The following is a 72,089-nucleotide window of genomic DNA, read 5'->3' as shown; positions in this document are numbered from 1 at the left end:
CACGGGCTCATCTTCGGGCCCGCCCTCGCAGAAGCGAAAGGTATGGATCCCGAACAGCATGTACCGTCCAAATGCACCTGCTCCAAGGAAATCTTATGCTGCACCGCGTCTTCCTCCTCCACCATCTAGGCAGTCAAAGCTACCAGCTCCCCCACCTGGGGCTCCTGTTCCCAATCCCGATAATGGTCTGTGCTTCAAGTGTGGTCAACCGGGTCACTTTGCCAGGAACTGCTATCAGAACCAGAATCAACTGGCCCTTCCAGCAGCTGGCCGTGGTAACAACCAGCCCCGCAACAACAATGCTAAGTCTTATGGTCGTGCTCATGCCAACCACGTTGATCTCAACGAAGCTCAAGACCAGCCTGCTACTGTGATGGGTACACTCCTCGTAAATTCAGTACCAGCATCCGTTTTATTTGATACAGGAGCATCCCATTCATTCATATCAGCAGAATTTGCATTCTTGCATGGCATTAAATACGAAGAGATGAACACTCCGCTAGTGGTACACACCCCTGCGGGCCAATGTCAAACCTCTATGGTTAGTCATGACGTTCCTGTTGAAATTGAAGGACTGGAATTTCTTGTCTCTCCCATCGTACTGAAGTCTTGTAGCATTGATCTCATTCTGGGAATGAATTGGTTAAAAGCGCATACTGCTACAATCGTTTGCACCACTAAGACCGTCCATCTGCTACACCCTTCAGATGAGATAGTTACTTACCAAGCCCATCTGGTGCAAAATGCCGAGGCAAGGCTCTATGCATTGAATGCATTGAACGCTGCACCACTCGAGGGCATTGAAAACATTCCCGTCGTGCGTGAATTCCTCGACGTCTTCCCTGAAGAACTTCCAGGGATTCCCCCTGCTAGAGCTGTCGAATTCATCATCGACTTGAAACCAGGCACCACTCCTATAGCCAAACGACCCTACAAAATGCCGCCGCATGAACTCCTTGAGCTTAAGGAGGAAATCGACAATTCTCTTCGCAAAGGATTCATTCGCCCAAGTTGCTCTCCTTGGGGAGCACCTTCTCTCTTTGTCAAGAAGAAGGATGGGACAAACCGATTAGTTCAAGACTACCGTCCTATAAACCAAGCTACCATTCAGAATAAATACCCTCTTCCTCGGATCAATGATCTGTATGATCAACTGGCGGGTTCGTCAGTGTTCTCTAAGCTCGCCTTGAGGTTGGGTTACCACCAGATCCGTGTTCGCGAAGAGGATATCCCAAAGACCGCCTTCGTGACTCGCTATGGTTCATACGAGTACACCGTCATGTCTTTCGGTTTAACCAATGCTCCAGCCACCTTCTCTCGTCTGATGAACTATATATTCATGGATTACCTCGACAAGTTCGTCGTGGTTTATCTGGATGATATCCTGGTATTTTCCAAGAACGAAGAAGAACATGCTGAACATCTTCGACTTGTGCTGGAAAAGCTACGAGAACATCAACTATATGCCAAGTTCTCCAAATGTGAATTCTGGCTACCGGAAGTAACCTATCTAGGGCATGTCATCTCAAAGGATGGTATTGCCGTCAACCCTGAACGAGTCCAGGCTATCCTTGATTGGACTCCTCCCAAGAACGTTAAGCAAGTCAGAAGTTTTCTCGGGCTCGCCAGCTATTGCCGTCGATTTGTCGAGAACTTCTCTAAGATCGCCAGGCCTCTGACTAACCTGTTGCATAAGGGTGTCAAGTTCCAATGGACAGACAAATGTCAGGAGAGTTTCCAGGCACTCAAAGACAAGTTGACTTCTGCCCCAGTTCTAGCTCCACCTGATACTAAGAAGGACTTCGTCATTTACTGCGACGCTTCCCGTCAAGGATTAGGCTGTGTCCTAATGCAAGACCGCAAAGTGATTGCTTATGCCTCTCGGCAATTGCGCCCTCACGAAGAGAACTACCCAGTTCACGACCTCGAACTTGCTGCTGTCATTCATGCGCTGAAGCAGTGGCGACATTACCTTCTTGGTAATCGTTGCGAGATCTTCACTGACCACCAAAGTCTGAAGTATCTGTTTACTCAGCCAGATCTGAACCTCCGTCAGCAGAGATGGATGGAGCTTGTTGCAGACTTTGACTTGGGTATTTCCTATACGCCAGGCAAGGCTAATGTAATGGCTGATGCCTTGAGCCGCAAGTCTTACTGCAACCACCTCCAGGTTCACAAAGTTCAGCCCTCGCTTGTTGAAGAATTCAGGAAGCTGAACCTCCATATTGTTCCTCCGAGTGCACTCGCTCCCCCTCCTAAGGAGTTTGGCAAGGTGAAACTCCACGTTGTTACCCAGGGTTCCCTCAATACCCTAGTTGCTAAACCAGATCTCGTGGATAGCATCAAAAGGCTACAGAAGTATGACTCTGAAGCCCACAAGATTAAGCGCTACCTCACAGAAGGAAAGCCCTCATTCTTCACTATTGCTGAAGATGGCACCCTATACTTCAAGGGCCGCCTAGTGGTGCCATGTGCAGAGAAAAACCTGGATATGACACAGGAAGTTATGAAAGAAGCTCATGATACGCCTCTATGTATCCATCCTGGTAGTACAAAGATGTACCAAGACATCCGCCAGAGATTCTGGTGGTCTAATATGAAACAAGACATTGCTCGTTATGTTGCTGAGTGTGACGTTTGCCGTCGTATCAAAGCAGAACATCAAAGGCCTGCTGGAACTCTGCAACCTATCTCTATTCCTGAATGGAAATGGGACCATGTTGAGATGGACTTCGTCACTGGATTTCCCAAATCACAGAAAGGTAATGATGCTATTCTTGTCGTCATTGACCGGCTTTCCAAAGTTGCACATTTTCTGGCGGTCAAAGAAATGATCACTGCTAGCCAGCTGGCAACGCTCTATATGTCCAGGATTGTTTCACTCCACGGTATTCCATTGGTTATCAGTTCAGACCGTGGCAGCTTATTCACTTCAAGATTCTGGGCAAGTTTCCAAGAAGCCATGGGAACTCATCTGTCATTCAGTACTGCGTTTCATCCTCAGTCGCAAGGGCAAGTTGAACGCGTCAACCAAGTTCTCGAAGATATGCTTCGAGCTTGTGTTATTTCCTTCGGCAAGAAATGGGAGGAATCCCTCCCGTATGCTGAGTTCTCTTATAATAATAGCTATCAAGCTAGTCTGAAGACAGCCCCCTTCGAAGTGTTATATGGACGAAAGTGTCGAACCCCTCTGAACTGGTCAGAAACTGGGGAACGTCCACTCTTTGGTCCGGATATTATCCAAGATGCCGAAGAACAAGTCCGCATTATTCGTGAGAAAGACTGCTGAGTCACGTCAGAAGAGTCAGTATGACCGTCATCATAAAGACATGGTCTATCAACCTGGCGAAAAGGCTTATCTTCGAGTCACACCTATGAAGGGTGCTCACCGCTTCGGGATCAAGGGCAAGCTAGCTCCTCGATATATTGGCCCATTCACTATTCTCGAAAGGCGTGGAAAAGTGGCATACCAACTGGAGCTACCGCCGAACCTTTCTCAGGTTCACGATGTGTTCCATGTGTCACAGCTCCGCCGTTGCTTCAAGGACCCAATCCGAGCAGTGGATCATGAAGTGCTCGAATTGCAGCAAGACCTCTCCTATAAGGAGCATCCGTTCCGCATTCTCGACCAAGCTGAACGCCGCACACGTCAGAAGGCGATCAAGTTTCTCAAAGTCCAGTGGTCGCACCATTCTGAAGATGAAGCCACTTGGGAACGAGAGGATCGTCTGCGCGAAGAATACCCCGCACTGTTTCCTTCTACCTTCTAAATCTCGGGACGAGATTTCTTGTAGTGGAGGAGATTTGTGACGCCCGGATAATTAAGCTACAGTAATCCCACGCTAATGATGCCACATCACCACGGTTACTCTTATTAACCTCGCGATGATTCGAAACCGTTTCAAAATTTAAATTCAAATTAATGTCAATAATAAAAGTTTTCAAAAGTTTAAACAAAAATGTTCGGTGGGTGCCAGATATTGCACTGATAATTATTGTGGAGAAAACATATTTTTAGAAAATGCCTAACTATTTTAAAATGATGTAAAACAGAAAAGAAAATTCAACAGAGAAAACAAACAGAAAGAAAAAGAAGAAAGGAGGAACCCCCCTCCCCCCACTGGACCCTGGCCCAACTGGGCCGACCCCAGGCCCAGCCGGCCGGCCACCCACCCCCCACCGACACCTTATCCACCCCCCACTCACCAACACCTCCATCCACTCCCCCTCTCGCTCCCCATCCCCCCCGATCCAGAACTGGATCGGGCCGAACCCCGACGCCTGGACCTCGCCGGCCCCGCCCTCACCCTCGCGCTCCCTTCCCCTCTCCCTCAGCGGCGCCCCTCGCCGCGCCTGCCGCGTCGCCCCCGACGGCCCGACGTCGTCCCTCGCCGCCCGGAGCTCCACTGAGCCTCGCCTCGCCCCCGACACCCGCGGCGGCCTGAGGCCGACGTCGCCGCGCGGAGCCGCTCCCGTCGCCGGACTTCCTCGTCCCCGTCGCCGTCGCCTCCTCGCCTCTCCATCGCCGGCCACCCCAAGCTTCCCCGAGCCCGCTGCCCTGTGCCCTACGCTCCCCTCGTGAGCGCCCCCCCTTTTCTCCCCTTTTCCCCGTCACCGGATCCGGCCCGCGCCGTCCCGCTCAGGCCGTGGCCTCACCGCCCGGCGCTGCTCACTGCTCACGCGTCCGCACCCTCGACGCCTCCGCCCGCACCTGCCCCGTCCGACCTCAAGACGCGCCCCGGCCGCGCTCACGGCGGCCCGCGCTCACCGTGGCCTCGCCCCGCACCGTGCCTCACTCCCGCGCCGGTTCCCTCTCCCCTCTGTCCCCGCGCATGCACCACCGCTCGCCGCTCGCCCCGTCGACGGCGCCCTCGCTTCCGTTCCCCCCTGCTCCCCCGCAAGCGCCCCCCTCCTCTGCACTTGGCCGCGGCCCTGCTCCTGCGGCTCCCTCCACCGCGCCGGAGCCCCAGCGGTGGCCGGTGGTCGTGCCCGGGCCACGGCTCCCGTGCCTCCTCCCCGTTGTCCACGGGCGAGGCCATCGGTCGGGCGCCCGCCCGCGCCCGCTTGGGCAGTGCCCGCCGCCCGCGCCCGCTAAGGCCCCTGGCCCAATGACAGCCGGGGCCCACGCACAGAACGAAAAAGAAAAGGAAAAAAATGGTTTAAAAAAATAAATAAAAATAAAATAATAATAAAAACAATAGATTAATTAATAAATATTAATAAATATATAAATAAAAATAAATAATAAAATTAATTAATTAATTAATTAATTAAGATAATTAATTAACTTATTTAATCATGTTAATATTAATTAATTAAAGTTAATTAATCCTAATGAATTAATCTAATTAACATGTTAGTTTAATTAAACAGAATTAGTTTAATTAAACCCTAATTAACCTAACAGAGTATGACACGTGGGTCCCACAGGACCCACGCGACAGTTTGACCCAGTCAACCCCTGTTGACTGCTGACGTCAGCATGACATCATGCTGATGTCATAAATCCATTTTCGAATTAAATTAAATAATTAATCAAATTCCAGAAATTAATAAAATCTTTAGAAAATCATATCTTTTAATCCGTAACTCGGATTAAAATATTTTCAACATGAAAGTTGCTCAGAACGACGAGACGAATCCGGATACGCAGTCCGTTCGTCCACCACACCTCCCTAACCTATCGAACTCGCAACTTTCCCCCTCCGGTCCATTTGTCCGAAAACGCGAAACATCGGGAATACTTTCCTGGATGTTCCCCCCTTCGCCGGTACGACCTATTGTCGTGTTAGGACACACCTAGTACCGCTCATTGTCATGTCACGCATCGTCATACTTATGTTTGCATTGTATTTACTGTTTCTTCCCCCTCTTCTCTCCGGTAGACTACGAGACCGACACTGCTGCTGCCCAGTTCGACTACGGAGTTGACGACCCCTCCTACTTGCCAGAGCAACCAGGCAAGCCCCCCCTTGATCACCAGATATCGCCTATTCTTCTCTATACTGCTTGCATTAGAGTAGTGTAGCATGTTACTGCTTTCCGATATCCTATCCTGATGCATAGCCTATCCTTGCTACTACTGTTGTTACCTTTACCTGCAATCCTACATGCTTAGTATAGGATGCTAGTTTTCCATCAGTGGCCCTACATTCTTGTCCGTCTGCTGTGCTATACTATCGGGCCGTGATCACCTGGGCGGTGATCACGGGTATTTACTTATATACTATATACATGACACATGTGGTGACTAAAGTCGGGTCGGCTCGTAGGAGTACCCGCAAGTGGATCTTTGTGGCGGAGCGACAGGGCAGGTTGAGACCGCCTAGGTGAGAGGTGGGCCTGGCCCTGGTCGGCGTTCGCGGATACTTAACACGCTTAACGAGATCTTGGAATTTGATCTGAGTCTGGCCATTTGGTCTATACGCACTAACCATCTACGCGGGAGTAGTTATGGGTATCCCGGCGTCGTGGTATCAGCCGAAGCCTTCGTGACATCAGCGACTGAGTGGCGCGCGCCGTGTTGGACCGCTTTGACGTAACCGCCGTGATCGTGTGGGTTGCTAGGTCTGCTCGCGGCCGCGTTCGCAACGTGCAGGTGTGCATAGGGCGATGGGCCCAGACCCCTGTGCGCTTAGGATTAGACCGGCGTGCTGACCTCTCTATTGTGCTTAGGAGGGGCTGCGACGCGTTGATCTTACGAGGCCGGGCATGACCCAGAAAAGTGTGTCCGGCCAAATGGGATCGAGCGTGTTGGGTTATGTGGTGCACCCCTGCAGGGAAGTTTATCTATTCGAATAGCCGTGTCCCTCGGTAAAAGGACGACCCGGAGTTGTACCTTGACCTTATGACAACTAGAACTGGATACTGAATAAAATACACCCTTCCAAGTGCCAGATACAACCCGGTGATCGCTCTCTAACAGGGCGACGAGGAGGGGATCGCCGGGTAGGATTATGCTACTTGGAGGACTTCAATCTACTCTCTTCTTCATGCTGCAAGATGGAGATGACCAGAAGCGTAGTCTTTGACAGGACTAGCTATCCCCCTCTTATTCTGGCATTCTGCAGTTCAGTCCATTGATATGCCCCTTTACACATATACCCATGCATATGTAGTGTAGCTCCTTGCTTGCGAGTACTTTGGACGAGTACTCACGGTTGCTTCTCTCCCTCTTTTCCCCTTTTCCTTTCTATCTGGTTGTCGCAACCAGATGCTGGAGTCCAGGAGCCAGTCGCCACCGTCGACGATGACACCTACGACACTGGAGGTGCCTACTACTACGTGCAGCCCGCTGACGACGACCAGGAGTAGTTAGGAGGATCCCAGGCAGGAGGCCCGCGCCTCGTTCGATCTGTATCCCAGTTTGTGCTAGCCTTCTTAAGGCAAGCTTGTTTAACTTATGTCTGTACTCAGATATTGTTGCTTCTGCTGACTCGTCTGTGATCGAGCACTTGTATTCGAGCCCTCGAGGCCCCTGGCTTGTATTATAATGCTTGTATGACTTATTTATGTTTTAGAGTTGTGTTGTGATATCTTCCCGTGAGTCCCTGATCTTGATCGTACACATTTGCGTGCATGATTAGTGTACTGTCAAATCGGGGGCGTCATACATCTGCAATGACATTGGCTTTGCCTGGAGTATATTCAATACTCGGATTGTACTCTTGAATCATCTCGACCCATCGAGTTTGCCTGAGGTTGAGGTTGGGCTAAGTGAAGATGTACTTGAGACTCTTGTGATCGGTGAATATGTCCACTTTTCTTCCCAACAAGAGATGTCTCAATGTTATTAATGCATGGACAACTGCCACCTACTCAAGATCGTGAGTGGGGTAGTTCTTTTCATTGGGCTTCAACTGACGAGAGGTATAGGCCACAACTTTCTTCTCTTGCATTAACACAGCACCGAGACCTTGAAGAGAAGCATCACAGAAAACTTTGAATGGCTTGGATTCGTCAGGAGGAGTTAAGACAGGAGCTGTGACGAGTTTCTCTTTGAGAGTGTTGAAAGCAACGTCACACTCAGGAGACCAGACATACTTCACATGCTTCTGGAGAAGGTTGGAAAGAGGCTTTGCAATCTTAGAGAAATTCTCAACGAATCTTCGGCAATAGCTTGCAAGACCAAGAAAACTGCGGAGCTGCTTGACATTCTGAGGAGGTTCCCACTTCACAATTGCAGACACCTTCTCGGGATTAACAGCGATGCCCTTGGCAGAGATGATATGACCAAGGTAAAGAACTTCATCAAGCCAAAACTCACATTTGGAAAACTTCGCATAAAATTGATACTCTCTGAGCTTGTCGAGCACCAATCGCAAATGTTTGGCAGGATCCTTCTTATTCTTGGAGAAGACCAAGATATCATCGAGATACACCAGGACGAATTCATTGGTATAGGGGTTGAAGATGAAATTCATCATTCGAGAGAATGTTGGAGGAGCATTGACAAGGCCGAAAGACATGACAGTATATTCATAAGAACCAAAGCTTGTTCTGAATGCTGTCTTGGGAATATCTTCTTCACGAATGCGAAAATGATGATAACCCATTCGAAGGTTAAGCTTGGAGAATACTTTAGCACCTTTGAGTTGCTCGAATAGCTCATTGATGTTGGGAAGTGGATACTTGTTCTTGATTGTCTTCTTGTTCAATGGACGGTAGTCGACACAAAGTCGATCCGTGCCATCCTTCTTCTGGACAAAAAGAACACCACAACCCCATGGAGATGAACTCGGTCTGATCAAACCCATACGCTCTTGTTCATCGAGCTGTTTCTTAAATTCCTTCAGCTCCTTGGGTCCAAGCTTGTATGGACGCTTGCAAATGGGTTCAGTGCCAGGCTCAAGATCGATAACGAACTCAACTGGCCGTTGAGGAGGCATACCCGGAAGCTCTTCTGGAAAAACATCTTGGTACTCACAAATGACTGGAATTTGAGAAATAGCATCCAACTCGCCCTTCTCATTGAGAGAAAACAACTGAATGGTTTCATCACGAGCGGCATAAATGATAACATCCTCAGAAGAGTGTGTCAATTTAATTTCCCTGGCAGCACAATCAAGTTGAGCCTTGTGCTTAGAAAGCCAGTCCATCCCGAGAATTACATCAATATCCGAGTCACCAAGAACAATTGGTTTAGACAGAAATTTATAGTTTCCCATCTTAATAGAAACATCAGGAGCAACCAAACTAGAAGTCATAAGCTTTTCCGGAGAAACAACTTGCATAACTTTGGATAAAATCTCTGTGTCAACATTGTGCTTCGATGCAAATGGGTATGACATGAAAGAATGCGATGCACCAGTGTCAAATAAAACTTTTGCAGGAATATCATTAACTGAGAGATTACCCATTATCACATCAGTAGATTCTTTCGCTTGAGCTGCATTCATCATGTTCACCTTTGCAGACTTGGGATTATGCTTGACCACTGCATTGCTGGAAGATCTCACAGGAGGAGGAGGCGGAAGGCGCCTTTGGTTGAAACACTTGTTAGCATAGTGACCTTTCTGCTGACACTTGTTGCAAGTCACCTCTGAGAGTGGACGATGATAAGGAGCATTCGACTTTGGAGCTTGATTCTGAGACTTGTTCTGATAGCCAGGGTTGGATGAGTGGGAAGATCCATGGCCACCTTTGCTCTTCTGCTGGAAAGGATGACGAAACGGAGGAGGAGGAGGCAACCAGAACCAGAACTTCTGTTGCTTAGCAGCCACTAGTGAGGAAGAAGAAGACTGAACTGCGTCTCTGACTCTCTTCTTAGAAGCCTCACACTTGAGCTGAGCAGCCTCTTGTTTCAGTGCCATGTTATAGAATTGATCAAACTGAGTAGGCTCAACAAGAACGAGAGCTAACTGCAGAGGGTTCTCCTGACTCCCCTCATTGCGTTCCGGATTCTGACGCGTTGGCGGAGCCATCCTGAAGAGGGTGACATCCGTTAGCATCTTGATAGACAGATAGGCAAATTGAATCAACGGATAGAAATTGCAACATATAGTCTTTACAATAAACATTCGAACGAGGATGAACGAATGAATTCCATAGTAAATCATCACACTTCCATTAAGGTGAGAAGCCACTTGATAAAGGGATTGATGAATAACATAAAAAGGTACGACTGAAACAAATAAGTGGTATGGATTACCCAATCACAAACCAAATATCTGCGGGAAGAAATGCTAAGAGCTATATGAATCCCACCTATAAACTCCCGAAACTTTCTGGTTATGCAATCTGGTGTTGGGGATACAGGGGACACAAAATATATCACCCAAACTAGCAATCCCTAGATCCAGCTGTATCCATCCGTCAACACATAACCAAGAAACCTTCGGAAATCGTGTACCTCAACCTTCGAAAAGCATCCGTTATACGAGTTATGGCAATACTCCAGAACTCCCGCCCCAGTACTGGGTGGCGTCGAGGTGATCTCACCAACAACTGCATAAAAGAGATTTTCGATGTCGGCGAAACTCAGATATTCCAGAACTGCAACGATAAAATTGTGACGACAACACCTCGGAGCTCAACTCCCCGGGACACTGGCACAACCCCTAAATGTCAGGAGGCACCAAGAACAATGTTCTCGTCACAAAACCATCGGAACGATTCTAAGATACCCGCGTGATCCTAAATTTTTTTTAGTGAAATTTGAGGAGCGAAGAGTCAAAACTTCTACGTCAGGAGGCCTCACCAGAGCGACGAAGGGACTGACGAGTAAAAACAATCCTACTCTCCGATATATATAATCCTAAGACTCAAAACATTTTTGTTCTAGACTCAACAACACCAGCGATTCGATCAAGCAGGGGGCTCCTAAGTCGGGGATGGCTCTGATTACCAACTTGTAACGCCCACGATATGGCTATATCTCCCACGTGTCGAGGCACGACTTAGAGGCATAACCGCATTGTGGTTTTGTCGCAAGAAGGGTCATCTTCACACAATCGCATGTAATGAACAAGAATGGGATAACGAGAGTTGGCTTACAATCGCCACTTCACACAGTACATAAATAAATTCATACATCATCCAAAATCCACACATAGACCGACTACGGTTAAATCCAAATGAAAATAAGATATCCCCAAATGCTAGATCCCCGATCGTCCCAACTGGGCTCCACTACTGATCATCAGGAAAAGAAACATAGTAACGACCGCGTTCCTCGTCGAACTCCCACTTGAGCTCTGTTGGGGATATAACTACTGGAGTCACCCGCCCAGGAGGGGCCGGGTTATGTCATGACGATCATCCCATGAAGCCCAATATCAAGCTTGAGGACGGCGGATCAGTAATGGGCTTAATGTTGGGGAACGTAGTAATTTCAAAAAAAAATCCTACGCACACGCAAGATCATGGTGATGCATAGCAACGAGAGGGGAGAGTGTTGTCCACGTACCCTCGTAGACCGACAGCGGAAGCGTTATCACAACGCGGTTGATGTAGTCGTACGTCTTCACGGTCCGACCGATCAAGTACCGAACGTACGGCACCTCCGAGTTCTACACACGTTCAGCTCGATGACGTCCCTCGAACTCCGATCCAGCCGAGTGTTGAGGGAGAGTTTCGTCAGCACGACGGCGTGGTGACGATGATGATGTTCCACCGACGTAGGGCTTCGCCTAAGCTCCGCAACGGTATTATCGAGGTGTAATATGGTGGAGGGGGGCACCGCACACGGCTAAGAGATCTCAAGGATCAATTGTTGTGTCTCTGGGGTGCCCCCCTGCCCCCGTATATAAAGGAGCAAGGGAGGAGGAGGCCGGCCCTAGGAGGGGGCGCACCAAGTGTGGAGTCCTACTAGGACTCCCTAGTCCTAGTAGGATTCCACCTCCCATATGGAATAGGAAAAGAGGAAGGGAAAAAGAGAAGGAAGGAAGGGGGCGCCCCCCTTCCCTAGTCCAATTCGGACCAGACCAAGGGGAGGGGTGCGGCCACCCTTGAGGCCCTTTTCCTTCTTTCCCGTATGGCCCAATAAGGCCCAATACGTGTTCCCGTAACTCTCCGGTACTCCGAAAAATACCCGAGTCACTCGAAACCTTTCCGAAGTCCGAATATAGACGTCCAATATATCGATCTTTACGTCTCGACCATTTCGAGACTCCTCGTCATGTCCCCGATCTCATCCGGGACTCCGAACTCCTTTGGTACATCAACATACATAAACTCATAATAAAACTGTCATCGTAACTTTAAGCGTGCGGACCCTACGGGTTCGAGAACTATGTAGACATGACCGAGACACGTCTCCGGTCAATAACCAATAGCGGGACCTGGATGCCCATATTGGCTCCCACATATTCTACGAAGATCTTTATCGGTCAGACCGCATAACAACATACGTTGTTCCCTTTGTCATCAGTATGTTATTTGCCCGAGATTCGATCGTCGGTATCTTGATACCTAGTTCAATCTCGTTACCGGCAAGTCTCTTTACTCGTTCCGTAACACATCATCCCGCAACTAACTCATTAGTCACAATGCTTGCAAGGCTTATAGTGATGTGCATTACCGAGTGGGCCCAGAGATACCTCTCCGACAATCGGAGTGACAAATCCTAATCTCGAAATACGCCAACCCAACAAGTACCTTTGGAGACACCTGTAGAGCACCTTTATAATCACCCATTTACGTTGTGACGTTTGGTAGCACACAAAGTGTTCCTCTGGTAAACGGGAGTTGCATAATCTCATAGTCAGAGGAACATGTATAAGTCATGAAGAAAGCAATAGCAACATACTAAACGATCGAGTGCTAAGCTAACGGAATGGGTCAAGTCAATCACGTCATTCTCCTAATGAGGTGATCTCGTTAATCAAATGACAACTGATGTCTATGGCTAGGAAACATAACCATCTTTGATTAACGAGCTAGTCAAGTAGAGGCATACTAGTGACACTCTGTTTGTCTATGTATTCACACATGTATTATGTTTCCGGTTAATACAATTCTAGCATGAATAATAAACATTTATCATGATATAAGGAAATAAATAATAACTTTATTATTGCCTCTAGGGCATATTTCCTTCAGTCTCCCACTTGCACTAGAGTCAATAATCTAGTTCACATCGCCATGTGATTTAACATGAATAGTTCACATCACCATGTGATTAACACCCATGGTTCACATCGTCATGTGACCATCACCCAAAGGGTTTACTAGAGTCAGTAATCTAGTTCACATCGCTATGTGATTAACACCCAAAGAGTACTAAGGTGTGATCATGTTTTGCTTGTGAGATAATTTTAGTCAACGGGTCTGTCATATTCAGATCCGTAAGTATTTTGCAAATTTCTATGTCTACAATGCTCTGCATGGAGCTACTCTAGCTAATTGCTCCCACTTTCAATATGTATCTAGACCGAGACTTTAGAGTCATCTAGATTAGTGTCAAAACTTGCATCGACGTAACCTTTTACGACGAGCCTCTTGTCACTTCCATAATCGAGAAACATATCCTTATTCCAGTAAGGATAATTTTGACCGCTGTCCAGTGATCTACTCCTAGATCACTATTGTACTCCCTTGCCAAAATCAGTGTAGGGTATACAATAGATCTGGTACACAGCATGGCATACTTTATAGAACCTATGGCCGAGGCATAGGGAATGACTTTCATTCTTTTTCTATCTTCTGCCGTGGTCGGGTTTTGAGTCTTACTCAATTTCACACCTTGTAACACAGGCAAGAAACTCTTTCTTTGACTGTTCCATTTTGAACCACTTCAAAATCTTGTTAAGGTATGTACTCATTGAAAAAACTTATCAAGCGTCTTGATCTATCTCTATAGATCTTGATGCTCAATATGTAAGCAGCTTCACCAAGGTCTTTCTTTGAAAAACTCCTTTATGCTTTGCAGAATAATTCTACATTATTTCCGATCAACAATATGTCACTTACATATACTTATCAGAAATGTTGTAGTGCTCCCACTCACTTTCTTGTAAATACAGGCTTCACCGCAAGTCTGTATAAAACTATATCCTTTGATCAACTTATCAAAGCGTATATTCCTACTCCGAGATGCTTGCACCAGTCCATAGATGGATCGCTGGAGCTTGCATATTTTGTTAGCACCTTTAGGATTTGACAAAACCTTCTGGTTGCATCATATACAACTCTTCTTTAATAAATCCATTAAGGAATGCAGTTTTGTTTATCCATTTGCCATATTTCATAAAATGCGGCAATTGCTAACATGATTCAGACAGACTTAAGCATAGATACGAGTGAGAAACTCTCATCGTAGTCAACATCTTGAACTTGTCGAAAACCTTTTTGCGACAATTCTAGCTTTGTAGATAGTGATACTACTATCAGCGTCCGTCTTCCTCTTGACAATCCATTTATTCTCAATTGCTTGCCGATCATCGGGCAAGTCAACCAAAGTCCACACTTTGTTCTCATACATGGATCTCATCTCAGATTTCATGGCCTCAAGCCATTTTGCGGAATGTGGGCTCACCATCGCTTCTTCATAGTTCGTAGGTTCGTCATGGTCTAGTAACATAACCTCCAGAACAGGATTACTGTACCACTCTGGTGCGGATCTTACTCTGGTTTACCTACGAGGTTTGGTAGTAACTTGATCTGAAGTTACATGATCATCATCATTAACTTCCTCACTAATTGGTGTAGGAGTCACAGGAACAGATTTCTGTGATGAACTACTTTCCAATAAGGGAGCAGGTACAGTTACCTCATCAAGTTCTACTTTCCTCCCACTCACTTCTTTCGAGAGAAACTCCTTCTCTAGAAAGGATCCATACTTAGCAACGAATGTGTTGCCTTCGGATCTGTGATAGAAGGTGTACCCAACTGTCTCCTTTGGGTATCCTATGAAGACACATTTCTCCGATTTGGGTTTGAGCTTATCAAGATGAAACTTTTTTACATAAGCATCGCAACCCCAAAATTTTAAGAAACGACAACATTGGTTTCTTGCCAAACCATAGTTCATAAGGCGTCGTCTCAACGGATTTTGATGGTGCCCTATTTAACGTGAATGCAGCTATCTCTAATGCATAACCCCCAAAACGATTAGTGGTAAATTGGTAAGAGACATCATAGATTGCACTATATCCAATAAAGTACGGTTATGACGTTCGGACACACCATTATGCTGTGGTGTTCCAGGTGGCATGAATTTGTGAAACTATTCCACATTGTTTTAACTGAAGGCCAAACTCGTAACTTAAATACTCTTCTCCACGATCAGATCGTAGAAACTTTATTTTCTTGTTACGATGATTTTCTGCTTCACTCTGAAATTATATGAACTTTTCAAATGTTTCAGGCTCTTGTTTCATTAAGTAGATATACCCATATCTGCTCAAATCATCTGTGAAGGTCAGAAAATAATGATACCTGCTACGAGCCTCAATATTCATCGGACCACATACATCTGTATGTATGATTTCCAACAAATCTGTTGCTCTCTCCATAGTTCCGGAGAACGGCGTTTTAGTCATCTTGCCCATGAGGCACGGTTTGCAAGTATCAAGTGATTCATAATCAAGTGATTCCAAAATCCCATCAGTATGGAGTTTCTTCATGCGCTTTACACCAATATGACCTAAACGGCAGTGCCACAAATAAGTTGCACTATCATTATTAACTTTGCATCTTTTGGCTTCAATATTATGAATATGTGTATCACTACGATCGAGATCCAACAAACCATTTTCATTGGTGTGTATGACCATAGAAGGTTTTATTCATGTAAACAGAACAACAATTGTTCTCTAATTTAAATGAATAACCGTATTGCAATAAACATGACCAAATCATATTCATGCTCAACGCAAACACCAAATAACACTTATTTAGTTTCAACACTAATCCCGAAAGTACAGGGAGTGTGCGATGATGATCATATCAATCTTGGAACTACTTCCAACACACATTGTCACCTCGCCTTTTACTAGTCTCGGTTTATTCTGCAACTCCCGTTTTCGAGTTACTACTCTTTAGCAACTGAACTAGTATCAATTACCGAGGGGTTGCTATAAACACTAGTAAAGTACACATCAATAATGTGTATATCAAATATACCTTTGTTCACTTTTACTAGTCTCTGTTTATTCTACAACTCCCGTTTCGAGTTACTACTCTTAGCAACTGAACCAGTATCAATTACCGAGGGGTTGCTATAAACACTAGTAAAGTACACATCAATAATCTGTATATCAAATATACCTTTGTTCACTTTGCCATCCTTCTTATCCACCAAATAGTTGGGGTAGTTCCGCTTCCAGTGACAAGTCCTTTTGCAGTAGAAGCACTTAGTCTCAGGCTTAGGACCAGACTTAGGCTTCTTCACTTGAGCAGCAACTTGCTTGCCGTTCTTTTTGAAGTTCCCCTTCTTCCCTTTGCCCTTTTCTTGAAACTAGTCGTCTCGTCAACCATCAACACTTGATGTTTTTCTTGATTTCTACCTTCGTCGATTTCAGCATCACGAAGAGCTCAGGAATTACTTTCGTCATCCCTTGCATACTATAGTTCATCACGAAGTTCTACTAACTTGGTGATGGTGACTAGAGAATTATGTCAATCACTATTTTATCTCGAAGATAGACTCCCACTTGATTCAAGCGATTGTAGTACCCAGACAATCTGAGCACATGCTCACTGCTTGAGCGATTCTCCTCCATCTTTTAGCTATAGAACTTGTTGGAGACTTCATATCTCTCAACTTGGGTATTTGCTTGAAATATTAACTTCAACTCCTGGAACATCTCATATGGTCCATGACGTTCAAAACGTCTTTGAAGTCCCGATTCTAAGCCGTTAAGCATGGTGCACTAAACTATCAAGTAGTCATCATATTGAGCTAGCCAAACGTTCATAACGTCTGCATCTGCTCCTGCAATAGGTCTGTCACCTAGCGGTGCATCAAGGACATAATTTTTCTATGCAGCAATGAGGATAATCCTCAGATCACGGATCCAATCCGCATCTTTGCTACTAACATCTTTCAACATAATTTTTCTCTAGGAACAAAAAATAAACACAGGGAAGCAACAACGCGAGCTATTGATCTACAACATAATTTGCAAAATACTATCAGGACTAAGTTCATGATAAATTTAAGTTCAATTAATCATATTACTTAAGAACTCCCACTTAGATAGACATCTCTCTAATCATCTAAGTGATCACGTGATCCAAAGCAACTAAACCATGTCCGATTAACACGTGAGATGGAGTAGTTTCAATGGTGAACATCACTATGTTGATCATATCTACTATATGATTCACGCTCGACCTTTCGGTCTCTGTGTTTCGAGGCCATATCTGTATATGCTAGGCTCGTCAAGTTTAACCTAAGTATTCCGTGTGTGCAACTGTTTTGCACCCGTTGTATTTGAACGTAGAGCCTATCACACCCGATTAACACGTGGTGTCTCAGCACGAAGAAATTTTGCAACGGTGCATACTCAGGGAGAACACTTTTATCTTGAAATTTTAGTGAGAGATCATCTTATAATGCTACCGTCAATCAAAGCAAGATAAGATGCATAAAGGATTAACATCACATGCAATCAATATAAGTGATATGATATGGCCATCATCATCTTGTGCTTGTGATCTCCATCTCTGAAGCACCGTGCTTGTGATCTCCATCTCCGAAGCACCGTCGTGATCACCATCGTCACCGGCGCAACACCTTGATCTCCATCGTAGCATCGTTGTCGTCTCGCCAACTTATTGCTTTTACGACTATCGCTACCGCTTAGTGATAAAGTAAAACTATTACATGGCGATTGCATCTCATACAATAAAGCGACAACCATATGGCTCCTGCCAGTTGCCGATAACTCGGTTACAAAACATGATCATCTCATACAACACATTATATCACATCATGTCTTGACCATATCACATCACAACATGCCCTGCAAAAACAAGTTAGACGTCCTCTACTTTGTTGTTGCAAGTTTTACGTGGCTGCTACGGGCTTAGCAAGAACCGTTCTTACCTACGCATCAAAACCACAACGATAGTTTGTCAAGTTGGTGCTGTTTTAACCTTCGCAAGGACCAGGCGTAGCCACACTCGGTTCAACTAAAGTGAGAGAGACAGACACCCACCAGTCTCCTTTAAGCAACGAGTGCTCCGAACGGTGAAACCAGTCTCGCGTAAGCATACGCGTAATGTCGGTCCGGGCCGCTTCATCTCACAATACCGCTGAACCAAAGTATGACATGCTGGTAAGCAGTATGACTTATATCGCCCACAACTCACTTGTGTTCTACTCGTGCATAGCATCAACGCATAAAACCAGGTTCTGATACCACTGTTGGGGAACATAGTAATTTCAAAAAAAAAATCCTATGCACACGCAAGATCATGGTGATGCATAGCAACGAGAGGGGAGAATGTTGTCCACGTACCCTCGTAGACCGACAGCGGAAGCGTTATCACAACGCGGTTGATGTAGTGGTACGTCTTCACGGTCCGACCGATCAAGTACCGAACGTACGGCACCTTCGAGTTCTACACACGTTCAGCTCGATGGCGTCCCTCGAACTCCGATCCAGCCGAGTGTTGAGGGAGAGTTTCGTCAGCACGACGGCGTGGTGACGATGATGATGTTCCACCGACGTAGGGCTTCGCCTAAGCTCCGCAACGGTATTATCGAGGTGTAATATGGTGGAGGGGGCACCGCACACGGCTAAGAGATCTCAAGGATCAATTGTTGTGTCTCTGGGGTGCCCCCCTGCCCCCGTATATAAAGGAGCAAGGGAGGAGGAGGCCGGCCCTAGGAGGGGGCGCACCAAGTGTGGAGTCCTACTAGGACTCCCTAGTCCTAGTAGGATTCCACCTCCCATATGGAATAGGAAAAGAGGAAGGGAAAAAGAGAAGGAAGGAAGGGGGCGCCCCCCTTCCCTAGTCCAATTCGGACCAGACCAAGGGGAGGGGTGCGGCCACCCTTGAGGCCCTTTTCCTTCTTTCCCGTATGGCCCAATAAGGCCCAATACGTATTCCCGTAACTCTCTGGTACTCCGAAAAATACCCGAATCACTCGGAACCTTTCCGAAGTCCGAATATAGTCGTCCAATATATCGATCTTTATGTCTCGACCATTTCGAGACTCCTCGTCATGTCCCCGATCTCATCCGGGACTCCGAACTCCTTCGGTACATCAACATACATAAACTCATAATAAAACTGTCATCGTAACTTTAAGCGTGCGGACCCTACGGGTTCGAGAACTATGTAGACATGACCGAGATACGTCTCCGGTCAATAACCAATAGCGGGACCTGGATGCCCATATTGGCTCCCACATATTCTACGAAGATCTTTATCGGTCAGACCGCATAACAACATACGTTGTTCCCTTTGTCATCAGTATGTTACTTGCCCGAGATTCGATCGTCGGTATCTCGATACCTAGTTCAATCTCGTTACCGGCAAGTCTCTTTACTCGTTCCGTAACACATCATCCCGCAACTAACTCATTAGTCACAATGCTTGCAAGACTTATAGTGATGTGCATTACCGAGTGGGCCCAGAGATACCTCTCCGACAATCGGAGTGACAAATCCTAATCTCGAAATACGCCAACCCAACAAGTACCTTTGGAGACACCTGTAGAGCACCTTTATAATCACCCATTTACGTGGTGACGTTTGGTAGCACACAAAGTGTTCCTCTGGTAAACGGGAGTTGCATAATCTCATAGTCAGAGGAACATGTATAAGTCATGAAGAAAGCAATAGCAACATACTAAACGATCGAGTGCTAAGCTAACGGAATGGGTCAAGTCAATCACGTCATTCTCCTAATGAGGTGATCTCGTTAATCAAATGACAACTTATGTCTATGGCTAGGAAACATAACCATCTTTGATTAACGAGCTAGTCAAGTAGAGGCATACTAGTGACACTCTGTTTGTCTATGTATTCACACATGTATTATGTTTCCGGTTAATACAATTCTAGCATAAATAATAAACATTTATCATGATATAAGGAAATAAATAATAACTTTATTATTGCCTCTAGGGCATATTTCCTTCACTTAAGGCCTAGAGGTGGCTTAAGGCCCGTAGTGATAAACCGCCGTTAAGGCATGACTTGTAGTGTAAGGCAGGAATAGTTAAGAGTCCGAGCCGGACACTGTTATAAGCCGGCCGGGACTCTGAGAGCCGCTGGGCGTTAACCTCTCTATATAAAGGGACGACCCAGCGGCGGTTCAGGACAAGTAAGATCAGATCGATAGCCTGGCATAGCGGTTTAGCTCCCTGGTCATCGAAACCCTAAGTAATTCCACCTCAACTGGAGTAGGCTTTTACCTTCACCGTAAGGGGCCGAACCAGTATAATCCTCGTGTCCTTTGTCCCGTTTAACCCCTTTAAGCTTCCTAGTGGCGATGGCTCCACGACTAAGTCCTTGCACGAGGACATCTGCCGTGACAATTCCACGACAGTTGGCGCCCACCGTGGGGCCAGCGCACGGTGGATTTGAGTTCTTGAAGGGCAGCTTCGAAGGGCTCAAGGGATACGCTATGGGCCGGATGACCAAGAGTCGTCGCGGCAAGCTCTACATCGACGACGCAGGCTGGGGCCCCGACGCCGGCTCAATCGAGTACGGGTACCGGGTCCCCTTCGGCGGAATCCACGTTTTCATTGGCAAGATTGGCGAGCCGGGCCCTGAGCCGGACCTCTGCACCGACCTCGTCGAGACGGCTCAGCGTGCGAGACCCGCCCGGACTCTGCCTGACTTGAAGCGTGCTTTCGTGGGATGCGTCCATGGAGGACTCTCTGAAGGATCTAGATCTGGCGATGAGACGGCCGCCCGCTCTGACGGCGAGTCGTCCACAGATGAGACCAACTCGTTATATCAACTTCAAGATGGCAGGCTCAGGGGTTGTTCCGATGGCGACAGTATTCCGGACCCCTTTGAGCCGCCAAGCCGGGTTGGAATCTTCATGGCCGGCACACAACCTGTTCAAAACCCCGCTGCTGGGGCAGGAGGCCCTGTGCACTCGCGGGCTCAGGTGCTAATGGATCTCACATATAAGATGACGGCCCTGTTAACTGCCACGGTCGTCCCGGCGGATCAAGCTCAACATGATGCAGAAGTGGCACAACTAAAATTGGACATAGCACAGGCCAAGGAAGAGCTGGCAGCGGAAAGAGTTAGGATGGCTGCAGAGCGGGCGACTCTGGATGCCCAGGATCAGTTTATTCAGGCGCAGTCTTTCCGGCTCACGATGGGATCAGAACGCATCCTATGAGGTCATGAGAAGGAGGTATCAGAAGGCTCAATCTCGGCTCCCTCCAGTTTATGATCCTCGCAACCTCTTCAACACACCCGGTGCAGGGCCTAGCAACCCGCCAGAGATAAATCAGATCACGGCACCCGGGGTGGGAACGCTGGTTTAGCCACCAGTGATGGGGCCTCCCCGTGTGAATACTGCACCGCCTCCATATGTGCCAACACCACCGGGTCATTATTCTAACCCGTTGGAAAACATGATCACCGCAGCAGCGCGACTGGCGGCTCTTCCGGTTGAGGGTGACTCCCCAACGGCGGTCGAAACCCGCAGGGTCAGACAACTTCTTCAGACGGCTTTGGCGCAGCAGGAGGCATATTCATATAGCCGGGACAGGATTCATTCGACCCCTCGACAGGCAATTCATCAAAACCGGAGTCCGAGTTATAGCAGACAGATGGCGTGGGCGACCGGCTCAAACAACGTCCGGCGCCATGACTTTCCTGGGGGGGCCTGGCCCGGCGCATAATGGAGCCTTTAATGCGGTAGATCAAGACAGAGCGCGTCAGGAAGTTGAGCAGGCGGCTCAGATGACGGCTTACCAGCCCTTTCCGGTTTACCCAACGGCTTCTATTGAGGCGGGCATGGCTACAAGAGCCGGAGGTGTCCCTTGCCTGGTGCCGGCTCTCCGTAACGAACGTCTGCCCAAAGATTTCAAAGGACCTTGGAAGGTACCTAATTACACGGCTGATTTACAGCCCGGAGCATGGATTGAGAGCTACGAGATGGCTATGGAGTTGCTGGAGGTCAGCGAAGCGGCAATGGCCAAATACTTCACCATGATGTTGGATGGGACTGCCCGCACTTGGTTGAAGGGACTGCCGCCCAATTCCATCGGGTCATGGGCAGAGCTAAAAGCCCGGTTCATCCAAAACTTCAAAGATACATGTAGGCAATCAATGTCGATTGCGGATTTGACTAACTGCAAACAGCAAGAAGGCGAGTCTACAGGCCATTGGGTACGCCGGGTCAAAGAGATAATACATTCGTCTGATAAGATGGATGCCGGCTCTGCGGTCTTGATGTTGGAGCAAAATTGTCGTTTTGCGCCTCTAAAGATGAAGCTTGGGCCGCTCAAGCGCGATTGCAACGATATGGGTACGCTGATGGCGGCTCTGGTCAAGTACGCCGACTCTGATAGTACCAAGGATCCCGCGTCTGATGAGGAAAAGACAGGGAAGGGAAAGAAGAATGGCAACGGCAAGGGCCCTCAGCATAACGCGGCGAACCAGGGAAGTAATAAACGTAAGGCTGATGGCAGTATGGAATTTGTGGCCAACACCAATGCGCAAGGTAACAACCACCGACGTAAGGGGAGACCACCTCCCCGATCCGCCGGATCAGGCCCGACGCTTGAGCAATTGTTGAATGAGCCCTGTCCAAGGCATGGTTCTAGGGAGAAGCTAGCCACTCATCTATGGAAAGACTGTGCAATCATGAAAGCTTTCAAAAATTCCAACACTTTCAATGGCAACAATGGGCAGGGCGGCGGCTCAGGCGGCGGCGGCTTTCATGGCCCGGGCGGCGGTTCAAATTCCAATTTTCAGAATTTTCAAAGTAATCAAGGGGGGTTCAACCAGCAATCTGGCCAGGGTAATCAGCAGCAGCAGCAGGGGGGATATCAGACTAATCCAAAGCAGCTCAACAGTGGACAGTATCATGTGTTTACTACCAGTTTGTGCAAGCGAGACCAGAAGCTTCATAAAAGGGCTATGAACGTTGTTGAGCCGACGGTTCCACGTTACTTGCGATGGTCTGAGCAACCTATTGTATGGAGTAGGGAGGATCACCCTCCCCGGGTTGATAATCCGGGTCACCTGGCTTTGGTGGTGGCTCCTCAGGTTGGTGGGTATAAATTCACTAAGGTGCTCATGGACGGGGGCAGCAGCATCAACATCCTCTATTATGAGACCTTCCGTCGTATGGGATTAACCGATAAAAACCTCAGCCAGTCCAATACTGTTTTCCACAGTGTGGTGCCTGGTAAGTCGGCGTATCCAGTTGGTAAGATCGAGCTGGAAGTAGCCTTTGGAGATGAGTACAACTCCAGGGCGAAAAAACTGACTTTTGAGGTGGTCAAGATCAGAAGCCCGTACCATGCTCTATTTGGGCGGCCGGCTTACGCCAAGTTCATGGCACGGCCGTGTTATGTATATTTGCAGCTCAAGATGCCAGGTCACAACGGGACCATTACGGTTCATGGCAGCCGAAAAGTAGCTTTGGAGTGCGAGGAAGGTGACGCTGCTTACGCTGAATCTGTTTGTGCGACAGAGGAGTTGAAGTTTTATAAGGATAATGTTGACCCGGCAGATAAGACGTCTCTGAAAAAGCCAACCACGAAGCATGAGCCGGTAATGAAATTTAAGTCGACCGATGAGACTAAGCTTGTTGACTTTGTTCCAGGTGACTCATCTAAGCAGTTCAACATCAGCGCCAATCTGGATCCTAAATAGGAAGGCGCGCTCATCGAGTTCATCTGTGAGAACCGTGACATCTTTGCATGGAAACCTTCTGACATGCCGGGTGTACCGAGAGAGCTCGTTGAGCACACTCTTAATATTGATCCAAAATTTAAGCCAGTCAGGCAATTCCTCCGTCGGTTTAATGAGGAGAGGCGGAAGGCCATTGGTGAGGAAGTAGCTCGGCTCTTGGCGGCCGGGTTCATTGTGGAAGTCTTTCATCCAGAATGGTTAGCTAACCCGGTGCTCGTACTAAAAAAGAACGGCACCTGGCGTATGTGTGTGGATTATACAGATTTAAACAAGGCTTGTCCGGCTGATCCTTTTGCTCTGCCTCGTATTGATCAAATTATTGATGCTACGGCGGGTTGTGAGCGTTTAAGTTTTTTTGGATGCGTACTCTGGTTACCATCAGATCAAAATGGCTGTTAAGGACCAAGAGAAGACGGCATTCATTACTCCCTTTGGAGCTTTCTGTTATGTGTCTATGCCTTTTGGGCTCAAGAGTGCACAGGCGACTTACCAGCGTTGCGTGCAGAATTGTCTTCATGATCAGATTGGGCGCAACGTTCATGTCTATGTGGATGATATTGTGGTCAAATCCAGAGAGAAGGAGACCTTGATAGATGATCTGAGAGAGACCTTTGATAATCTCCGGGTCTACAAGATGATGCCTAACCCGGCCAAGTGTGTTTTTGGTGTTCCTGCAGGCAAGCTCTTGGGTTTTCTGGTTTCTCACAGAGGCATTGAAGCTAACCCGGAGAAGATCAAGGCAATCACCTCTCTGGCTAAGCCGGCATGCATAAATGACGTCCAGCGTCTGGCAGGTCGCATCGCTGCTTTGAGTCGATTTATAAGCCGGTTGGGCGAAAAGGCCATACCACTATATCAGATGATGAAGAAAACAGATGACTTTGTCTGGAGTGATGCTGCTAATGCTACTTTTGAGGATTTGAAAAGACAGTTAGCTGAGCCGCCAGTCCTTGCTGCTCCTGTCGATAAGGAGCCCTTATTGTTGTATGTAGCCGCTAACAGACGAGCCGTCAGTGTGGCCATCGTGGTGGAGCGCAAGGAGGCGGGTAAGGAACATCCGATTTAGCGGCCGGTTTACTATGTCAGCGAAGTACTCATTGAGTCCAAGCAACGGTATCCACATTGGCAGAAGCTTGTTTATGGGGTGTTCATGGAAAGCCTGAAGCTTAAGCATTATTTGCAGGGCCACCCCATCATTGTGGTTAGTTCTGCTCCTTTAGGAGATATCATCCAAAACAGAGAAGCCACCGGAAGAGTTGCTAAGTGGGCCATTGAACTTGGGCCTCATGATTTAAAGTATGTGCCACACACTGCTATCAAATCTCAAGCATTGGTAGACTTCATCAACGACTGGACAGAACTGCAGATGCCTGAGGAGAGGCCAGATAACACATACTGGACTATTCACTTCGACGGGTCTAGGCAGTTGGAGGGCTCGGGGGCTGGAGTCGTTTTAGCTTCCCCTCGAGGTGAAAAATTTCGTTATGTGCTATGGTTGATGTTCCCCTGTACTAACAATGCAGCTGAGTATGAGGCCTTGCTCCATGGTCTTTGGATGGCTAAGGAGATGAGCTTAAGCCGGGTGAGATGCTTTGGCGACTCAGATTTGGTGGCTCAATAGGTATCAGGCAAGTGGGATTCCAAGGACCCCCTCATGGCGGCTTATCACCGTGAAGTTGATGCCATCGCCGGGCATTTTCAGGGTTATCAAGTGGAGCACATTGACCGCAGAAAGAACGAGGCCGCTGATGCCTTAAGCCGGCTGGGCTCTCAGCGTAAGCCGGTGCCACCTAATACTTTCTTGGATATTCTGCATAACACATCTGTCAAGTTGCCTACAGAGGAAGACTTGGCCGTTCCTGACCCAGAAGCACAGTTGGTGGCGGCTCTTCACGTTATCCCAGATTGGACAGTGCCATACTTGGCTTACATGACCTGGGGAGACTTGCCTGAGGATGAAACTTTGGCAAGACAGATAACCCGGCGGTCTAAGTCAATGATAATTATCAATGGCGAGCTGCATCATCGCAGTGTTACTGGGGATTTTCAGCGTTGTGTTTCCCCTGAGGAGGGTCAAGAAATTTTACGAGAGGTTCACGAGGGGGATTGTGGCCATCATGCCGGCTCGAAATCCCTTGTGGCGAAGGCTCTTCGTCATGGTTTTTATTGGCTGACGGCTCACGCTGACGCAGAGGACCTAGTCAGTAAATGTGACGGTTGTCAGAAGTTCTCAAGACGTGCTCACGTGCCGGCTCAAGAGTTGAGGATGATTCCAATCACTTGGCCGTTTGTAGTCTGGGGGCTTGATATGGTTGGGCCTTGCAAAAGGTCCAACGATAAGAAGACCCACCTTTTGGTGGCGGTGGACAAGTTCACAAAGTGGGTTGAGGCAGAGCCAGTTAGTAAGTGTGACGCAGCCACGGCGGTTCAGTTCATGAAAAAGGTGATATTTCGCTTTGGCTTTCCACACAACATTATAACTGACAATGGTACCAATCTGTCTAAAGGCGCCATGGAAGAATTTTGCCAACGAGAGCATATTCGGCTTGATGTTTCATCAGTAGCTCACCCCCAATCCAATGGTCAAGCTGAGAGAGCCAATCAGGAAATCTTGAAAGGCATCAAGCCCCGGCTTTTGGTCCCTTTACAACGGACGCCGAGTTATTGGGTGGAGGAGTTACCCTCTGTGTTATGGAGCATCAATACTGCTCCTAACAGGTCTATGGGTTACACGCCTTTCTTCATGGTCTACGGAGCTGAGGCGGTTCTCCCTAGCGACATCCGCCATGACTCGCCTCGAGTGGCGGCTTATGTCGAGGCGGACAATGAGCAAGCGCGTCAAGATGCTCTTGACTTGTTGGACGAACAACGTGATGTAGCAACAGCTCGCTCGGCGATTTACCAACAAGACCTGCGCCGCTATCACAGCCGCCGGGTTAAGTCCAGGACCTTTCAGGAAGGTGATTTGGTGCTCCGGCTCATCCAGGATCAAACAGATGCACACAAGTTATCCCCACCTTGGGATGGGCCCTTTGTGGTCAGCAAGAACTTGCACAACGGGTCATACTACCTCATCGATATTCGAGAGCACAAAGATTCACGTAAGTTGGAGGAGGAGACCCCCGGCCGTGGAATATAGCTCAGCTTCGGCCTTATTACACCTGAGCCACCGGCTCTCGTAATGTACATATTTCTATAGCCATGTATATATTATGATGAATAATAAAGCAGGACCTCTGTCCTTTTTTCTCCTCCAAAGGTAAAAGTGTCATTGTTATTTTCAATATGATATCACATGATCACTTGGGGGCTTCCTGTTCAAACATAGGTCGTATTCGAACCAAAGAGAACATAGCTGTCGATACCCACTTGATTGGCATATTGCCGAGCTCACTGGGGAGTTTCTTGATCATATTTGAATCATAGCTCAACCCCCTTTGGGAACCGACGTGGATCGTATTCGAATCAGTGTCGTTAAACAACTTTCAAGGTCATTTGGGGGCTTCCTGTTCAAACATAGGTCGTATTCGAACCAAAGAGAACATAGCTGTCGGTACCCTCTTGATCGGCAACGCCAAAGCCACTGGGGGCTATATGATCGTATTCGAATCTTAGCTTAACCCCTTTGGGACGGTTCTCTGGTCGTATTCGAATCAGAAGCCTCCAAATTTTTGAAGTCTCTTTGTTGCAAACAAGTTCTTTTGATTATGTCTAAAGTGTTCAAGGGTAGTTTCTACTCCACCGGCTTGACTTTGGTCAATAGAGTTGATCATACGTGATAAGCATCATGTTACATAGTGGGGTTTTTACTCATTATTCGGATCACATAACCCGGAGGTGTACTTGAAGGATCACAGGTATGCTGTTATGGTTGTCTCAAGGATATAATGGAGGACCGGTTTGTTATGATTCCGGGTTATATGTAAAGTGTATGACTCTCCATGCGGTAAGCCGCCAAGGGACTTGTGGTTTGTTTTTCTATGCAGGACAATTAAAGACAACTCTTTGAACATAAGGAAAACAGAGGATCAAGCATAACCCGGAAATATAAAAGGGCAGCTTAAACAATGTTGAGCGCTACACACGTGCACGATGGCACGACAAAATTAAGTGTTTGTCCTACTCTATTACATGACTCCCCGAGTCCAAAAGGTGAGGCATTGTCTTTTAAGACATAACCATGAGCCGCCTGCGAGATCAAGGGCGTTGTAGGCCTGAGGTTTCCGGGTCATCCCTCTCCGCTCCTCCGGCTGTTTCCATGACCTGGAAGGTTGATGATTTCCAGTCAATGCCACTCAAGGCTTCAAATTGAGCCTCATCATCAATTAACCCGGCCGGGTCAACTTCAGGGCCGAAGGTATGCTTACGAGTTGGAGGAATCAGGCTGACTGCTTCATAGCGTGGTGTTGGGATTCTCTAATTCTCCGCGTCATAGCCCGGTTGATATTTGGTAAGATCTGTGTCATTACCAATCAAAGTGGCCACAGGGCGTACGCTCTTCACACAAGCGGCGAAGTCCTTCTGGTCAAAGGGGGTGCCGTCTTCCTTCAAGCTGGGATACCCAAGGGCGATGTCGGCCGGGTCTAGCTCCGGTAGAAACGCCTTGGCCCGACTCAGAGCGGCTATAGCTCCGGCTCTTGCAGAAGCCCGTCTCAACTCTTGGAAGCGTTGAGGAAGTACGGCAAGCCGCCTGAGTACATCCACCAGGTGAGTGGGAACTTCATTTGACAGAGCCACAACGGCTAAGGCACGTTGTGACCCGGTGTAAAGTTGCTCTACCAAGGTATAAACCGCCTTCAATTTTGTCAGCACATTTTGATTAAGATTGGAGCTCCTGGGGCCTGCATTGCAAAGACAGGTAAGCTGATGACAATTGAGATGCTCTTTGGAAAAGATGTAAACTAGCTAAACACTTATAGAGTAGCTTACCAAAGATTGCGGAGACCATCTGAGAAACATGGTGTTTTAAGCCGGATAGCTCGGCGGCTGTTCCAGCAAGAGTGGCCTCCGCTTGTTCGGCCCGGCTGAGCAAAGCCGCCTTTTCATCCGCCCAGGCTTTTCTCTCTGCTTCAAATTTCTTCTTCAGTTTCTCTTGAGCAGATACACTGATTTCAAACTTGGAGTTGGCCTTTTGGGTTTCATTTTCTTGAGTCTTCAGGCGGTTCTTTAAATCAGAGATCTTCGATTCAAATTCCTTGACGGCGGCCTGTATAAATTCTGGGTCACAATTAGGGTGATTATAATGTAACATTAAGTCCCAAGCACTTTGCAAGCAAAGAAACTTGGCACTTGGGGGCTAATGTATGCTGAAGAGCTCTATTTACAGTGGCGGTTCATGCAAATAAGTTCCAAGCACTTTGCAAGCAAAGGTACTTGGCACTTGGGGGCTAATGCATATTGCTGTTCAACTACTTGATTAAAACAAGGTAAGGACCGGTTCAGATATGCTGATTAAACCGGACATTGAGTGCTATCAGGTAAGCCGTTTTTCTTGCAGTGATTACTAAGCCGGTATTAAGTCTACAACATATTTTTATCATAAGTAATAGACTTGGGGGCTGGCATGGTAAGTATAACTATGGAGTAAGAAAGAGAGTTGTACCTCAGATTTTTGCTGTATTTGTTTCACCATGTCAATCTCCAGATCCTGGCTGTTGTGCACTTGATTCACATAGCCAGAGACAATATCTTCAATGCTCAGATGAGCATAATCAGTGATGGCCAGCTTGGCCCGGCGGCGCTCCAGAAGTTCTTCCTTGGCAGAGCACTTGGCCAGCACGGTAGGTCGTCGCGGTTCGACAAACTCAGTCCGGGTGATCTCAACATCCGGATCATTTGCATGAGCCGGGCTGGGAATCTCCGGGTTCTCCATAGCTTGTTCAGTAGATGGAGCAGTGGTGGCATCAGGAGATGGTACAGCCAGCGGTTCATTAGCAAGGGCATCAGGAGCAGCCGTTCTGAGTTCCGGCTCAGCCAGGACCGGCTCTTCGGCCGGCTTATTTTTCTTCGCCCTTTTGCTGGGTTTCGCTTGTACACTGCAAGTCAAAGGGTTAGTGCAAAAACATGAGTAAGATAAGCACAAAATAAACTGATCATCATTACCCGGGAGCGGTTTTGAAAGCCGGCAAACTGGACTACATTGAGTCGCTGGAGGAAGGCGAAGTTCCCTGGTACTTTGAGTCAGAAGAATTGAGTGGTTGACGAGTGGCGCCCACCAAAGGATACAAAGAATATAAGTCGGAGATAACCTCAGTCCGGCGCTTCTTTGATGCTTCGGGTAAGCCGGAGGAGAGGTCTGCATCTTTGCTGGTCCGGGTCTGCCTCCGACTCTCATAAATCTGTCGCTTCAAAAGAAATTGAGGATCCTGATAAGCTAAAGGATGTGAAAATCTTACTTTCCGGGTTAATCTTCGGATTTTCTATCTGGCAAAGGCTCGGAGTCGGAGGAAATTATAGTTACCTCTTCATTCACTTCATGACTCGTTCCGGTGTCCTCCTGCTGATAATCCGTGTCAATAAGATGGTTAAAAAAGGAGCCTAAAGAGTCAAGAGCTACCTCTGACTCGGAGGTGTCTTCCAGACGAAGCAGGTCCGAGGCGCTAGGTTTATTCCCCTTCTTACTGGGAGCGGCTTTCCTAGCGGCTTTCTTAACTTTTCTGGCTTTCTTGGCAGCTTCGTGGTCATACTTGACCTTCCAGAATTTATCATTAGCCTGTAAAATACAAAAAAGGTTAGTGAGTTAAGACAAAATCGTTAAAATGGAAGGTGAAGTATTCAGGTCAATGGTTTACCGCTGGAGCCGGGTTAGCCTTGCAGAAAGGGCTTAAGCCCACTCTCCCGCAATCTGCCAGGCTCTCGTTCAGAAGAGACTTGGTTGTATCATCAATGACGTCCTCAGGTAAGTCGTCTGGACTATGCCGAAGAGGATCATCCTTCTGGCCTGTGTAATCACACATAAAGCCGGGGCGGCGGCTTAAAGGAATCACCCGCCAGGCAATCCAGACCCGGACCAAATCAATGCCATTTAAGCCGTTCCCCAGAAGAGCTTTGATTTTGTTGATGGTGGGAGTAAGTGGTTGACGTTCAGCTTGAGATAATTTGTCTGGCAAGGGTTGATTTGACTCCAGACGCACGGCGCGAAAGCCGGGCAGAGGGTTCTCGTCAGCCGGAGAAGTGTCTTGGCAGTAGAACCATGTCTGGTTCCAATCTTTCGGGTGGCTTGGCGGCTCAGCATAAGGGAAGAGACAATCTCTCCATTGTTGGATTGAGATTCCACCAAGTTCCAAGCTAGGCCCGTTGGCACATTCATTCTGGCGGTTTAGGTAAAATTACTCCCTAAAGAGTAGCAAGCTGGGTTCTTCTCCGAGGTACACCTCACAGAACACTTGGAAGTTGCAGATGTTTGACACGGAATTGGGTCCGATGTCTTGAGGTCGCAGATCAAAAAAGTGCAGGACATTTCTGAAGAATTTTGAGCCGGGAGGAGCAAAGCCCCGGTTCATGTGATCAGTAAATATGACAACTTCCCCATCCTTGGGTTGAGGCCTCTCTTCTGACGGGTCAGGATCACGATAGGACATGACCTCTTTCTTTGGCAGGTAACCCGTTTTCACGAAATCAGCTAAGATGCTGTCGATGATGTTGGATCTAACCCAGTCGCATATGATGGGTGCTTTGGGAGCCTTAGGCGGCATTGTGAAAGATGGAAGCCTATGACAAAATAAAATTTCCGGTTCAAATTTAAGCCGGAGGAAAATTTCAGTTCAGTATTCAAGATGGCGGCTTATGAAAGGGCCTAATGATATATGGCTAATTGTGTCAGGTTATTTAAGCCGCCGTAGATATCATGAGCAATTAAGTTATTTAACTCTATTATGAATGATCCAGAAATTTCACAAAGCATGGCCTCTTTTAAGTCGGCGATATGAGCCGCCATGGCTAACAGATGCAATTTTTGCCTAAGTGTTGCACAAACAAGTTTCACAGATTGCAGGGATTATTTTGGATCAAACGATCGTCCAGAAAAGAAAAACTTTCTAGACCTAAAAACTGGTACAGAGAAGTTCGAGAGCTCTAAATGAGATCTTTTTGCAAGCAAAAGGGATCTGCTAGTATTGAAAATGGGTGTGAAACGACTACCGCCGAAGTTATGCACTACACTTAGATCAAAGGAGGCCGTTGTGGAAGAACTGTGAAGGAATCGCGAGGAACCATGAAGAACACAGAAGAACTCGCGAACCCTAATGCGGATCTAGTATACGGGACGGCGAGGACTTACTGGTGCTGATGAGCAGCGGAGGTGCGCCGCGGTTCTCTGTTCAAGACAGGTCGATGCAGCGGCCTTGGTTGGTGCAGACGGGATGCGCGGCGGCGGCGGCGGACCTCGGGCTCTGAGATGTCGAGAGGAGGAAGACGATGGAAAGGGAAGAATGACGAAGACCTGAGGGCCGGGTCTACTTATAAGGGACAACTGATGAATGGGTGCGAGAAACGAGGAGGCTGAAGACATGGTTACCCAGCTGCGGAGACGCCTCGATTTTTGGGACAATTATTAAGATAAGGATCCGTTGAGATACGTTGGGCAGAACGTGCATTAATGGCGGATGACGTCACGGCGGGTTACAAGAATCCAGAAGATGACGTCACGGCGGGTTACAAAGAATCTAGAAGATGACGTCATGGTGGGTTATAGCCTTTGCGCAGACAGAAGCCAGAAGATTTTTTATTAAGGTATTGAAGATTGACATGAACCGGTTCAAATCAATCTGGGGCCTAATGTTGGGGATATAACTACTGGAGTCACCCGCCCAGGAGGGGCCGGGTTATGTCATGACGATCATCCCATGAAGCCCAATATCAAGCTTGAGGACGACGGATCAGTAATGGGCTTAAGGCCTAGAGGTGGCTTAAGGCCCGTAGTGATAAACCGCCGTTAAGGCATGACTTGTAGTGTAAGGCAGGAATAGTTAAGAGTCTGAGCCGGACACTGTTATAAGCCGGCCGGGACTCTGAGAGCCGCTGTGCGTTAACCTCTCTATATAAAGGGACGACCCAGCGGCGGTTCAGGACAAGTAAGATCAGATCGATAGCCAGGCATAGCGGTTTAGCTCCCTGGTCATCGAAACCCTAAGTAATTCCACCTCAACTGGAGTAGGCTTTTACCTTCATCGTAAGGGGCCGAAACAGTATAATCCTCGTGTCCTTTGTCCCGTTTAACCCCTTTAAGCTTTCTAGTGGCGATGGCTCCACGACTAAGTCCTTGCACGAGGACATCTGCCATGACAATTCTACGACAAGCTCGGTTGCGTCACCTGCACTGGCATCGTCGGCACCTGCAACTGTTTTGGTAGAATCTGTGAGTCATGAGGACTCAGCAATCTCACACCCGCGAGATCAAGACTATTTAAGCTTATAGGAAAGGATGGTGTAATGAGGTGGAGTTGCATCAGGCACTAAGCAAATATGGTGGCTAACATACACAAATGAGAGCGAGAACAGAAGCAACGGTCGCGAAGCAAGAAATGATCAAGAAGTGATCCTGAAACTACTTATGTTCATGCATAACTCAAACCGTGTTCACTTCCCGGACTCCGCCGAGAAGAGACCATCACGGCTACACACACGGTTGATGTATTTTAATTAAGTCAAGTGTCAAGTTCTCTACAACCGGACATTAACAAATTCCCATCTGCCTCATAACCGCGGGCACGGCTTTCAAAAGATAATACCCTGCAGGGGTGTCCCAACTTAGCCCATTATAAGCTCTCACGGTCAACGAAGGATAAACCTTCTCCCGGAAAGACCCGATCAGTCTCGGAATCCCGGTTTACAAGACATTTCGACAATGGTAAAACAAGACCAGCAAAGTCGCCTGATGTGCCGACAAATCCCGATAGGAGCTGCACATATCTCGTTCTCAGGGTACAACGGATGAGACATCCTACGAGTAAAACCAGGCCTCAAGTTTCCCCGAGGCGGCCCCGCAGTCTACTCGGTTCGGACCAACACTCGAAGGAGCACTGGCCCGGGGGGGTTAAAATAAATATGACCCTCGGGCTCGCGAAAACCCAAGGGAAAAAGGCTTTGGTGGCAAATGGTAAAACCAAGGTTGGGCCTTGCTGGAGGAGTTTTATTCAAGGCGAACTGTCAAGGGGGTCCCATAAATCACCCAACCGCGTAAGGAACGCAAACTCAAGGAACATAATACCGGTATGACGGAAACTAGGGCGGCAAGAGTGGAACAAAACACCAGGCATAAGGCCGAGCCTTCCACCATTTACCAAATATATAGATGCATTAATTAAATAAGAGATATTGTGATATTCCAAAATATTCATGTTCCAACATGGAACCAACTTCAACTTCACTTCCAACTAGCAACGCTATAAGAAGGGCTGAGCAAAAGCGGTAACTTACCCAAACAACGGTTTGCTAGGAAAGAATGGTTAGAGGCTTGACATGGCAAATATGGGAGGCATGATATAGCAAGTGGTAGGTAGCGCAGCATAGCAATAGAACGAACAACTAGCAAAGCAAAGATAGATGTGATTTCGAGGGTATGGTCATCTTGCCTGCAAGGTTCTCAGAGTTGTCGAAAGCTTGATCCTCGTAAGCGTACTCAACAGGTTCCTCGTTCACGAACTCGTCTCCCGACTCTACCCACAGCAAGAACACAAGCAATGAAACCACAATCAATCACGGGAAATGCACAAGCAACAAGATGCAAAACATGCATGATATGCGGGATATGATATGCGATGCGTATGCGTGCCCCGGAAGGAAAAGGATGAACAAGGCAGTAACTTGGCAAACCAAGTATGGCACTAGAAAGATGAGATGATTCCGGTCGAAATCGATATAAAGATCACCGGAAACGGATGCACGGTTTGCAAATGGCGAGCAAAACAAGAATGACACGATTCTGCGATTAGCAGCATGAGAGCACTTAGAATACATCAAGTAACTAAGCTACAGCACCCCAACATAGCAACAAAGCATATGGAAGTGATCTACAGGAGATGCTTGACAAAAGATGAACACTGAGCTACGGCTAGATCACAACATAACAGGTTCAAACAAGCATGGCAAAAGTGCAAAAGATATCAGGTTCAGAGACTTCGTAAAAATACTGGACATGGCAGAAACAACATCAGGTAGCAATGTTCGGAGAAGCAATCAACATGCTACATGAACTTAACATAGCAAAACAAGGCATGGCATGAATCTACTAAATGCATAGAACAAAAGTCCCTTAATGACCATAAGACAAAAAGGACCAGAAGATATGATGGCACCCATGTAAACATAGCAAGTTTCGTTAACAGGTTTCAGACTTTGCAGAAAACAGAGCATGGCAGTAACAGAATTATGAAGGCATCTTTGTGAGCTTGATTCACTCATCACAAAGCAATGCATGACAAAAAAAGCATACCTACAGCAATATGGTATGTTTATGAAGCTAACCATGGCAAGAGCAAGTACATAGCATGAAAGGGTCAACTACAACAACCTTGGCAAAATTGAATATCATGTTGACATTCTGCCAGAAATATTTTGTAGCAAAAGTAGAGCCAGATTAAGACATTCTATGGTACTTCATAATTCCAAACAGGGTCATGGATGGATAGAGCATAACCATATCTACAAAAAATCCTTACTGAACATACTCAAAATAAGCATGGATCTCACTGTAGACACATGGATACATGGCAACAAAATAACAGCAGTAACAGACAGTGAAAATCCTAAGTCCCTAGAAACAGAAACATCACGAAGCCTAGTTTGCATGCTTGTGCTAGTCACCATATAGATCACAAAAATACATGGCATACACCTCTGTAAAGATGGCATGGCATAGATCAAAACACCTGTAGAGCTCATGCCCATAAGATGCACACATCAAATGCAACAAAAATAACAAATCCTCAAGTTCTTATAAGTAACAGCAGTAAACATCATATAGCACTCTTGCACCAGAGATTTAGGCATCAAGATGGACTCAAACGGGCATGGCACAATGGAATAAAATGAAAAACATCTCCAGGTGAACATTTCGATATATCATACACGCAGAACGGAGCAGTATGCAATGAGATATGATGCGATGAACTTGAGCACATAATGCAATAATATACGGGACTCGGGCGAAGCCAGCCGGCGGGGTCGGCGCGCGGGCCGGGAGGGCCGGCCTCGGGCCCGGGCGGGCTGCGGCGCGGGGACGGCGGCGACGCCCACGTGGCGGCTCCCGGTTGGTCGGGCGCGGCGGCGGGATTCGTCCGGCGCCGGGCGGACGTGTCCGGCGCGCGGAGGGAGCGGTGGCTAGGGTTTGGACGCAAATTTCGGAGGGGGAGGTGCTTATATAGGCATAGGGAGCTAGGAGAGTCCAAATGGAGTGCGGTTTCCGTCCACACGATCGTGATCGAACGACCGAGAGCATGGAGGGGACTTAGAGGGGTTATTGGACTGTTTGGAGGGGGGTTTTGCTGCAACACACAAAAGGCTTTTGCGGTTACCCGGTTAACCGTAGGAGCATCAAACGACCTCCAAATGAAACGAAACTTGACAGGTGGTCTACCGGTGGTATACCAAGGCCACTTGACAAACCTCGGTCCATTCCGAGAACGTTTAACACCCGCTCACAAAAAGAAACAAGAGGGGTGCGCCGGTGCATGTGGGAGTGCCGGATTGCAAAACGGACAACGGGGAAAATGCTCGGACGCATGAGACGAACATGTATGCAAATGAGATGCACATGATGACATGATATGAGATAAATGACATGAACAAAATGCAAAATGAAAAAAAGCAAAACCCGACCACGAAGGGAATATCATAACACACAGCCGAAAATGGCAAGAGTTGGAGTTACAAATATGGAAAGTTATATCCAGGGTGTTACAGTGAGCCCCCTCTTCCACTTCCACACCCCCCTTTTTTTCTTTTTTGTTTTAGATATTAGATATAGTTTTAGATAATAAATAGTTTTAGATAGTTTACGTATTAGAAAAGAACAAGGAAAAAAAGGAAAAAGGAAAAAGGAAAAGAAGAAAAAATAAGAACAAGAATAAGAATAAGGAAAAGAAGAAGAGGAGGAGGAGAAGAAAAAATAAGAAGAAGAAGAAGAAGAAGAAGAAAAAGAGGAGAGGGGGAGAAGAAGAGGGAAAGGGAAAGGAAGAAGAATAAGAGGAGGAGAAAAAGAAGAAGAAAAAGAAGAAGAGGGGAAGAAGAAGAAGAAAAAGACACGTTTTTATACTTTCTTATTTAGGGTTCCACCACGTTTTGCAGTTTCTTTCTTTTCTTTAGTTGAATGTTTTTATACTGCTAGCTAGTTGCCTAGTTTGCTGACCGAAAGAAGTTAAAATAGTTATTATATGAAATTCAACTAAAGTCAACATTTTTGACGACTAGTGCTACTAATAAATTCAACTAGAGCCATCATATGTCCACAAGTGCATTGTTTTTTGAATGAGAAATGATAACTTGGTGTAGTTGAGTATCTTTTGCTCAAAATTTCTTATGTTATAATGTTGTATGATAATGTTGTAAGGGTACTAATTGGTCTCTTCTGCTGCTTATCAGAGATGGGGGGATGCCGCCACCACAGACTCCGCTCTGCCACACCGGAGTACGAGTTGGATGCTTTCGAGTTCTTCAGTATCATACTTGGGACTTCAGTATCATCCACGAGGCAGGTATATAAAAGGAGAGATCTCCCCTTCACCCATCTCATTATGATAACTCTGTTGTTTGCTACATCACTCATTGTCCCAAACTTCAGAGGCTGCCTGACACTTTTATGACCTAGCGATGGTGGTGGCTGACCAAGGGCAAGAGATGGTGGTGGCTGAGAATGACCTAGCGATGGTGGTGGCTGACCAAGGGCAAGAGATGGTGGTGGCTGACCATGGGCAAGAGATGGTGGTGGCTGAGGATGACCTAGCGATGGTCGTGCCTGTCCTGCCTGAAGATGGCCTCGCGATGGTGGTGGTGCCTGACAATGACCTCGCGCTGGTGGTGGCGCCGGCGATCCCACAGCTGGGCGACATGACCACGCCAATTGTGGTAGAAGACTATGTCGGCGTTCTGGGAACATGGGTCCCCAGACTTGCCTACCTGCGGCCCACGGCGTGGCTATGCTAGCGGGCCTGTACGGCCCATCTTCATCAACCAGGCATTCAAGACCCTCGCGAGGGGCCAAGCCTCGCAAGGCGGATGACTCAAGACTTCCTCGGGAGCGGCCTCACCAGGCTACCTCGTGAGGAGCGGAGATATCAAGGCGGGGCAAACCTCGCGAGGCTCTCGTGATGTGAGCCATGACGATCGACACCAGGCGGGCGCCAGCGCGCACAGCATCCTTGTTTCCTCTTTGGTGCTAAGGAGGCAAGTGCAGGCGCGGAGTACCAAGGCATCAGGCAAAGGTTTCCATATCGGTGCAACGAGACCGAAGACCAGCGGGACGGCAAGACGGAGGTCACCATGGAGCCCAAGACGGCGTCATCACCAGAGCCTTTTGCAGGTGAAGACCACTTTTGTCAGGATAGCTTGTACTAGCTGTCCCCTTTCAAATTTGCCCGCCGTTGTTGGTTCCCTTCCCGCTCAATATTTGGGAAGAGTACTAGGGCCTATATAAGTAGAACTAGCCACCACAGTAGGGGGCATCTAAGCTCGATCTCGAACTCAGGTTGAACTGATCGAGTCCTCACCCCCACAAGTTAGACAAGCACTAGAACACCTCAATCTCAAGAGGCTCTTCTTCCCCTTGTACTGTTCTTCATCAGCCCAAGAGGCAATCCACCACCATACACTGGAGTAGGGTATTACACCACAACGGTGGCCCGAACCAGTATAAATCTCGTGTCTTTCTGTGTTGTGAGTTCGCCGAGTTCGTCCGCGAGATCTTAGCGAGCTAGGGCGTGGATCGGTAGGAGGGAAAGAACTTCGCGCGCACCCTAGAATTCGAACCTTAAGGGTTTTTCCGGAACTCCAGATCCGACATTTGGCGCGCGAGGTAGGGGTGCGCCATAGCTTCCCTTTCGTTGCTCCGTCGCTCCGTCATCTCCATGGCGGACGCTCGACGCGCTCGAGCTGAGCGCAGGGCTGCCCTCACTGCCCGCGTTGCTCAGACGACTCCCGTCGGCGGGCCACCTCGTCGTTCCCCGTTGCCTGCCGCCAACGCCGCCACCGGCCTGGCGGGGAACGAGCAGCAAGCGTCCTCGCTGCACCCGTCGGTGCGGCAGGACGGCCGCACCGCCACTCCATCTCTGACCCCGGCCGGTTCCTCGTCCCACGCACGTCGCACTCCCATGGACGCGTAGGCCGCTCCTCATGGGGAACGATCTCCTGCGCTACCGCCCGGTCGACGACCTCTACGAGGACTGGCTCGACCGCGTCGCCGAGCTCGTCCGCGCCGCCGGGGGCTCCCCGGCGCCATCCCTCTCTCTGCCACGCCTTCCGCCGGCCACGGGTGACGTGGCTCGTGGAGCGCCTCCACCACCTCTGCCCCAAGACGGTCCCGTGGCACCAAGGCGCGGGGCCCCACGGCGTGACCTACCACGCCCGGTGCCCGCGTGCGAAGAGAGAAGCTGCCAAGAAATTCCTCGGCCGCGAGAAGCTGCACCTGCGCTCCCCGCGCCGCCTCGCCAAGACCGCGCGCTACCTGCGGTGGTGGCACACGGGCCTCGCCAAGACCAAGCTCCACCTCCGAGACGGCCCCCGGCGACCACGGCCGGCTGCCGCGCCTTCACTCCCGAGCTACGCAGCGTCGCCTGGCCGGGCAAGTTCAAGCCGGATCTGCCTCCTCGCTACGACGGCACCGCCGACCCCGCGGAGTTCCTGCAGCTCTACGAGCTGAGGATCGAGGCAGCCAACGGCGACGAGAAAGTCACGGCGAACTGGTTTCCCATGGCACTCAAGGACGGCGCCCGTTGGCTCCTGAACCTGCCTCAGGGCTCAATCTCCTCCTGGGACGAGATGCGCGACCACTTCGTTGCCAACTTCCAGGGCACTCGCGACCGCCCGCCGGCCGCGGGTGACCTGCGTCGCATCAAGCAACAACCAGGAGAGACCCTCCAGAAGTACATCCAGCGCTTCAACAACACTCGCCTCAAGATTCCCAAGGTCACGGACGAGGCCATCATCTCCGCGTTCTCTGACGGCGTCCGAGACATCAAGATGAAGGAGGAGCTCGCTATCCATGAGGAGCTATGCACATCTCAGGAGCTGTTCAACCTGGCGACCAAGTGCGCGAGAGCTGAGGAGGGGCGCCTCTCCCTCCTCGAGCTGCCAGCCGCGGGTGCAGAGGAGAAGAAGGCCAAGGCCAAGGAAGTGAAGCGCAAGGAAGCAGCAGTGCTCGCAGCGGAGCCCGACACCAAGCGAGGCAGGGACCAGCCCGAGTCATCCAAGAACAGCCGACCGTTCTGCGCCTTCCACAACCTGAACACCCACAACACCACCGACTGTCAAGAACTTAGAGCCATTCGTGAGGGACGCTTCGGTCGACGCCCCGAGCGCAGCGACCGGGGCTACGGCCGAGGAGGAGGACGTGGAGGCGGACGCTGGGACGACCGTGGCCCGCGCCAGGAATGGCACGACCGTCCTCGTGAAGACCGCTGGCAGGATCATCCTCGCGAGGGCGCCTGGAGAGACCAGCCTCGTGAGTATCGTCCTAAGGGCAACGCCGGTCTTCCCCCGATGCCGCCGCCGCCAAGAAGGAACGAAGATCACCATCAAGACGAGGGGGCTGGGGGCTTCCAGGAGCCGCGTGAAATCACCTGCATCTTGGGCGGCGCTCAGGCCCCAGCCTCGCAGCGTATCTTCAAACAGTTCGCTCGTGAGGTGAATGCAGTCCTCCCCAAGCTCGAGGCCACGCGCCCGCTTAGGTGGTCCCAGTGCGCCATCACCTTCAACTCGGCAGATCAGCTCAAGTGTGCAGCCACCGCTGGCGCCCTCCCGATGCTTTGTTCACCAGTCATCAACAATGTGCAAGTTACCAAGACCCTCATCGATGGCGGCGCAGGGCTCAACGTCCTGTCCGTCGACACATTCGACAACCTCCAAGTGTCGTATGAGCAGCTTCAGCCTACCAAGCCTTTCTCAGGAGTGACCGATGGTTCCACCACACCGATAGGGCAGGTCCGCCTCCCTGTCACCTTCAAAGAACGCAAGAACTACCGCACCGAGCTCATCGACTTCGACATCGCGCACATCCGTCTGCCATACAACGCCATCCTCGGATATCCGCCCCTGGCCAAGTTCATGGCGGTGACACACCACGGCTACAATGTCCTCAAGATGCCAGGAAGCGGCGGAATCATCACGGTCCCATGTGAAGAGAGAGATGCGCTGTGCTCCCTCGAGCGCGCCTTCCAAGCCGCAGCAATCAACGACCCCGACAGCAAGAGCGAGGGCCCTCCTGAGGCCCTCCCCAAGAAGAAGAAGTAGATGCGCCGTGTCGGACCTCAGGAGGGTGGCGACGCAGCTGGAGCCTCGTCAGGATCAGCGCCCGCTCCAGGGGCGCCTTCCTCCATCGCATAGGAAGGCGCGCCCTTTGCCCTCCTCGGGCAGGGCTCGGGGGCTCTCTTCTGGAGGGCCTCAGATCTTCCCAACCTCACGAGGGAGGCGCTTGGGCACCACTTGGAGGCGTGCTTCGCAGCATGTTTCCCTCAGGAGAACACAGGGCAAGGAGTGCCCACCGCTCAGGAGTTCATCACCAAGACCACTCAGGAACTGCAAGACGCAAGGGCCATGCGTGGCGACCGCCGCTCACCAGGCGCAGCTCCCCATCCAGGCGAGGATGCCGGGCTGCGCGTCTGCATCGACGTTCTAGGACTCAACAGGGCCGCATCTCACGAGCCTTTCTGGCCTTCGCGCGTGGGCCGTTGCGAGGGTCCACCACACAGATACGTTCACATGCCCTTCGGCTTGCCGAGCATGGCGTCAGCCTATCAGCGCAACATGCGGCGTGTCCTGGCGGCTCAGGAGGCCAGGCACCACGCTGTCCTGGCAGAGATGGAGATGGTCCTCAGGGAACCACGTGAGCCCCCAGAGCCTCCCGAGGCTCAGGGCCCCGGTGGCTCGTGAGGAGCCATTCCTTCACCGCGTACCTTCAGCTGCCCCAATTCTCCTTCGTCAACAGAACCAGGTGACATTTTCCAAGTTCATTTAGCTGGGAGCGCCCCTCGGGCTGCATTATTCCCAGGCCGCGTGGGTCCATCCCTGTGGCATGTATCCCTTTTGCTTATGTCTTTAGTTTACCCTGTTGGGGGCGCCCCTCGGGCTGCATCATCCCCAAGCCGCTCGGGCCTGACCCAGTGGCATGTATCTTTCTGCATTTACCCAAGCTGGTTTGCCTTCCATGCTTAATCTTCCTATGATTATCACCTGCTCGATTGCCACCCGCCACGGGTACATCGCTTCATCATGTGGGGCTCCTGAGCATCGCGACTAAGGAGCTCTTACTGGCGCTCCAGCCCTCACCCCTGGCCTTGACCACGGCATCGCGACCTGGCATACCAGCGGTGGCTGAGCTCGCTCGAGGGCCGGGACCTGAGGACGTAGAGCGCTTGCACCTAACTGTCTCGCAGGAACGCACAGTTATCAAAGACTCAAGACCAGGCGCAACCCGCCTTGAGGTAGGGCCTCGTGAGTCCCGCGCTGGCTCGCCAGTGCCCAGATACACCTCGCAGCCCTGCCGTGCAAGCCATGTCTCAGGGCGGGGCTGTACACGCCCCGGGGGCTCCTCCCGGAGGGGGCCCCCTCCCACGCGCAAGTGGAAGCACCATGCTGCGCGCTGGCCGTCGACACTGCCGAGGAGCGGCTATGCGCATGCACAAGCGGAAGCACTATGCTCCGCGCTGGTGATAAACAACTGAGGGCGGCTCCACGTTCGTACCAACCTCAGGGAGCCCCAGAGCTCAGCGTCCGGCCTCACCACAACGCCTCCCCTCGGGAGAGCCGCGCGAGGGGGCTGGACATGGGGGCTGCGCTCGGGTCACGCCCAAGCGTACGCCACCCAACCAGGTCTCTCGGGCCTGGGGACTACGCTCGGGCCACGCCCAAGCGCACGCCACTCAACCAGGTCTCTCGGACCTGGCCGTCGCACGCCCCTCCCGAGGCCTCGGCGAGGGCGGGTATGGAAATTGTTCGCACATCAAGGGGGACTCGTGAGCATCACGGCTCAGGAGCCTAACAGGTCATGTAGCCCCTCACTCCTTGGTCCGTCCTGGTCTCCGGTCGGCCCAATGGCGGTTGAGGTATGCGCGGGGCCGTGCTCTGCCGACGTAGAACATTAATCTATCCTCGCGTACTCTCCCTATAAGCTGTTTGCGCGTCAAGGGGGACTCCTGAGCATCGCGACTTAGGAGCCTAACTGGTCACGTAGCCCCTCACTCCTTGGTCCGTCCTGGTCTCTGGTCGGCCCAATGGCGGTTGAGGTATGCGCGGGGCCGGGCTCTGCCGACACAGAACACAAAGCAAATAGGAAGGAAATCGCAAAATCTCGAAGCAAATATTACAAAACATATTGTCCTCACAATACCAAATGAAAAGTTTAACGCCGCCACGAGGCTTGATGCATATTACAGGAACGAAACAGGAGAGTAGCCGCAGGTCACCCCTGGACACCGCCATTGCATGCAGAAGGTGCTCCTCCTCGGGTAACGACGTCTTCACCTGCACCACCAGCCGCAGGATCGGCGGCATCACCGGACAAGGGCGCGGAGGCAAAGCCGTGGAACTTCTTCAGCAGGGCCTCCACCTGACCTTGCACGGCTGCGGCGGCGGCTGCGCAGTCATCATCAGCCACAGGCTCCAGCAGGTCGTCAAGACAAGCGCTGGGGTCGCGAAGGTGCAGATGGCTGAAGAAACGAGTCAATGCAGCTGAAGACAGGACGCGAGCTTCTGCCTCTGCCATGGGACCGATACCGTCCACGACTTCCTCAAGCGCCTTCACCAGGAGAGGAAGCAGCAGGGCGGGGCCGTCCTCATCGGTGGTCAGTGGTCTCTCCAAGCCGTGCTCGTAGAGCGTCTTCAGCGCCTTGCGAGACCTCTCCTCGAGATCGGCAAAGGCCACGCAGTCTTCGGCCAGGACCCGCGCCTTGGCGTCAAGATCGGCCTCCCTCGCCTTCACCTTCCGCTCCAGCTCTTCCAGCCGGCTGCGCTCGGCGGCCTGCGTCTTCCCCAACTCCTCCAACTCAGCGTCAGGTTCTTGACGGCGTCCTCCTGGGCCCTCATCTCCTCCTCCTTCGCCTGGCGGCCGCGTGCTTCTTCGGCGTGCTTGTCGTGCAGGCTCTTCAGCTCGTCCTCCAGCTCTCGGCAGCGATCGCGGGCGGCCTTGGCGTCTTTCTGTGCTGCCTCGCGATCGGCTGCAGCATTGGCAGTGCTCTGCTTCTCCTTCTCTGAAGACGCCGCAGCCTGGCTCAGCGTCGCGCGGACCTCCAAGTCAGAGTGAAGCCAGCCAGAGGCCAGTTCCAGGCGCCCGGCCACCAGGCGCGGGTCCGCGCTCAGGAGATCTGCCTGCAGCTGGGTTATCTCTGAAAGAGCACGCTCCAGGACAGCAGCAGGAGCAGAAGAACCTGGGAGTGGAGGCGTGGCAGCGGAAGGAGACGACGTCGTCACCAGGGCCTGGGAGACTGCGGGTTCCGGAGCAGTCGGGACCTCTTCAACCGAGCCAGACGCCGGCACTTCAGGAGCCAGAGGGGCCATGGGGGCTGACCCCTCCCGGCAATGCTCTTCTTGGCCTCGCGAGGGCGACCGGGCTGGGGAGGTGCGAGTGCTGCTGCCTCCTTTCCCTGCGGAGGGAGGCGCGGTCGCCGTATCCCCCTTCCTTTTCTTCGCCGAAGGTGTCGGCCTGATCAAGGGTGAACGTCAGGAAATAACAAGTACAGGCAGGGACAAGACGAAGCTCGAGCCACTTACCGATCCACCGCGACGTATTCCACTTTTCGCTTGGGGAGCTTGAAGCCCGAAAGTTTCGGAGCCTGGGAAGTAGGCGCGCAGGTTCCGGGGGCAGAAGACGGCGCAGCATGAGGGCTGGAGGCAGCCCCGGGCAGCGTCAAGGCGGAGGCAGCATCCCGAGGGATCAGTGACGACCTACTCCACGTCGGGACGACGGGCAGTTCTCCCCTCCTGGCAGGCGTCGACCTCGGTGTCGTCAGGAAGGGCGCGGAGAATTTCAGCTTTGCTCAAGGGGGAGCTTTCCCCCATCTCTTCGAGGGTCGCCTCCGAGTCCCCCTCCTCTTCCTTCCCCCCGCCGGACTCGTCGGAGGACACCTCAACTGGCTTCGGCACTGCCGGGGCTCCGGAGAGCGCAGGCGGCACCAGCCAGCGTGCGTCGAAGGTCGGCCTGGAAAGCACAAGTGGCTCCCAGTCCTTGCGGAGGAACAAAGGAGTGAAGGCGCTCGGCGGGTACTCCTGGTTATCCCCAACCAGGAGGCGCAGGACAGCAACCAGTTTGTCGTTAGGCAGGGCCCCCGGCCTCAGGCGGATCTTGTCTTCTCCATCTCCAAGCTTCCACAAGGGGCACGTTCGCGCCTGGAGCGGGGCGACGCGCAGCATCAGGAACTCCCTCAGAAGCATGGCCCCTGTGACCTTCGCCGCCTTCGCGTTGCCCGGCTTCAGGTCAGTCTGCATTTGCGCCAACACCGGCAACGCCCGCTCATCGGCGAGCTCTGCGCGGGGCCACCCCTTGTCAGACTGGGGCGCCTCTATCGGTAATGCCAGGCGCGGGTGTGTGCGCTTAGCGTCCATCATGACCCATTTGGCCCGAATGTTGTCGACCCTCTTCCCGGTGCTCGAGATTGAGTTGGCCTTGCCAGATGCGACGAAATTGGCGCACCCGAAAACGTGTCCTTCACGCAAGTGGCGTAGAAGCGCCACGGACGGCATCACGCCCAGGTACGCCTCACAATAGTAGGCAAAGATGGACAGGAGGAGGATAGAGTTGGGATGGAGATGCAACGACTGCAGCCCGAAGTGGTCGAGGACCTCATAAAAGAAATTGGAGAAGGGGGAACCAACCCGGCGGCGATGCTGCTCGAGAAGAAGGGGAAAAAGGTGTTCCCCTCAGGCTCCGGCACATCGGAGGCAAGCCGGAGCTCGGTCTTGCCCCCTTCATTACTCTCCCCCGCCGTCAGCAGGCGCGCGGAGGCGAGGCTCTTTTCTGTGATGGTGGGTGCTTCAAGAGCTGGCTCGTACCAAGCCGGCGCCGAGGAGGGCTTGGCCTTGCGTGGCGCCATTGGTCGCAGATGCAGAGTGAGGTTGGAGTGGATCTCGAGTTATCGGCGGCGAGGAGTGAGAAAGGGGATCTGGAGCAAGGCGAGGAAGAAACAATTAAGGCAAGCACTGTCCGCGCCAACCTTTTTGTCAAGTCGGGCAGTTGCCGAGGCAGCGTGGGGAAGTGGAGACGCCCACGTCCAATCAACCGCCACGCGTCAACCGAGGCCGCGGGCTTTTGGGGCCCGCGGCGCTACGCGCTTGACCCTTGGCTTCGCCGTGAAGCCAAGCCCGAGCTCACCTTGGGCCCGGGGGATGCTGTCGGCGTTCTGGGAACGGGAGTCCCCAGACTTGCCTGCCTGCGGCCCACGGCGTGGCTATGCTAGCGGGCCTGTACGGCCCATCTTCATCAACAAGGCATTCAAGACCCTCGCGAGGGGCCAAGCCTCGCAAGGTGGATGACCCAAGTCTTCCTCGGGAGCGGCCTCACCAGGCTACCTCGCGAGGAGCGGAGATATCAAGGCGGGGCAAACCTCGTGAGGCTCTCATGACGTGAGCCATGACAATCGACACCAGGCGGGCGCCAGCGCGCGCAGCGTCCTTGTTTCCTCTTCGGTGCTAAGGAGGCAAGCGCAGGCGCAGAGTACCGAGGCATCAGGCAAAGGTTTCCATATCGGTGCAACGAGACCGAAGACCAGCGGGACGGCAAGACGGAGGTCACCATGGAGCCCAAGACGGCGTCATCACCAGAGCCTTTTGCAGGCGAAGACCACTTTTGTCAGGATAGCTTGTACTAGCTGTCCCCTTTCAAATTTGCCCGCCGTTGTTGGTTCCCTTCCCGCTCAATATTTGGGAAGAGGACCAGGGCCTATATAAGTAGAACTAGCCACCATGGTAGGGGGCATCTGAGCTCGATCTCGAACTCAGGTTGAACTGATCGAGTCCTCACCCCCACAAGTTAGACAAGCACAAGAACACCTCAACCTCATGAGGTTGTTCTTCCCCTTGTACTGTTCTTCATCAGCCCAAGAGGCAATCCACCACCACACACTGGAGTAGGGTATTACACCACAACGGTGGCCTGAACCAGTATAAATCTCTTGTCTTTCTGTGTTGCGAGTTCGCCGAGTTCGTCCGCGAGATCTTAGCGAGCTAGGGCGTGGATCGGTAGGAGGGAAAGAACTTTGCGCGCACCCTAGAGTTCGAACCTTAAGGGTTTTGCCGGAACCCCAGATCTGACAGACTACATCCCACTGCCTCCACCGCCTCGCCGCTCTTGGCGCATCAGGCTGAGGAAGGAGAAGTAGAAAAACAATGAGAACTGAACTATGTCAGGTATGTCAGATCTCCAGAATGATCTATATATACTTAGCTTTGTTTCCTCCGAAATGACATAAGTTAGCTCTAAGTTAGCTCTAATATGCTTAGTTAGCTATGTTAGCTCTAATATGCTTAGTTACCTATGTTAGCTCTAATATGCTAAGTTATCTCTAGTATTCTTAGTTTCCTATAGGTTAGCTCCAAAATTACTTATGTTAGCACAAAATGACCAAGTTTACATAATAAGCTTATAGTCTTCTTCTCCTTCTTCTTCTTCTTCTTCTTCTTCTTCTTCTTCTTCTTCTTCTCCAAAATGACATAAGTTAGCTCTAATATGCTTAGTTCACTCAAAGATGGCATAATTAGCTAGGTTGGCTCCATTTTACCTAAGTTGGCTCTAATATGCTAAGTTATCTCTAATATGCTTAGTTTCCTATAGGTTAGCTCCAAAATTACTTATGTTAGCACGAAATGACCAAGTTTACATAATAAGCTTATAGTCTTCTTCTTGTTCTTCTTCTTCTTCTTCTTCTTATTCTTCTTCTTCTCCAAAATGACATAAGTTAGCTCTAAGTTAGCTCTAATATGCTTAGTTTCCTATAGGTTAACTCCAAAATTACTTATGTTAGCACAAAATGACCAAGTTTACATAATAAGCTTATAGTCTTCTTCTTCTTCTTCTTCTTCTTCTTCTTATTCTTCTAGTCTTCTTCTTCTTCTTCATTTTCTTCTAGGTTAGCTCCATTTTACTTAAGTATGCTTACTTCTTATAGTCTTCTTCTTCTTCATTTTCTTCTTCTTCTTCTTCTTCTTCATTTTCTTCTTCTTCTTCTAACATCTTGTTTATCATTTTGCAGATTTGATTTAATTCACGGAAGCTTGCATGGATGGAGTGCTTCTTTTCCATTTGTGCTTTTATTTTGTATCAATGAACCTGCATGGTTGGAACTTGTTATATGGATGGATGGATAACGGTGTTGGATGAACAATGTGAAACTTTTGTAATATGTAAGGATGGAACTATATATGTGTTGGTTATGTATGTATATATGATGAAACTTGTGTGTTGAATATGCTTGTTGTGCATATATGTATATCTGTGTATATCTGTGAATTGCTGTCAAATTGAATGAATTAAACTAAAAACAGGGATGTACAGGCTCTTTGCCGTCAGCTACCTAACAGCAAACATGCCACATGGCAGTTACCTGTGATTCCTGGGACTGGCATGTTTGAGCACTTTGCCGTGTGCCAGCGGACGGAAAAGACCTTAGCCTCTTTGCCATCCGCTGGCTGACGGCAAAGCACGCCGTTAACCCCTAATGGCTCTCACCCGACCTCACTGCCGTCCACGATCTTTGTCGTCTGCTGGCCACCAACGGCGGACGGCACAATCCTTTGCCGTCCACAGGAAGCGGACGGCAAAGAAGGCCTTTGCTGGCACGTGTTCAGACGGACAGTTTGCCATCTGCTGGCGGACGGCAAAGAAGTTTGCCGTCCGTGATCCATGCCTTTGCCGTCCGCCATGGCGGACGGCAAAGAAGCTAATTCCAGTAGTGTATATGTTGATGATATTATCTTTGGTTCTCGTAACAAAGCTTTCAATGAGGAGTTTGCCGCTCTCATGACCTCGAAGTTCAAGATGTCCATGATGGGAGAGTTGAAGTTCTTTCTCGAGTTCGAAATCAAACAAAGAAGAGAAGGAACCTTCATCAACCAAGCCAAATACACTCAAGACATGCTCAAGAGATTCAAGCTAAGTGATGTCAAGCCGACTTCCACTCCAATGCCCGTCAAATGCCAACTTGACATAGATCCCAGTGGTAAAGTGGTGCTTCAAAAGGTATATCTTTCCATGATTGGCTCCTTGCTTTACCTTTGTGCATCTAGACCAGATATCATGTTGAGTGTGGGAATTTGTGCACGGTTTCAAGCCGCACCTAAGGAAAGCCACTATGTGGCGCTCAAGAGAATCTTTCGATATTTGGCTCATACCCCAAACTTTGGCTTATGGTACCCTAGAGGATCAAACTTCAACCTTGTGAGCTTTTCGGACTCGGATTGGGCGGGAGACAAAGTGGATAGGAGGTCAACTTCCGGAGGGTGCCAATTTCTTGGTTGCTCTTTGGTGAGTTGGTCTTCTAAGAAGCAAAGTTGTGTGTCTCTCTCCTCCACCGAAGCAGAGTATGTGCCGCCGGTAGTTGTTGTGCTCAACTTCTATGGATGAGGCCAACTTTAAAGGTACGGTGTCATTTGTGACAAAGTGCCTCTTTGGTGTGACAATGAAAGTGCCATCAAGATTTCTCTCAACCCGATACAACACTTCAAGACGAAGCATATTGAGATTCGGCATCACTTCTTCCGGGATCACATTAGGTGAGGGGAGATCGAGCTCAACTATGTCAACACTCATGATAACCTTGCAGATATTTTCAAGAAGCCCTTGGATGAAGCAAGATTTCATGAGTTAAGGCATGAGCTAAATATCATTGATTTGAGCAATGTGGCTTGATACTTTGCACACCCCACCATACTCATCATGATGTCTTGTTTAGGTGTAGGCATGGACATAGGGGGAGTGTTGTTCTCTGAATGAACTCTTCCTCCTCCAATTATGCATAAATTGATCAAATCTTTCACATTCACCATTGTTGATCGTACTTGTGCTTCAAAGACGAGTTTTGGTGATGGGCCCAAGGTTAAAATCTTCACGGTGCCATACCAATTGACTCAAACATAGGTGGCCTCGGCCACCGCCCTCCTTTGAGAGGTGTTTGTTCGAGTAGTTTCCTTAGGGTGTTCTTTGTGCTTTGAGTTACTCCAAGTTGCTCTTGGTTTATTGGTTTTTCGAACTAGGAGTATCTCTTCCCTGTGTTGTCCTTTTTGAGTCTCCATCCCAAGCCTATCTCTATGCTTCAACCACCCTAGTCGTGCATAAGCCATTTTTCTTTTTCTGGGTTGTTCTGTCTCCCTGCCGGCGGTACTACCGCTGTGAGGGAGCGGTACTACCCCTTAGCGGGATGTTGTGGGGGTAAGTATCGGGCAGGGGGAGTTCTAACTCCCCCATACCCTTTCACTCTTCCTCCCCACATCTCTCTCTCTCTCTCTCTCTCTCAGGCAACAAAGAACAGCCCCGACCGCCGCTCTGGCTGGCCGATTCCGTGCCGCCTTCAATGATTCCGTCGGGTGGAATCCTTCCCCACCACCTCCTCTCGCCATGGAACCCAGTATTGCCCCCATTCGTTGCTCCTATGGTTCTATCCTTTGAATCTAGGTTTCTAGGGCAATGCATGTTGGTTTCTCGATTTTTGGCTAAATCGGGGCTTGAGTAGGACGTTGGATGACTGCTAGATAGGAGGATTGAAGTTTTAGTTGAGCATTTTTGAATTTTTGACCTCCGGTACTACCGGATCTGGGGAGTTCATGCATCTGTTCCCAGAGCGGTACTACCGCTCCTGTGCAGCGGTACTACAGCTCGGGCGGTACTACCGCCCCAGTTCCACGGTACTACCACTCGAGGCCTCAAATTCCAGAATGCTCTCACCTAAGCCCTCCTTTCTCACATTTGTTTCTTCCTGGCTTATGCATAGTTTGTATTCATGCTTTCCCTTGCGGTTTTGTGTCTCTCCAGGTGGTAGTAGCTCCAAGGTTTGTCGCAAGAATGCGAATCCCCCATCCAAGCGTGGGCGCACCTATCAGGCCAGAATTGTGTATTTTCTGAAGATGAAGAAGAGGTTGCCCCCACACCACCGCCTGCTCGTTGTCAGTCTGCCAGGAACAAGGGCAAATCCAATGTCAAGTCAATCACTGCTCGCAGGAAGAAGAAGGAACCGGTCAAAACGGCTACTGAATTGAAGCAAAACGAGTATTGGCAATACCGTGAGCAAAACCCCTACCTCCTTCCTTAGGACCTTTCTCTTGTTGGCTCACCGTTTTGGAACAAGGACCAATCACTTGTGTACTTTGATCGGATCAAGGGAAGAAAGAACCTGTTTGTGAAGACCAAGTCAATCAACCTGGATCACATGGAGAAGTACCAGGAATACTTTGGAGAAGCTCGTGCCCTTTGTGATCAGCTCAACATCGTGCCTCTCTTGACCTTGAACTATGATTTCGATGCAGAGTTTGTTGCATAGTTCTTTGCAACCATATGGTATGGCACAAACACAGAGCGGACTTTGATCTGGATGACCAATAGCAGGCAGTTGCGCACCACTTGGGGTGCTTTTATGGCGCTTCTAGGATATCCTAACAAGGGGTTGAGGAAGCCTCTTGGCCTTCGTCCTCACCATGAGGGGGCCTACTCACAAGGATGAGCTGAAGCCTCATATGATTATCACTAAGACAGAAAAAGGAGTCAAGAAGGAGCTGAAGCCATTCTTTGACATTATGCATCGCATCTTCCGACACACTCTCTTTCCTCACACTGGCAACTTGGACATGGTGCATGGGCACCTTGTGGATATGCTACTATTGTGCCACTCTGAGAAGGGCACAAATGCGGTCTTGGATGTCTCTCATGTCATGTGGAAGGAGCTAGTGAATGCTACCTATGGAGATCATTGCCCAATTTATGCTCCCTTCATCTTCAAGTTGATCCAGACTACCTGGAGCTCCACTTCCCCTGGTGTGCCTCTTGAGACTGGACCCTTGACTCCTCAGGACGTCCTCAACTTGCGCCAGAAGGAGCTTTGGGCCTCTACTAGTCGTCCTGAGGCGACCGTGTCTTCTGCTTCTGGAGAGGATCAGGGTGATGATGGTGGTCTTGCTCCCGGCATAGAGCATTCTTTTGGTTAGTCAGGTTGGGCGGCTAAGCTCAAGCACAAGGTGAAGAAGCTCTTTTGCCTTCAGACCGATGTTCAGCATAAGATGTACTTGGCATATGTGGATGCCAAGAAGGCTCGTCAAGAGAGGAAGGCTATCATGAGGAAGCTTGAGATCCCAGTTCAGGATGGCTCTGAGGACCGAATCACTCCGGAGGACAAGTGTATTTCTTCGCACTCTCATTGGACGGACTCGGATGAGTCCAATGCTGCTACATCTGCTCCAGCTCAGGATCAGGAGATCGAGGAGGATACCGACGAGTCTGAGGAGGAGTCTGCTGATGGGTCTGATTGTGAGGAGTCTAACGAGTCCATGGGAGGAGACTAGTGCCATCTGGAGTTGCGTTATGTCACTCTTTGCTTCTTTTGGTGTTTTGATGCCAAAGGGGGAGAGGTTCTTGTTGCTTCTATGTTTCTGCTTGTGAACTCTTTTCCTTCGCTTGCTTTGGTTTGTTGTGAGTCTCTATCATATGGTGTAAGACATATGCTACCCTGGTTATACTTATTATGTCCCTATGTGCGTGAGTTTATGCTCATTTGTCTTATTAGTTTCCTTGCTTAAATGTCCCTTATATTGTTGCAAGGGTCTCCTGGTCTATAAAATATAGGGCGAGTGTTGATCCTAGTGTGTGTGTTGTGCAGTCCAAAGCATATCTATGGAATGCACACATCTAGGGGAGCCTTGTCTATATTTTATAGATTTTTGGGTTTGCTTATGCTCATTATATATCTCTATGTGCAAATCCCGTATTGTCCACCAAAAAGGGGGACATTGTAAGGGCATATTTCTCCCTAAATGGTTTTGGTGATTGATGACAATGCATTTGTGGACTAATCGTGTGCATTGAGCATTTCAGATATCTCATGTCTAGGCAATAGATGATTCGATGCCCCTCGGAGCCTTTCGAAGACGGCGGTTCTCTACGTTTCTTTTCGGTGGATTTGAGTCATAGGAAAGCCGTACTATTAAGAGGGGGTCCGCTTCGGGAAGGAATGGGTGGAATCAACACGTACACCGCCCCATATGCACCCACTGTTGGGTAACGTAGTAATAATTCAAAATTTCCCTACGTGTCACCAAGATCAATCTAGGAGATGCTAGAAACGAGAGAGGGAGTGCATCTTCATACCCTTGAAGATCGCTAAGCGGAAGCGTTGCAAGGAACGTGGTTGATGGAGTCGGACCCGCGGCGATTCAAATCGCGGAAGACCCGATCCAAGCGCCGAACGGACGGCGCCTCCGCGTTCAACACATGTACAACCCAGGGACGTCTCCTCCTTCTTGATCCAGCAAGGGGGAAGTAGAAGTTGAGGGAGAACTTCGGCGGCACGACGATGTGGTGGTGGAGCTCGTGGTTCTCCGGCAGAGCTTCGCTAAGCACTACGGAGGAGGAGGAGTTGGAGGGGGAAGGGCTACGCCAGGGGAAGGGTATGGATGCCCTCCCACCCCCTCACTATATATAGGGGTAAGGGGAGAGGGGGCCGGCCCCCTAGATCCATCTAGATGGGGGCGGCCAGGGGGAAACTTGCCCCCCCAAGCAGGTGGGAGGCGCCCCCACCCCTAGGGTTTCCAACCCTAGGCGCCTTGGGCCCTTGGGGGGCACCAGCCCACTAGGGGGCTGGTTCCCACCCATATTCAGCCCACTTTGTCCCCCGGGGTAGGTGGCCCCACCCGGTGGACCCCCGGACACCTTTCGGTGGTCCCGGTACAATATCGATAACCCCCAAAACTTTCCGGCGACTGAAACTGGACTTCCCATATATAAATCTTCACCTCTGGACCATTCCGGAACTCCTTGTGACGTCTGGGATCTCATCTAGGACTCCGAACAACTTTCGGTAACCACATACAATTTCCCATTACAACTCTAGCGTCACCGAACCTTAAGTGTGTAGACCCTACGGGTTCGGGAACCATGCAGACATGACCGAGACACCTCTCCGGCCAAGAACCAATAGCGGGATCTGGATACCCATACTGGCTCCCACATGTTCCATGATGATCTCATCGGATGAACCATGATGTCGGGGATTCAATCAATCCCGTATACAATTCCCTTTGTCCATCGGTATGTTACTTGCCTGAGATTCGATTGTCGGCATCCCTATACCTTGTTCAATCTCGTTACCGGCAAGTCTCTTTACTCATTCCGTAACACGTGATCCCGTGACTAACTCCTTAGTCACATTGAGCTCATTATGATGATGCATTACCGAGTAGGCCCAGAGATACCTCTCCGTCATATAGAGTGACAAATCCCATTCTCGATTCGTGCCAACCCAACAGACACTTTCGGAGATACCTGTGGTGCACCTTTATAGTCACCTAGTTATGTTGTGACACCCAAAGCATTCCTACGGCATCCGGGAGTTGCACAATCTCATGGTCTAAGGAAATGATACTTGACATTAGAAAAGCTCTAGCAAACGAACTAGATGATCTTGTGCTATGCTTAGGATTGGGTCTTGTCCACCACATCATTCTCCTAATGATGTGATCCCGTTATCAACGACATCCAATGTCCACGGTCAGGAAAGCATAACCATCTATTGATCAACGAGCTAGTCAACTAGAGGCTCACTAGGGACATGTTGTGGTCTATGTATTCACACATGTATTACGGTTTCCGGTTAAAACAATTATAGCATGAACAATAGACAATTATCATGAACAAGGAAATATAATAATAACCATTTTATTGTTGCCTCTAGGGCATATTTCCAACAGTCTCCCACTTGCACTAGAGACAATAATCTAGTTACATTTTGATGAATCGAACACCCATAGAGTTCTGGTGATGATCATGTTTTGCTCGTGGAAGAGGTTTAGTCAACGGATCTGCGATGTTCAGATCCGTATGTACTTTACAAATATCTATGTCTCCATCTTGAATATATTCACGAATGGAGTTGAAGCGGCGCTTGATGTGCTTGGTCTTCTTGTGGAACCTGGGCTCCTTGGCAATGGCAATAGCTCCAGTGTTGTCACAAGAGAGAGTCATTGGGCCCGATGCATTGGGAATCACTACTAGGTCGGTGATAAACTCCTTCATCCAGAGTCCTTCCTGAGCTGCTTCCGAAGCAGCTATGTACTCCGTTTCACATATAGATCCCGCCATGAAGCTTTGCTTGCAACTGCACCAGCTGCCTGCCCCACCATTCAAAATATACACGTATCCAGTTTGTGACTTGGAGTCATCCAGATCTGTATCGAAGCTAGCGTCGACGTAACCCTTTACGACGAGCTCTTTAGCACCTCCATAAATGAGAAACATATCCTTAGTCCTTTTCAGGTACTTCAGGATATTCTTGACCGTTGTCCAGTGTTCCATACCGGGATCACTTTGGTACCTCCCTACCAAACTTATGGCAAGGTTCACATCAGGTCTGGTACACATCATGGCATACATAATAGAGCCTATGGTCGAGGCATAGGGGGTGACACTCATCTTTTCTCTTTCTTCTGCCGAGGTCGGGCGTTGAGCTGTGCTCAATCTCACACCTTGCAATACAGGCAAGAACCCCTGCTTGGACTAATCCATATTGAACTTCTTCAATATCTTGTCGAGGTATGTGCTTTGTGAAAGACCAATGAGGCGTCTCAATTTATCTCTATAGATCTTGATGCCTAATATGTAAGCAGCTTCTCCAAGGTCCTTCATTGAAAAACACTTATTCAAGTAGGCCATTATGCTTTCCAAAAGTTCTCTATCATTTCGCATCAACAGTATGTCATCCACATATAATATGAGAAATGCTATAGAGCCCCCACTCACTTTCTTGTAAATACAGGCTTCTCCAGAAGTCTGTATAAACCCAAACGCTTTGATCATTTCATCAAAGCGAATGTTCCAACTCCGAGATGCTTGCACCAGCCCATAGATGGAGCGCTAGAGCTTGCATACCTTGTCAGCATTCTTAGGATCGACAAAACCTTCCGGCTGCATCATATACAATTCTTCCTTAAGGAAACCATTAAGGAATGTCGTTTTGACGTCCATTTGCCAGATCTCATAATCATAGAATGCGGCAATTGCTAACATGATTCAGACGGACTTCAGCTTCGCTACATGTGAGAAGGTCTCATCGTAGTCAACTCCTTGAACTTGTCGACAAGCCGAGCCTTATAGACGGTCACATTACCATCCGCGTCAGTCTTCTTCTTAAAGAACCACTTATTCTCTATGGCTTGCCGATCATTGGGCCAGTTCACCAAGGTCCATACTTTGTTTTCATACATGGATCCTATCTCGGATTTCATGGCTTCCAGCCACTTGTTGGAATCCGGGCCTGCCATCGCCTCTTCATAGTTCGAAGGTTCACCGTTGGCTAACAACATGATTTCCAAGATAGGGTTGCCGTACCACTCTGGTGCGGAACGTGTCCTTGTGGACCTACGAAGTTTAGTAGCAACTTGACCCGAAGTTTCATGATCATCATCATTAACTTCCTCTCTAGTCGGTGCAGGCACCATAGAAACATCTTCCTGAGCTGCGCTACTCTCTGGTTCAAGAGGGGGTACCTCATCAAGTTCTACTTTCCTTCCACTTACACTACAAAAAAATACACTTCCGTGATGATACGTGTTTGTCACAGTAGGTCGCATTTTCTGTCATGCATGTACATCCATGAAGATTTTATGACAGAATCAAGATAGTCATACCTGTGCTGTTGTAGAAGTGTTCCATGACATTGCCATAATTATCATCACGAAAGTGTCCACTTCCATGACGATAAATCCCGCGTCACAGAAGTGCTTTCGTCAAGGGTGACCGACACGTGGCATCCACCGTAACGGAACGCCGTTAAGCTATCGGGTCGGGTTTTGGATCCGATAACCCGTTAACAGCCCCGACCAATGGGGATTTTCCATGTGTAAAATCATCATTGGTTGGAGGAAACACGTGTCGGCTCATCGTTAGGACAGATGTCATCCACTCATTGGACAGAAGGCGCCTATGATACGTCGACACGTGGCACGGCCCAACAGAGGACCATTCCTGTGAAAAGGCCGGCCCGTTTGACTTGGTCAAAAGGTGGCGGGCCGGCCCATGTAAAGCCTGTTAACGGCCTATTCGCATATAGCCCATTTACAGCCCGCTAACCCAAGGCCCGTTACGCCCTATCCGAATTAGGCCCAGTAGCGTCATCTGGGCCACCCAATATGATTCCAGCCCGTTTTCACTTCTGGCCCATGTATGGCCCATGACGTCTTTCGGCCCATATGAGGCCCTATGTAACTCTTGGCCAATTAACGGCCCGTGGTGAAACTGGCCCGTAATGAACAGTGTATCACTTTACACACATTAACGGCCCGTGGTGAAACTGGCCCGTAATGAACAGTGTATCACTTTATACCCATTAACGGCCCGTTATTCCGTTAGGCCGTTTCCAGCCCATGTTATCTTTCGGCCTTCTCAGAGCCCATTTATTCTTGGGCTCATTTCCAGCATTCGTTTACTTACGGCCCGTTACTGTCATTTTTTGCTTGTGGGCCAAATTCAGCCCGTGGTTACAGTCGGCCCGTTTGTGGTCCGTTAATACGTTGGGCCGTTTTCATAGCGTCATCAAATACGACCTATTAACGATGGCCCGTTATGGTCGGCCCATGAACTGACGATTCCAACTCTAGCCCGTTTACGGCCATAATGCGGCCTGTTATTGGCCCATGTTTGGCCAATCGATCATACTGCCCGTATAAGGCCCATTGATGATACGGCCCGTAGAAGGCCCATTGTTTCTACGGCCCGTAGAAGGCCCACTGTTTCTACGGCCCGTAGAAGGCCCACTATTTCTACGGCCCGTAGGAGGCTCAGTGTCACTACAGTAAATATTAGCCCATGGTTATTGTGGCCTAGTTTTAAAAAATAGGTTATTGCAGCCACTAGCAAACCGCGGAAAAAGAACTGCAATGACTACAAGCAAACAAATAAACAGGACAACAAGGAAATAAATAAGCAAGCAACTTACGCTAGGCTATCACGGCTATCACACATATTACATCCACTGGGCATCAAAGTTCGCCACCAGTGCAAATAAACGCGCCGACAAAAGAATATATGAGAGCACTTCAGAAGGCACTAGGCCTGGCCACGTCGCCCCCCCCCCAAACAGCTGAAGAAGCTGAGTAGACCTCAGTTGTGTCAACGATAGATGCATCAACACTAGATTTAAGGCATGATGGTGCGCACGGCAGTCCTCTGACATCTTCATTGCATCTTTGACTTCAAGTCGGAGCTGAGCTGAAGCAAGCCTTTCTGCTTTAAGTTGAGACTGAAGAAGTCGAACTGATTGAGGCAGCGACTGCACAGAGGTTGTCTCACACCTGCTGGTGAGTAGCTTCAACTCACTGTCTTCATCAAGACAGGACCTTGGGGTCATCTCGCTGTCCTCAAGATGGTTTGGCTCACTATCTTCCCTAAAGTTCTGCCTGGCGTAAGAGATACGAGTCTGAAAGAGAAACAAGGAGACACGTAATAGGTTTCACAATTATATAAGCAAATAAATGGATCTGTTCTGCATAAGGAACATGTTTTTACAACTACAATTTGAAACTGGTAGTTGTTGCAAACATCCAATCAGATGTAAACAGCAAAGCAAACAGCAGTGGAGGAAATGATGCCTATCCAAATCTATACTAGAACAAAGTTTGAAGGCTTGAGAAGGATGAACTTACATTACATGTTAACACGGGCTGGACAAAGCCCTTCTCCATGTTGATGGAAGATAATTCAATAAATTCCCCAAAGAAAATTCTTTATAAGCGTTGCCATTATTCTACATTTTGCAAAGAGTAAATATAGATCAAATAATATTGGAAGAAACAGAGGATAATGAAGCTCAGGTGCAGACTGATGATACATAATCAAATAGCAATTGATTAAGTACAGCGTTACAAGGCCAAAGGGAGAGAGGTACTGACAAGAGCAATGCAGAGCCCATTATTGTTTTGAGATCGTATGATCCTTTGAGCAAGGAGATTCATCTGAAATTAGTTTTCATACAAGAGAGAAGGTAAGGCACAAGCAGAAATTTAGGAGTTCAAATTTTGAATTGATATCATAGACAGTACCTGACGCTGGGCTCCCAGCAGTTCTAATAGGGGTTTGGCCACTGGAGTACGGGTAAAGTGTGGTACAGTTGGGCCTGTGTTTTCTGTGGCTGCTGATCTATCTGATTTATCAGGTATCACTACCTTTTCCAAATACCTAGTTTGTACTCCTTGAGGATCTGCACTCACCCTCTTCCTTTGGACATCTATTACAAAAGAACAACATTTGACTTGAAAAACATAGTGTGACGACACATGGAATAGGTACAGAAAATGGATAGGTATGGCATATACTCATATATGATGCTTAAACTAAGCAGATGTTGTAACAAAGTAGAAGTAATGCAAGAGGTCAGATGCAAAATATGTGCGACCAATACAACTTTGCAAAGTTAGAGCAAGCACCTTGATGGGTGAATAAGATAGGCCATCCTCCACCATGCCAAGTTTGTTAGCCAGTGGATCGTTCCGCAATATTCCTCTCGTGCGCCCATTCTCATATTCATTTTGATAATGTTCAATATCTGACATGCATGAAAACATAAAAAACAAGTGAGATTTTCTTTGTAATGCAGAAGTGATTCTAATCCAATACTGCCTCCCTGTAAACCCCTTTGTGCTATCTCGGCAATTCTTTTAAAAGATGCCATGCATGCTGTAATTTGCTGTGTGCATTAATATAATGTGGCCTACTACTCAAAATATGAGAGCTCCAGAAGTGATGACACTTCGTAGATGATAGCTTCAACATATAGTAAAGAAGAACAAGTCGACCTGACCTGACATTTTCAAAATATACTAAGGGAGAACAACTCGACCTGACCAGTCGACCGCAAGAGAAGAGTATCATCTTAAAGAAGAGCAGAAGAGCAAGCAGATTGAAGATATTACAAGTCTTCCAATACAATGTTGGTTGCCACCCATGATGTGTTGGGGAACGTAGCAGAAATTCAAAAAAATTCTACGCATCACCAAGATCAATCTATGGAGTAATCTAGCAACGAGGGGAAGGGGAGTGCATCTACATACCATTGTAGATCGCTAAGCGGAAGCGTTGCAAGAACGCGGATGAAGGAGTCGTACTCGTAGCGATTCAGATCGCGGTTGATTCCGATCTAAGCACCGAAGAACGGTGCCTCCGCGTTCAACACACGTGCAGCCCGGTGACGTCTCCCACGCCTTGATCCAGCAAGGAGAGAGGGAGAGGTTGGGGAAGACTCCGTCCAGCAGCAGCACGACGGCGTGGTGGTGATGGAGGAGCGTGGCAATCTTGCAGGGCTTCGCCAAGCACCGCGGGAGAGGAGGAGGACATGGAAGAGGGGGAGGGCTGCGCCAGAACTTGGGTGCGGCTGCCCTCCCACCCCCCACATATATATAGGGGCAAGGGAGAGGGGGTCCGGCCCCCTCAGATCCAATCTGAGGAGGGGGCGGCGGCCAGGGGGTTGCCTTGCCCCTCAAGGCAAGGGGGGCGCCTCCCCTTAGGGTTCCCCCAAACCCCCAGGCGCATGGGCCCTGGGAGGGAAGGCGGCCAGCCCACTAAGGGGCTGGTCCCTCTCCACATACAGCCCATAGGGCCCTCCGGGGCTGGTGGCCCCTCCCGGTGGTCCCGGTACATTACCGGTGACGCCCAAAACTCTTCCGGTGGCCAAAACGAGACTTCCCATTTATAAATCTTTACCTCCGGACCATTCCGGAACTCCTCGTGATGTCCAGGATCTCATCCGGGACTCCGAACAACATTCGGTAACCACGTATATCTATTCCCTATAATCCTAGTGTCATCGAACCTTAAGTGTGTAGACCCTACGGGTTCGGGAACCATGCAGACATGACCGAGACGTTCTCCGGCCAATAACCAACAGCGGGATCTGGATACCCATGTTGGCTCCCACATGTTCCACGATGATCTCATCGGATGAACCACGATGTCGGGGATTCAATCAATCCCGTATACAATTCCCTTTGTCTACCGGTATGGTACTTGCCCGAGATTCGATCGTCGGTATCCCGATACCTTGTTCAATCTCGTTACCGGCAAGTCTCTTTACTCGTTCCGTTACACATCATCCTGTGATCAACTCCTTGGTCACATTGTGCACATTATGATGATGTCCTACCGAGTGGGCCCAGAGATACCTCTCCGTTTACACGGAGTGACAAATCCCAGTCTCGATTCGTGCCAACCCAACAGACACTTTCGGAGATACCTGTAGTGCACCTTTATAGCCACCCAGTTACGTTGTGACGTTTGGTACACCCAAAGCATTCCTACGGCATCCGGGAGTTGCACAATCTCATGGTCTAAGGAAATGATACTTGACATTAGAAAAGCTCTTAGCAAAGGAACTACACGATCTTGTGCTAGGCTTAGGATTGGGTCTTGTCCACCACATCATTCTCCTAATGATGTGATCCCGTTATCAACGACATCCAATGTCCACGGTCAGGAAAGCATAACCATCTATTGATCAACGAGCTAGTCAACTAGAGGCTCACTAGGGACATGGTGTTGTCTATGTATCCACACATGTATCTGAGTTTCCTATCAATACAATTTTAGCATGGATAATAAACGATTATCATGAACAAGGAAACATAATAATAACCAATTTATTATTGCCTCTAGGGCACATTTCTAACAGTCTCCCACTTGCACTAGAGTCAATAATCTAGTTCACATCGCCATGTGATTAATACCCAAGAGTTTACCGGAGTCAATAATCTAGTTCACATCACCATGTGATTGTAATGAATCCAACACCCATGGGGTTTGTTCATATCTCGCTTGTGAGAGAGGTTATTAGTCAACGGGTCTGAACCTTTCAGATCCGTGTGTGCTTTACGAATATCTATGTCATCTTGTAGATGCAGCTACCACGCGCTACTTGGAGCTATTCCAAATAACTGCTCTACTATACGAATCCGGTTTACTACTCAGAGTCATCCGGATTAGTGTCAAAGCTTGCATCGACGTAACCCTTTATGACGAACTCCTTTTCCACCTCCATAATCAAGAAAATTCCTTAGTCCACTAGATACTAAGGATAAGTTCGACCGCTGTCATGTGATCCATTCCCGGATCACCATTGTACCCCTTGACCAACTCATGGCAAGGCACACTTCATGTGCGGTACACATCATAGCATACTGTAGAGCCTACGTCTAAAGCATAGGGGACGTCCTTCGTCCTTTATCACTCTTCTGCTGTGGTCAGGTCTTGAGTCTTACTCAATACTCACACCTTGTAACATAGCCAAGAACTCCTTCTTTGCTGGTCTATTTTGAACTCCTTCAAAATCTTGTCACGGTATGTATTCATTTGAAAGTACTATTAAGCGTTTTTGATCTATCCTTATAGATCTTGATGCTCAATGTTCAAGTAGCTTAATCCAGGTTTTCCATTAAAAAACACTTTTCAAATAACCCTGTATGCTTTCCAGAAATTCTACATCATCTCTGATCAACAATATGTCAACAACATATACTCATCAGAAATTCTATAGTGCTCCCACTCACTTCTTTGGAAATACAAGTTTCTCATAAACTTTGTATAAACCCAAAATCTTTGATCATCTCATCAAAGCGTACATTCCAACTCCGAGATGCTTACTCCAGTCCTTAGAAGGATTGCTGGAGCTTTGCATACTTGTTAGCATCTTTCAGGATTGACAAAAACCTTCTGGTTGTATCACATACAACCTTTCCTCAAGAAAATCATCGAGGAAACAATGTTTTGATATCCTATCTGCAAGATTTCATAAATAATGCAGTAACTGCTAATACAATTCCAACAGACTCTTAGCATCGCTACGAGTGAGAAAATCTCATCGTAGTCAACTCCTTGAACTTGTCGGAAAACATCTTAACGACAAGCCGAGCTTTCTTAATGGTGACACTTACCATCATTGTTTGTCTTCCTTTTAAAATCCATCTGCACCCAACAGCCTTACGACCATCAAGTATTTCTTCCAAAGTCTATACTTTGCTTTTATACATGGATCCTCTCTCGGATTTCATGGCCTCGAGCCATTCGTCGGAATCCGGGCCCACCATCGCTTCTCCATAGCTCGTAGGTTCATTGTTGTCTAGCAACATGACTTCCAAGACAGGATCACGTACTACTCTGAAGTAGTACGCATCCTCGTCATCCTACGAGGTTTGGTAGTGACTTGATCCGAAGTTTCATGATCACTCTCATAAGCTTCCACTTCAATTGTTGTAGGTGCCACAGGAACAACTTCTTGTGCCCTACTACACACTAGTTGAAGTGACGGTTCAATAACCTCATCAAGTCTCTACCATCCTCCCACTCAATTCTTTCGAGAGAAACTTTTCCTCGAGAAAGGACTCGTTTCTAGAAGCAATTACTTTTGCTTCCAGATCTGCAATAGGAGGTATACCCAACCGTTTTGGGTTTTCTATGAAGATGCATTTATCCGCTTTGGGTTCGAGCCTGAAACTTTTTCACATAAGCATCGCAGCCCCAAACTTTTAAGAAACGACAACTTAGGTTTCTCTAAACGGTGTCGTCTCAACGGAATTGCGTGGTGCCCTTTTTAAAGTGAATGCGGTTGTCTCTAATGCCTAACCCATAAACGATACTGGTAATTCGATAAGAGACATCATGGTATGCACCATATCCAATAGGGTGCAGTTATGATGTTCGGACACACCATCACACTGTGGTGTTCCAGGCGGTATTAATTGTGAAACACTTTCCACAATGTCTTAATTGTGTGCCAAACTCGTAACTCAGATATCTCTATGATCATATCATAGACATTTTATCCTCTTGTCACGACGATCTTCAACTTCACTCTGAAATTACTTGAACCTTTCAATAATTCGGACTTGTGTTTCATCAAGTAAACATTCTCAGCATCTACTCAAATCATCTGTGAAGTAAGAACATATCGATATCCACTGCGTGCCTCAGCACTCATTGGACTGCACACATCAAATGTATTACTTCCAACAAGTTGCTCTCTTGTTCCATCTTACTGAAAACGAGGCCTTTCAGTCATCTTGCCCATGTGGTATGATTTGCATGTCTCAAGTGATTCAAAATCAAGTGAGTCCAAACGATCCATCTGCATGGAGTTTCTTCATGCATATATACCAATAGACATGGTTCGCATGTCTCAATCTTTTCAAAAACGAGTGAGTCCAAAGATCCATCTACATGGAGCTTCTTCATGCGTTCTATACCAATATGACTCAAACGGCAGTGCCACAAGTATGTGGTATTATCATTACTTTTTTATATCTTTTGGCACGAACATGCGTATCACTTCGATCGAGATTTATTTTAGGTGCAAGACCATTGAAGGTATTATTCAAATAAACAGAGTAACCATTATTCTCCTTAAATGAATAACCGTATTGCGATAAACATAATCCAATCATGTTTATGCTCAACGCAAACACCAAATAACAATTATTTAGGTTTAACACCAATCTCGATGGTAGAGGGAGCATGCGATGCTTGATCACATCAACCTTGGAAACACTTCCAACACATATCGTCATCTCACCTTTAGCTAGTCTCCGTTTATTCCACAGCTTTTATTTCGATTTACTAACACTTAGCAACCGAACCAGTATCAAATACCCTGGTGCTGCTAGGAGTACTAGTAAAGTACACATTCATATAATGTATATCCAATATACTTCTATCGACCTTGCCTGCCTTCTCATCTACCAAGTATCTAGGGTAGTTCTGCTTCAGTGACCGTTCCCCTCATTACAGAAGCACTTAGTCTCGGGTTTGAGTTCAACCTTGGGATTCTTCACTAGAGCAGCAAATGATTTGTTGTTTCATGAAGTATCCCTTTTGCCCTTGCCCTTCTAGAAACTAGTGGTTTTACTAACCATCAACAATTGATGCTCCTTCTTGATTTCTACTTTCGCGGTGTCAAACATCGCGAGTTGCTCAAGGATCATCATGTCTATCCCTGATATGTTATAGTTCATCACGAAGCTCTAATAGCTTGGTGGCAGTGACTATGGAGAACCATCACTATCTCATCTGGAAAATTAACTCCCACTCGATTCAAGCGATTGTAGTACTCAGACAATCAGAGCACATGCTCAACGATTGAGCTTTTCTCCCTTAGTTTGCAGGCTTAAGAAACTTGTCAGAGGTCTCATACCTCTTGACGTGGGCATTAGTCTGAAATCCCAATTTCAGTCTTCGGAACATCTCATATGTTCTGCGACGTTTCAAAACCGTCTTTGGTGCCACAATTCTAAACCGTTAGCATTACGCACTGAACTATCACGTAGTCATCAAAACGTGTATGTCAGATGTTTCGCAACATCTACAGACGACGCTGCGGTTCAGCACACCGAGCGGTGCATTAAGGACATAAGCCTTCTGTGCAGCAATGAGGACAATCCTCAGTTCACGGACCCAGTCCGTATAATTGCTACTATCAACTTTCAACTAAATTTTCTCTAGGAACATATCTTAAACAGTAGAACTAAAGCGTAAGCTATGGCATAATTTGCAAGGACCTTTTGACTATGTTCATGATAATTAAGTTCATCTGATTATTTAATGAACTCCCACTCAGATAGACATCCCTCTAGTCATCTAAGTGATACATGATCCGAGTCAAACTAGGCCGTGTCCGATCATCACGTGAGACGGACTAGTCATCATCGGTGAACATCTCCATGTTGATCGTATCTACTATACGACTCATGTTCGACCTTTCGGTCTCTTGTGTTCCGAGGCCATGTCTGTACATGCTAGGCTCGTCAAGTCAACCTAAGTGTTTCGCATGTGTTCCGAGGCCATGTCTATACATGCTAGGCTCGTCAACACCCGTTGTATTCGAACGTTAGAATCTATCACACCCGATCATCACGTGGTGCTTCGAAACAACGAACCTTTGCAACGGTGCACAGTTAGGGGGAACACGTGTCTTGAAATTTTAGTGAGGGATCATCTTATTTATGCTACCGTCGTTCTAATAAAATAAGATGTAAACATGATAAACATCACATGCAAATCATAAAGTGACGTGATATGGCCAATATCATCTTGCGCCTTTTGATCTCCATCTTCGAGGCGCGGCACGATCACCTTCGTCGTCGGCATGACACCATGATCTCCATCATCGTGTCTTCATGAAGTTGTCTCGCCAACTATTACTTCTACTACTATGGCTAACGGTTAGCAATAAAGTAAAGTAATTACATGGCGTTTTCATTGACACGTAGGTCATACAATAAATTAAGACAACTCCTATGGCTCCTGTCGGCTGTCATACTCATCGACATGCAAGTCGTGATTACTATTACAAGAACATGATCTATCTCATACATCACATATATCATTCATCACATCCTTTTGGCCATATCACATCACATAGCATACCCTGCAAAAACAAGTTAGACGTCCTCTAATTGTTGTTGCATGTTTTACGTGGCTGCTATGGGATTCTAGCAAGAACGTTTCTTACCTACGCAAAAGCCACAACGTGATATGCCAATTTCTATTTACCCTTCATAAGGACCCTTTTCATCGAATCCGATCCGACTAAAGTGGGAGAGACAGACACCCGCTAGCCACCTGATGCAACTAGTGCATGTCAGTCGGTGGAACCTGTCTCACGTAAGTGTACGTGTAAGGTCGGTCCGGGCCGCTTCATCCCACGATGCCGCCGAATCAAGATAAGACTAGTAACGGCAAGTAAATTGACAAAATCGACGCCCACAACTACTTTGTGTTCTACTCGTGCATAGAAACTACGCATAGACCTAGCTCTGATACCACTTTTGGGGAACGTAGCAGAAATTCAAAAAAATTCTACGCATCACCAAGATCAATCTATGGAGTAATCTAGCAACGAGGGGAAGGGGAGTGCATCTACATACCATTGTAGATCGCTAAGCGGAAGCGTTGCAAGAACGCGGATGAAGGAGTCGTACTCGTAGCGATTCAGATCGCGGTTGATTCCGATCTAAGCACCGAAGAACAGTGCCTCCGCGTTCAACACACGTGCAGCCCGGTGACGTCTCCCACGCCTTGATCCAGCAAGGAGAGAGGGAGAGGTTGGGGAAGACTCCGTCCAGCAGCAGCACGACGGCGTGGTGGTGATGGAGGAGCGTGGCAATCTTGCAGGGCTTCGCCAAGCACCGCGGGAGAGGAGGAGGACATGGAAGAGGGGGAGTGCTGCGCCAGAACTTGGGTGCGGCTGCCCTCCCACCCCCCACATATATATAGGGGCAAGGGAGAGGGGGGCGGCCCCCTCAGATCCAATCTGAGGAGGGGGCGGCGGCCAGGGGGGTTGCCTTGCCCCCCAAGGCAAGGGGGGCGCCTCCCCTTAGGGTTCTCCCAAACCCCCAGGCGCATGGGCCCTGGGAGGGAAGGCGCCCAGCCCACTAAGGGGCTGGTCCCTCTCCACATACAGCCCATAGGGCCCTCCGGGGCTGGTGGCCCCTCCCGGTGGACCCCCGGAACCCTCCGGTGGTCCGGTACATTACCGGTGACGTCCGAAACTCTTCCAGTGGCCAAAACGGAACTTCCCATATATAAATCTTTACCTCCGGACCATTCTGGAACTCCTCGTGACGTCCGGGATCTCATCCGGGACTCCGAACAACATTCGGTAACCACGTATATCTATTCCCTATAACCCTGGCGTCATCGAACCTTAAGTGTTTAGACCCTACGGGTTCGGGAACCATGCAGACATGACCGAGACGTTCTCCGGCCAATAACCAACAGCGGGATCTGGATACCCATGTTGGCTCCCACATGTTCCACGATGATCTCATCGGATGAACCACGATGTCGGGGATTCAATTAATCCCGTATACAATTCCCTTTATCTACCGGTATGGTACTTGCCCGAGATTCGATCGTCGGTATCCCGATACCTTGTTCAATCTCGTTACCGGCAAGTCTCTTTACTCATTCCATAACACATCATCCTGTGATCAACTCCTTGGTCACATTGTGAACATTATGATGATGTCCTACCAAGTGGGCCCAGAGATACCTCTCCGTTTACACGGAGTGACAAATCCCAGTCTCGATTCGTGCCAACCCAACAGACACTTTCGGAGATACCTGTAGTGCACCTTTATAGCCACCCAGTTACGTTGTGACGTTTGGTACACCCAAAGCATTCCTACGGCATCCGGGAGTTGCACAATCTCATGGTCTAAGGAAATGATACTTGACATTAGAAAAGCTCTTAGCAAACGAACTACACGATCTTGTGCTAGGCTTAGGATTGGGTCTTGTCCATCACATCATTCTCCTAATGATGTGATCCCGTTATCAATGACATCCAATGTCCATGGTCAGGAAACCGTAACCATCTATTGATCAACGAGGTAGTCAACTGGAGGCTTACTAGGGACATGGTGTTGTCTATGTATCCACACATGTATCTGAGTTTCCTATCAATACAATTTTAGCATGGATAATAAACGATTATCATGAACAAGGAAACATAATAATAACCAATTTATTATTGCCTCTAGGGCATATTTCTAACATGATGAACCAGAGCACATAGAGAAATACTATTCTTTCCGGTCTCTCCATATGTGGCTCACATGCATTTCGAAACTAAAGTAGGAACATTTAGCTAACCAATTAAACATCTCTCAGTTTTACTAATATCAGCAATAATATCATATATGAATTTGTACAACTAAGCTTGTTTAGCTCGATGGGTGGAGCAGTGCTATTACGACACGAACCACGTAGGCTGATTGTGGTCATCATAAAATGGGGAAAACATAAGCATGATGAGTACAGTGTTGACCGTGGCAGTGGGATGGCAGATCTGAAGCTGCAAACCGCGCAAAGGGTAGTTAGCAACCGATGTTTGCTTTGAAATAACAACTAAGATTTGGTATGGACAAGAAAGTACGGTCAACAAGTGACAAAGAAATGCAATTATGCTGTCTCTCTATATGTCGCGACATGCATTTGGAAACTCAAGTGGGACCTTTAGCTAACCAATTAAATGTGTCGGTTAACTAATATCAGTATCATATCACAATCATATTTGAACAACTAAGCTTTCGAATTATGAGTGTTGTGTTGTTTAGCTTGAAGGGTGGAGTAATGCTAGTACGACAGAAAGCACCTACGCAGATCATAGTAGAGTAGATAAAAGGGGAAAACCCTAAGCATCAAGAGAAAAATCAGGAAAGTGGAACTAGTTGGACCAGTGGGTGGCGCACATGCTTTTCGAAACGAATATAGGAACATTAGGTGACCAATTAAACGTTCTCTGTTTTAGTGATATGAGCATCATATCAGATTCGTATTTCAACACGTAAGCTTTGGGTTGAGGTCTTGAGGAGCAGTGCTAGCACGACACGAAGCACCTACGATGATGGTAGTGAATATAAAGGGGGAAACCATAAGCTTTACGAGTATAGTGCCCGTGCCATGGCGGATCTGAAGGTGCAAACCGGACAAAGCTACTTCGCAACCAATGTTTGCTTTCAACTAGCCACTACGATTTGGTACGGACAAGAAAAGTACAGTAAACAAATTACGATCTATTTTCCAGGTGAGATCAATAACTTAAGCACATATGGAAGAGTACCACCTCTCTTGCGACACCGTGTAGGCCTATGCTGATACGTTGAGGGTGCTGCGGGTGCGATGGCTATCGGCGGCGGGGAAGAAGACTTTAGACGACAGACGGCCGGGTCGGGGGATATATCATGTTGCCGTGGACGAGGCGGTCGTAGGAGCGGCAACGGCAAGGTGGACGACGGCGCCGATGAAGCGAGAGGAGGCGATGAAAGGATCCTGGTCCAGCGCCGTGGATGAGAGACTTCCATCTCTTGCAGTGGACGACGGGGTAGGGGCAGCGGCCCCGGCAAGGTGGAGGATGGGGTGGCGGACGGAGGAGGCTGGCCGCAGTGCGGAGGTTGTCGTGCCGCCGCCGGTGTATGAATGGGGAAATGGAGGGGAGGGGGTGGGATCTCAAACTTTGGGACGCGCTTCTCTGAAACTTATCCCCGTTTAAAATTTCGGACATCGCGTCGGTTGGCGATAGGACGGTAATCTCGCATCTCCCAAATATTTGCCGGTAACTATTTCGGGCGAGGAGAGGGTGTTTTGCCGCCCACGGTTGGCGCCCACGGTGTATGAACGGGCCTGACAGGTAGGGCGGTTGTGTCACGTCTGATGGAAGTTACACATCTGCCCCTATTTAAAATATTAGCCTACATCGATTTCGGACGAGGAGAGTTTGTTTTGCCGCCCACCGTGTATGAATGGGGAAATGGAGGAAGAGACACATGTCTTTCGGACAAGCTTGAATCAAATGTGTTTTGCCGCCCACGTTTGGCGCCCACCATGTCTGAATGGGCTCAGAGGCCGTCGTGTCACGTCTGATTGAAGTTACTAGTCTACCCCTATCGACAACAATGTAAATCCGGTCGATAAGGATGTCAAGTGTCAGGGGGTAGACAGTAATTTCCATCTCGCAAACACTTGCTTCGGGCAGCCCACAAATTATAGTGGGTGTTTAGCCGCTTCGTTCAAAACTTGGGAGAATTAGCATTCACGTTTGCCCTGGGACCTGGCAAACTAAATCCAAATCCAATTTGTATTCGATTACGAATATCCACAGATAATTATACGTTTTTTTATTTATTTCTTCAAAACCACAACAAAGATTTATTCCACCTTTATATATGATTATGATTTAGAAATGCCGTGATCTTCGAATTCAGTAGGTTGGATACACTCTGAGTCAAACAGTTATTTCATCCAATACAATATGCTCACACGAAAAACAGTTCACCTTATGTCAATCATACAAGTACTGAGGATTACCTCGCCTAAAAAATTCGAATCATTACAACATGGACAACATAGGGGGTCTTGCAACATAATCCATTCAGAGACATGACACAACATGCAAGTACAATAATCTAATGACAATTTCAACTGGTATCTAAAGAAGGACCGGGATTACCTTGGGCTTCAGATAACAGAAACAACAGGACCTCCTCCATCTTCAAATGCAACATTCTTACTTCCTCCAATTCTTGGGTTGCTTGCATAATGCGTGCCGCTAATTCCGTAATTTCCATCCTCAAGATAAAGATTACCTCATTCATGGCAGCCACACCATCTCTTTCTGCCTCTAGTAGAGCCTCAAGCACTATAATATCTGTGCTCAGACTGCTCTCCGGCGGTGTTGCCTCTGAACTGCTACCATCTGGTAACATGGATGGCGCACTGCTTCCACAAATAGATTCTGGGGTTGTACATTGTGTCCTAGTGTGAACGGCATCCTGAAAGGTTTCTGCTGGACATCAGTAAGAGATAGTTATCGTATGATCCAGGCAGTAAGCTTACATGGTAAACGACGGACGAATTATTGGCGAGCATGGCAAACTATATTTAAATGGTTCGAAGCAGCATCAGCCGAAAAGAAATTAAAATGGTAAGATGAAACTAGGGGTGTAAGTGGCAAATAAACGACATCCGCCAGTCCCATCTAGTTAGTTTTTGCTACCTCCCTAGTTCATTTTCCTCAAAAAACAAAAACTCTTTTGAACTATCATACCACTAGTGGACTTTAATCGGGATTAAACGGGACCCAGTTGACATCCCTAGTTGAAAGGGAGTGTACAACCGCTATATTTAAGTTGCCAAGGCATCTAAGCAGTTGAAATAATCTAAGAAAGCACATAACAGTGTGGCCTCATATAAACTACGAAGACAGTCTTGTGATGAAGTTGAGAGGAAAAGTTAAGGACTCAAATGAAATAGGCATGCATTTCTTTACGATAGTATAGCAGGCACTGCTGACATATTGGTCAACTCAGGTATAGCGTAACAACAAATAAGCATTCGAATCAAGCAATACAGCAAAGCGGACAACTGAACTATTTGTA

The sequence above is a fragment of the Aegilops tauschii genome, chromosome 4 (genome assembly GCF_002575655.3).
Source record: "Aegilops tauschii subsp. strangulata cultivar AL8/78 chromosome 4, Aet v6.0, whole genome shotgun sequence".
NCBI classification, from domain to species: domain Eukaryota; kingdom Viridiplantae; phylum Streptophyta; class Magnoliopsida; order Poales; family Poaceae; genus Aegilops; species Aegilops tauschii.
The sequence above is the reverse complement of the archived record's forward strand: the minus strand, read 5'-3'. Positions refer to the sequence as shown.